General features: G+C 44.1%; 1 protein-coding gene and 1 long non-coding RNA gene across 2 annotated transcripts; one reads left to right on the top strand and one right to left on the bottom strand.

The window, feature by feature from the left end:
• Nucleotides 1-11990: 11990 nt before the first annotated feature.
• Nucleotides 11991-29045, bottom strand: hmgcra (3-hydroxy-3-methylglutaryl-CoA reductase a). The gene is made up of 20 exons (XM_064936669.1): nucleotides 28792-29045; nucleotides 26215-26411; nucleotides 25281-25392; nucleotides 24592-24679; nucleotides 24062-24146; nucleotides 23745-23850; nucleotides 23497-23603; nucleotides 22227-22346; nucleotides 21978-22141; nucleotides 21507-21772; nucleotides 20378-20559; nucleotides 18524-18718; nucleotides 18179-18337; nucleotides 17825-17982; nucleotides 16584-16689; nucleotides 16154-16324; nucleotides 15586-15726; nucleotides 15119-15277; nucleotides 14230-14384; nucleotides 11991-13574 (listed from the first exon to the last, which is right to left on the bottom strand). The coding sequence occupies exons 2-20, from the start codon at nucleotides 26377-26379 to the stop codon at nucleotides 13517-13519; spliced, it is 2697 nt and encodes an 898-aa protein (XP_064792741.1). The 5' UTR covers nucleotides 26380-26411; nucleotides 28792-29045; the 3' UTR covers nucleotides 11991-13516.
• Nucleotides 29046-30282: 1237 nt separating this feature from the next.
• Nucleotides 30283-38372, top strand: LOC135513494 (uncharacterized). Its single transcript, XR_010451549.1, has 5 exons — nucleotides 30283-30852; nucleotides 31315-31394; nucleotides 31503-31579; nucleotides 37869-37891; nucleotides 38045-38372. It is a non-coding gene; the product is annotated as an uncharacterized LOC135513494 (long non-coding RNA).
• The last annotated feature ends 33717 nt before the right edge of the window (nucleotides 38373-72089 follow it).

Raw genomic sequence — 72089 nt, 5'->3', positions numbered from 1 at the left:
GTCAGCTGGCTCAGGTACCAGGGGTAACAGGAAGAAGAGGGAGGGACAGCCCCAGCAGTCAACTGGCTCAGGTACCAGGGGTAACAGGAAGAAGAGGGAGGGACAGCCCCAGCAGTCAGCTGGCTCAGGCACCAGGACAACAGGAAGAAGAGGGAGGGACAGTCCCAGCAGTCAGCTGGCTCAGGCACCAGGGCAACAGGAAGAAGAGGGAGGGACAGCCCCAGCAGTCAGCTGGCTCAGGCACCAGGGCAACAGGAAGAAGAGGGAGGGACAGCCCTAGCAATCAGCTGGCTCAGGCACCAGGGCAACAGGAAGAAGAGGGAAGGACAGCCCCAGCAGTCAGCTGGCTCAGGCACCAGGGTAACTGGAAGAAGAGGGAGGGACAGCCCCAGCAGTCAGCTGGCTCAGGCACCAGGGGTAACAGGAAGAAGAGGGAGGGACAGCCCCAGCAATCAGCTGGCTCGGGCACCAGGGCAACAGGAAGAAGAGGGAGGGACAGCCACAGCAATCAGCTGGCTCAGGCACCAGGGGTAACAGGAAGAAGAGGGATCAGATGGAGCAGAAGCACCAGCAGTAGTGCCACAAATATCTGCTGTTTGGATGCTGTTTGATGAGAGAGCAACTGGGGATGCAGCATGAAGGAATCCCTCAGCAGATGCCATAATGTAGGTCCGATCCTATTTGGAGGAGCCCCTCTGAGCTGGTGGAAGAACGAGGCCTCTGTCTACCCACGGCTCACTAAAGTCATGACAGGGAGACTCTGCATAGTGGTCACATCTGTTCCCTCTGAGAGGGTCTTCTCGAAAACGGGACAAATAATTACTGAGAGAAGGAACCGCATCAAAGTGAGGCCGCTTGCATTTCTGAAAAAAAAATGCTACATCTGGTCAGTGTTGCTGCGTGCTGCTGGTTATAACATGGCAATAAAGAAGAGAGAGAAAAGAGGGACCAGTTTAATGTTTTAACTGGGATGCTGCAGTTTTGCACATTGTTATTTATTTTCTTTGATATGGTGCAATATTCTATTATTATGTTGTTCAGATTGTATTAGTTTTGAATGGTTAGATTTATAGGCACTTTGTTTATATACATTAAAAAGTTCTACTTTAAATAAAAATGTTTAATAGCATTCTTTTTCATAACAAACCAATGCATTTTTAAATACATTGTGGTTAAGGTATTGTGGTTAAGGTATGATTTCATTTAATAATTTAAATAGTTTGACTATGATTGGTGTTAAAACAATTCTATTTGACTTGGAAAAAATACAAAACATATATTTTTTTAAGAGCCGTTTGAGGGCTAGAAGAGTCGGCTCTTTTTGGTGAGCTGAGCCGAACGAGAGGGCTCACTGAAAAGAACCGGAATGCCCATCACTATTGACAGTTTTGGTTACAATACCCATTAAACTTAGCGGTCAAGAAGGGAAGTGGTTCCAGTCGTTTTCCCACCATTCCATTTTAGAAACACTTCCAATCAAATCAAACTGTATTTGTCACATGCGCAGAATACAACATGTGTAGACTTTACCGTGAAATGCTTTACTTACAAACGCTTAACCAACAGTGCAGTTCAAGAAGAAAATATTTACCAAGTAGGCTATAATAAAAAGTAACACAATAACGAGGCTATATACAGGGGGCACCGGTACCGAGGCAGTGTGCGGGGTACAGGTTAATTTAAATAAGGGCTGTGTTTCGTGTAGGCTCACCCTAGTGTGACATTTTGATAACCGTGTACATCTCTTTAGGTCAAGTGACTTATCAATATATTCAGCTCTATTTACTCCCCGATTCTAAAATGCTAATTAGCATCAAAGTAGACATGCAAAACCACAAGTCCCTGCGCATCGCTATCCTCCTGCACGTCATCTCTAGCTGACACCTAGTTGCATTAACCTGGTCATCCCTTCTGCCTCTGATCTGACGGACTCACTAAACAGAGAACATCCCTGGTCATCCCTCCTGCCTCTGATCTGACGGACTCACTAAACAGAGAACATCCCTGGTCATCCCTCCTGCCTCTGATCTGACGGACTCACTAAACAGAGAACATCCCTGGTCATCCCTCCTGCCTCTGATCTTGACGGACTCACTAAACACACATGCTTTGTTTGTAAATTATGTGTGTTGAGTGTGACCTTGGCTACCCATACATTTTTTTTTTAATACAAGAAAATTGTGTTGTCTGGTTTGCTTAATATAAGATATTTTGATATACTTAACCTCTTACATCTATGGGGGCGCTATTTCATTATTGGATAAAAAAACGTGCCCATTTTAAGCGCAATATTTTGTCACAAAAAGATGCTCGACTATGCATATAATTGATAGCTTTCGAAAGAAAACACTCTGACGTGTCCAGAACTACCAAGATATTTTCTGTGCGTGCCCTAGAACGTGAGCTTCAGGCAAAACCAAGATGAGACGGCATCCAGGAAAAGAGCAGGATTTTTGAAGCTCTGTTTTCCATTGTCTCCTTATATGGCTGTGAACGCGAGAGGAGTGAGTCAACCCTTTCTGTCGTTTCCCCAAGGTGTCTGCAGCATTGTGACGTATTTGTAGGCAGATCATTGGAAGATTGACCATAAGAGACCACATTTACCAGGTGTCCGCCCGGTGTCCTGCGCCGAAATTGGTGCGCAAAAGTCAGCTGCCAGTATTTTTCCATGGGATTCAGAGAGGAAAGCAAGCTTCCACGAACGATATATCAATGAAGAGATATGTGAAAAAACACCTTGAGGATTGATTCCAAACAACGTTTGCCATGTTTCGGTCGATATTATGTAGTTAATTCGGAAAAAGTTAGACGTTGTAGGTGACTGAATTTTCGGTTCGTTTCGGTAGCCAGATGCAATGTAGAAAACGGAACGATTTCTCCTACACACAGACGCTTTCAGGAAAAACTGCGCATTTGGTATGTAACTGAGAGTCTCCTCATTGAAAACATCAGAAGCTCTTCAAAGGTAAATGATTTTATTTATTTGGTTATCTGGTTTTTGTGAAAATGTTGCGTGCTAAATGCTACTCAAAATGCTATGCTAGCTTTGCATACTCTTACACAAATTAGTCAATTTCTATGGTTCAAAAGCATATTTTGAAAATCTGAGATGACAGTGTTGTTAAGAAAAGGCTAAGCTTGAGAGCAGACGCATTATTTTCATTTTATTTGCGATTTTCAGAAATCGTTAACGTTGCGTTATGCTAATGAGCCTGAGGCTTTAGTCACGATCCCGGATCCGGGATGGGGAGTTCCAAGATTAAGTATATTTTCGCAATTACATGTACTTTTATTCCTTAAATATATTTAAAACCAAATACTTTTAGACTTTTACTCAAGTAGTATTTTACTGGGGGACTTTAGCTTTGACTTCTATTATGGTATCTTTTGGATACTTTTCCCACCACTGTGCCCCGTCTTGCCCGAAAGGCTGAGCATCTGTATGCCATGGTAGAGGATGAGGGAGTGAGATGGGGAGCCATCCTGCCAATGCTCTGCCACAGGCCTCCATCTCCCACGGTGGGCTATAGTTCACCAACGTGACGCACCCTTGCGAAGTCCACCCCCTGCCCCAGCACTGCTGTTGCTATGACGACCCGGAGGACGGACGAGGGGTTGTTCAGGGAGCTGATGATGCTCTGTTGGATGTTCTCGGGGGTACGCAAATGGAACATGTCGAACAGTCGGTTCCCAGAGACATTTTCAGCTCCTGTAGCCTGACTTCTTTCCCAGGGCTGCCAAGAACACATACCAGGTCAGTTGGCCACAGTCCTTGATGTCTGAGCAGTACATGACCGTCTTGTCAGCATCGGGCCCCTTGAAGGCCAGCTCCTCACACAGCCAGGAGAAGGTCTTCTAAAGCAAATCAAAGTTTATTTGTCACGTGCGCTGAATACAGACCTTACAGTGAAATGCTTACTTACAGGCTCTAACCAATAGTGCAGAAAAGGTGTTAGGTGAACAATAGGTAGGTAAAGAAATAAAACTGTAAAAAGACAGGATATATACAGTAGTGAGGCTATAAAAGTAGCGAGGTTCATACAGTAGCGAGGCTATACAAGTAGTGAGGCTATACAAGTAGTGAGGCTATACAAGTAGTGAGGCTACACACAGTAGTAAGGTTATATACAGTAGCGAAGCTATAAAAGTAGCGAGGCTAAAGAAGTAGCGAGGCTACATACAGTAGCGAGGCTATAAAAGTAGCGAGGCTACATACAGACACCGGTTAGTCAGGCTGATTGAGGTAGTATGTACATGTAGATATGGTTAAAGTGACTATGCATATATGATGAACAGAGAGTAGCAGTAGCGTAAAAGAGAGATTGGCGGGTGGTGGGACACAATGCAGGCAGCCTGGTTAGCCAATGTGCAGGAGCACTGGTTGGTCGGCCCAATGGGTTTGAGGACACTCTTCACAGTCAGGCGGGTGTTGTCCCTCTCCAGGCTTTTGACCTCCTCCAGGCAGTCCTATTGAAGTACACTACATGACCAAATATTGAAGTACACTACATGACCAAATATTGAAGTACACTACATGACCAAATATTGAAGTACACTACATGACCAAATATTGAAGTACACTACATGACCAAATATTGAAGCACACTACATGACCAAAAGTATGTGGATAACTGTTCATCAAACATCTCATTCCAAAATCATGGGCTTTAATATGGAGTTGGTCCCCCTTTTGCTGCTATTACAGCCTCCACTCTTCTGGGAAGTTTTTCCACTAGACGTTGGACCATTGGTGAGGGGACTTGCTTCCATTCAGCCATGAGCATTTAGTGAGGTCGGGCACTGATGTTGGGCGATTATACCTGGCTTGCAGTCTGTGCTCCAATTCATCCCAAAGGGGTTCGAGGGGGTTGAGGTCAGGGCTCTGATCAGGCCAGTCGATCTCGACAAACCATTTCTGCATGGACCTCGCTTTGTGCACGGGGGGGGCATTGTCATGCTGAAACAGGAAAGGGCCTTCCACAAACTGTTGCTACAGAGTTGGAAGCTCAGAATCATCTAGAATGTCATTGTATGCTGTAGTGTTAACATTTCCCTTCACTGGAACTAAGGGTCTGAACCATGAAAAACAGTCCCAGACCATTATTACTCCTCCACCAAACTTTACATTTGGCACTATGCGTTGGGGCAGGTAGCGTTCTCCTGGCATAGCCAAACCCAGATATGCCCTTCGGGACTGCCAGAAGGTGAAGTATGGTTCATCTCTCCAGAGAATACGTTTCCACAGCTCCAGAGTCCAATGGCGGAGAGCTTTACATCACTCCAGCCGATGCTTGGCATTGCGCATGGTGATCTTAGGCTTGTGTATATCTGCTTGGCCATGGAAACCCATTTCATGAAGCTCCTGTCTTATGCTGATGTTGCTTCCAGAGGCAGTTTGGAACTCTGTAGTGAGTGTTGCAACCGAGGACAGATGATTTTTACTCGCTACACACTTCAGTACCATGCAGTCCCGTTCTGTGAGCTTGTGTGGCCTACCACTTTGCAGCTGAGCCGTTGTTGCTCCTTGACATTTCCACTTCACAATAACAGCACTTACAGTTGACCGGGGCAGCTCTAGCAGGGCAGACATTTTGATGAACTGACTTGTTGGAAAGGTGGTATCCTATGACCGTGCCACGATGATCGTAACTGAGCTCTTCAGTAAGGCCATTCAACTGCCAACGTTTGTCTATGGAGATTGCATGGCTGTGTGCTTGATTTTATACACAGGTCAGCAACGGATGTGGCTGAAATAGCCGTATCCACAAATTTGAAGGGGTGACCATATACTTTTGTATGTACAGTGTACTTCCTCACCCACTTCCTGGTGGTCTGTGATGCTGTGGAGGTGAGGGTGAGGAGGAGCCTCTGCCAGGGTAGTACACATCTCAGCTCATCCGCTAGTTTTCACCACTTCTGGAACGGAGTGCCATTTTGGTGTTCCTTTGCACCTGTTCCAAAAAAAAAGATAAAATCACAATGGTCATGTCAGATTATAGTAATTGAGGTCACCAATGAAAGACGTACAGCATAATTTATCATGATTAATAAGTCATTAATTTCACCCATTCTAGACTGACATAACAGCCATAACTCAATATAGCCACAACTTGCTATTTCCAAATGTGGGCATTATCATTTTCATATTGCAGAGTCTCTACCTTTCAATATAGCCAGGTATATGAAGCATCCTCATCTAAAAATGTTGATTGTTTTCTTAGCTATCTAACTGATTTACTGTCGGACTACTGTGTAGACCCTTCCACGACCATTCCAACCAGTCGCTGTGCATACAAAAGGACTCTCCAGTATTGTCCACATGGCATAATCGTTGGACAAACTCTGGTGACCCAAACACAAAGGTGAATTCCCCATTGGCAATTCTTCCATTCATCTCTGGGTGGCTGTGGCCAACTCATGCAGCAGTGATTTAAAAAATTCTACTCGATCTTCCATTGTCAATTTCAACAAGATTGGTTTCTTCTGACATTTTTGTGGATAACTTCCGCCAGCAAACCACATGTATTTATTTTTTGATTTAAACTTTATTTAACACATACTGACATCCACACTTGGTAGATCAAGCTTGTGTTATGTGCCAAAGGCTCCATAGAAAAAATAATTCATATGTATTCTTATTTCTATAAATGGTTCCGTCCATGTTTTGTTATGGTTGTGGGAAGAAGACGCGTGCGATTCGAACAATCGGTGTGCGCTCGCCCAAAAGCTCGTGTCTGTTTGTGTCACCGCCACGCTACCTATTGTGCCGAGGAGTGACAGTCATTGGAGCGGTGGGGTCAGATTTATGCAATATAACCGATTCACCACCAGAGAGCATTATTCACACATAAATAGTCAAGGAGTACTGAGTGGGTATATGGAGAACGTTTCTCAAATTGGTCCTGGAGAGCTACTTGCAACATTTTCACAAAAACGTATATTTACGCTGTCCTTTCCAGCATGGTTCCAGTAACTAAGGTGCAGCTCAGTACAGCTCAGCTTTGCTCAGTAGTGTGAACTGTGAAGAGGAGATGGATCTGCAGGGTTTCATTCCAACCCTGCAGTAACACACCTGAATCAGTTAATTATGGTCCAGAATGAAGACCAAAAAATATTGTCAGGTGTGTTAATGAAGGCTGCTGGAAGGATCAATAACTGCACAAGCTGATCTCCTGGACAGGATCGGAATAATCCTGGTGTTTTCAGCTCAAAACTACTCATGTCTTTGAATCTTTGAAATAATAATATTTTGGGGATTCTCTATCTCCTTTATTGGATTATGTGCATTGAAAAGCGGTTGTTATACTGTCTGTAAAGTGACACCAGGAAGGGTGGTCTCCTTGTTATACTGTCTCAGTGGTGGAAAAAGTACACAATTGTCATATTTGAGTAAAAGTAAAGATAACTTAGTATAAAATGACTAAAGTAAAAGTGAAAGTCAACCTGTAAAATACTACTTGAGTAAAAGTCTAAAAGTATTTGTTTTAAATATACTTATCAAAAGTAAAAATATAAATAATTTCACATTCTTTATATTAAGCAAATCAGACGGCACCATTTTCTTGTTTATATTTTTTTTACGGGTAGCCAGGGGCACACTCCAACACTCCAACATCTTTTACGAACAAAGCATTTGTGTTTAGTGAGTCTGCCAGATCAGAGGCAGTAAGGATGACCAGGAACGTTCTGTTGATAAGTGTGTGAATTAGACCATTTTCCTGTCCTGCTAAGCATTCAAAATGTAACAAGTACTTTTAGGTGTCAGGGAAAATGTAGGGAGTAAAAAGTACATTATTTTCTTTAAGAATGTAGCGGAGTAAAAGTAAAAGTTGACAAAAATATAAATAGTAAAGTACATATACCCCAAAAAACAACTTAAGTTGTACTTCAAAGTATTTTTATTTAAGTACTTTACACCACAGCTGTAAAGTGACAGCAGGAAGGGTTGTCTCCGGGTTATACTGGATCATTCTTGATACACACAGGAAACTGTTGTGCGTGAAAAACCCAGCAGCGTTGCAGTTCTTGACACAAATCGGTGCGCCTGGCCCCTACCACCATATCCTGTTCAAAGGCACCCTCTGAATGGCACACACGCACAATCCATGTCTCAATTGTCTCAATGCTTAAAAATAAGTGTTTAACCTGTCTCCTCCCCTTCACCTACACTGAGTAAAGTGGATTTAACAAGGTACAGCAATAAAGGATCATATCCTTCACCTGGATTCATCTGGTCAGTCTATGTCATGGAAAGAGTAGGTGTTCTTAATGTTTTGTACACTCAGTGTATATTGTTCTCTGCTGAAATGTTATTTCACAGAGAGCTTCACAGAGAGCTTCACAGTTTTTTTTGTCAAAGAGCTTCACAGAGAGCCACATCAGATTTTCATGTGATGCATATTTGCTTTTCAAAGTTTATTTGGCCATTTGTAGGTATCGGACAACATACATAGGGATATGTTTTGTGAGAGTAAAAAAACATACACAAGACCACAAGACAGTCAATGTAAAAATGTAGTACACATAAAATACTAGACGAGGTGGCCTGTCAAGTAAAAAGCTGTAGTTGTGGACATAGAGACTGCAGTCTTATTCCAGACCTACGGGGACACTCCCTGTTCTGTCCTGTTGCTTTGTGCCAGACTACATGGGCTTGTCCCAAATGACACCCATATTCCCTATATAGTGCACTACTTTTGATCAGAGCCCTATAGGTAATAGGGTGTCATTTGGGACACACACCCCATAAGCAGGTAATAAGTACTGCATTATTCATAAACCTTCCGTGGCCATCCTACTGAAGAATCAGCCAATAAGCAGGCCCTGTGCTGGTGAGATGTGATGAGCCTGGAGCTGATTGGTTGGCTGCTCGCTCTGGTGAGGGCTTCCCATTGTGACATCACTCAGGATGAATTCTGAAACCTTAACCCTGTGGAAATCCAACGGCCCTCAAAGCCATATATACAGACAGCCCCTATTCAGGGTTTAAAAAATAACGGCTTTCTAATCCTGTTTCAATAGTCACTTTTACTACAGCAGGTCTGCTCTGCCTGTGTGTCGGACAGTGGCTTACAGTAGCTTCACTGTGTGTGTGTGTGGTCACCAAGCCTGGTCATTAAGTTCCCATACAGTATTCACATGCTAAAATATTGATTGAGCTATGAGCTATGACCCCCAATGTTGAACTGAGTCTGCAATAAACTGTTCAAGTGGAATTCAACGAGGACACTGAGGGGTTTTTCATAGACTTAGATGATAAAAGGGGATCTCCATGAGATGGGAAAAGTTTGAAGTGCTGACGGTTCACTAAAACACCCTTTGTCCCATTGGTGGACATAGTGATGTCTGTGAAGAGAAACCTTGATACCTTCGAGTCTCAAAGACAATAATCATGGTATAGTTAAACCTAAAATACAGTAGTTATTTAGTTTGTTAAACCTAAAATACAGTAGTTATTTAGTTAGTCGAACCTAAAATACAGTAGTTATTTAGTTTGTCAAACCTAAAATACAGTAGTTATTTAGTTAGTCAAACCTAAAATACAATACTTATTTAGTTAGTCAAACCTAAAATACAGTAGTTATTTAGTTAGTCGAACCTAAAATACAGTAGTTATTTAGTTAGTTGAACCTAAAATACAGTGGTTATTTAGTTAGTTGAACCTAAAATACAGTAGTTATTTAAATCAAATTTGATTTGTCACAAGGTTAGCAGATGTTAATGCGAGTATAGCGAAATGCTTGTGCTTCTAGTTCCAACAATGCAGTAATAACCAACGAGTAATCTAAGCTATCAATTTCACAAGAACTACCTTATACACACAAGTGTAAAGGAATGAAGAATATGTACGTAAAAATATATGAATGAGTGATGGTACAGAACGACATAGGCAAGATGCAGTAGATGGTATCGAGTACAGTATATACATATGAGACGAGTAATGTAGGGTATGTAAACATATAAAAGTGGCATTGTTTAAAGTGGCTAGTGATACATGTATTACATCAAGATGGCAAGATGCAGTAGATGGTACAGAGTACAGTATATACATATGAGATGAGTAATGTAGTGTATGTAAACATTTTATGAAGTGGCATTGTTTAAAGTGGCTAGTGAAACATTTTTCTGTACTGACCTCGCCTTCTGGATGATAGCAGGGTGAACAGGCAGTGGCTCGGGTGGTTGTTGTCCTTGATGGTCTTTATGGCCTTCCTGTGACATCGGGTGGTGTAGGTGTCCTGAAGGGCAGGTAGTTTGCCTCCGGTGATGCGTTGTGCAGACCTCACGACCCTCTGGAGAGCCTTACGTTTGTGGGCGGAGAAGTTGCCGTACCAGGTGGTGATATTGCCCGACAGGATGCTCTCGATTGTGCATCTGTAAAAGTTTGTGAGTGCTTTCGGTGAATCGCCAAATTTCTTCAGCCTCCTGAGGTTGAAGAGGCGCTGCTGTGCCTTCTTCACCACGCTTTCTGTGTGGGTGGACCAATTCAGTTTGTCTGTGATGTGTACGCCGAGGAACTTAAAACTTTCCACGTTCTCCACTACTGTCCCGTCGATGTGGATAGGAGGGTGCTCCCTCTGCTGTTTCCTGAAGTCCACGATCATCTCCTTTGTTTTGTTGACGTTGAGTGTGAGGTTATTTTCCTGACACCACACTCCGAGGGCCCTCACCTCCTCCCTGTAGGCCGTCTCGTTGTTGTTGGTAATCAAGCCTACCACTGTAGTGTCGTCTGCAAACTTGGTGATTGAGTTGGAGGCGTGCATGGCCACGCAGACGTGGGTGAACAGGGAGTACAGGAGAGGGCTGAGAACACACCCTTGTAGGGCCCCAGTGTTGAGGATCAGCGGAGTGGAGATGTTGTTACCTACCCTCACCACCTGGGGGCGGCCCGTCAGGAAGTCCAGGACCCAGTTGCACAGGGCGGGGTCGAGACCCAGGGTCTTGAGCTTGATGACGAGTTTAGAGGGTACTATGGTATTAAATGCTGAGCTGTGGTCGATGAACAGCATTCTCACATAGTTATTCCTCATGTCTATATGGGTTAGGGCAGTGTGCAGTGTGCAGTGTGGTTGAGATTGCATCGTCTGTGGACCTATTGGGGCGGTAAGCAAATTGGAGTGGGTCTTGGGTGTCAGGCAGGGTGGAGGTGATATGGTCCTTGACTAGTCTCTCAAAGCACTTCATGATGACGGAAGTGAGTGCTACGGGGCGGTAGTCGTTTAGCTCAGTTACCTTAGCTTTCTTGGGAACAGGAACAATGGTGGCCCTCTTGAAGCATGTGGGAACAGCAGACTGGTATAGGGATTGATTGAATATGTCCGTAAACACACCAGCCAGCTGGTCTGCGCATGCTCTGAGGGCGCGGCTGGGGATGCCGTCTGGGCCTGCAGCCTTGCGAGGGTTAACACGTTTATATGTTTTACTCACCTCGGCTGCAGTGAAGGAGAGTCCACAGGTTTTGGTAGCGGGCCGTGTCAGTGGCACTGTATTGTCCTCAAAGCGGGCAAAGAAGTTGTTTAGTCCCGGTTTCATTTTGTAACCCATGATTGACTGTAGTCCCTGCCACATACCTCTTGTGTCTGAGCCGTTGAATTGCGACTCTACTTTGTTTCTATACTGACGCTTTGCTTGTTTGATAGCCTTACGGAGGGAATAGCTACACTATTTGTATTCGGTCATGTTTCCGGGCACCTTGCCCTGATTAAAAGCAGTGGTTCGCTCTTTCAGTTTCGCGCGAATGCTGCCATCAATCCACGGTTTCTGGTTTGGGAATGTTTTAATAGTTGCTGTGGATACGACATCGCTGATGCACTTGCTAATAAACTCGCTCACCGAATCAACGTATTCGTCAATGTTGTTTGTTAGTTCGTTAAACCTAAAATGCAGTAGTTATTTAGTTAGTTGAACCTAAAATGCAGTAGTTATTTAGTTAGGTAAACCTAAAATACATTTCAAAATCATAACTTCATAAAGTCAATAAAAACTGTAACTTTGTTTTCTATTGTACATTTTTATTGTAAATTCCCTTTTTTTTATTACAAAATATATGCGAAATACATCCGTATTATTGACTACAGAAGTATAATGCTCAGATCAGATCTCCACATTCGCCATTAGAAATGTGGACAAACCAGCAGTCTGTGACTCACACAATCCACCATGAATGGTTTCCCTTTCCCCATTGTTTCTGACCATCCAAAGACAAGGGGTTTGAAACAGCCGTTTCTGACCATCCAAAGACAAGGGGTTAGAAACAGCCATTTCTGACCATCCAAAGACAAGGGGTATATAGTGTACATACTTTCGCTTGTTACACAGGAGGTGGCATCCATTTTTATGAGTGGCAGACATTTGAAGCCAAACCGGTTAGTTGTCTTGCGTGTACAGTCAGTGCCACTTGTTCACACTGTTGTTTTCCACAGTAACAACTATCTACCCACTCAAGCCAACGTCATCGCTTTATAGCACCTTTATCTGCATACACACCAGTGTCTCTCAAACCTTTAACAAGTGGTAAATGTCTCTTTACATGTTCTCCCTAGCATTACAAACCGTTTACAACTCAAGTTCTTATAAGAGAAACAGGCTAAAGCTTTGTTTTTAGGGAATTACTTTTTCTAGGTTATGAAGGCTGTATTTGGCAATTAAAACAATTTGCAAGTACATTAATCAAGACGTTTGGGTATACTTTTTCACATTTACAATCTCCAGCTTTCATTGAATGTCCTTGCTTCTTTGAAGACATTCGCCAATCTATAATTAGAGTTCTGTTACAGTACAGAACTCTAGCCTGGGTGCCAGTCTGATTCTGCTCTCTTGCCAACTCCGTATGGAATTGTCATGCTAAACATGTTTGGCTTGGCAATGACAACACAGTTAGACAAGAGCACAAACAGATCTGGGACCAGGCTAACAGAACTCTACACCGTTGTGTCACAGTTCTGCTGTGGCTAAACTCAACTCTTAGTTACCCAGTAAACTGCTTCGGCATTGAACCTTCAACCCAAGCATAATAAAAAAACAACGTCCGGTGCTAACATGTACATGATGAGTAAGTCTTCATAGTCAACTGCTTTAAAATAAAAAATAAAAAGTTCATTCACGATACAAAAATAGTCCGGAGAGAGAAAACCTGTCTGATTTCAGATGTTGTGTTTCTACTTTCCAGCACAACGAGGCATGATGATAAGTACACTGATGTTAGAGGAGGAAAACACATTGAATGACCACAGTATGTTTGTTTTTTAAAACACAATGAAATAGTGTTAAATATGCAATATGTATCTGTGTTTCTGTCCAGACATGATGCTCCAAAATGGCATCATATTTCCTTTTTAGTGCCCTTCTTTTGACTAGAGCCCTATAAATGTGAACAGGGTGCCATTTGGGTCTTCGCCCTTCTATTGTGCTGGGAAGAGAAGTCCTCGGTTCTGTTGGGTTGGTCCCAGGGAAGGGCTCCCTCTCCCTCTCCTCTCTATACCCCAACACCCAGAGAACCACGATGATCCATAACATCTCAAGATGCCTTCTTGGTACAGGTGCCTGGGGTTGTTTCCTGCAGGTTTACCTTGGACCTGTAGAAAATAACGAACAAACACCACATAATAAACATCACAGAAAGTATTGATACATTTAAGCTACAGTGCATTCGGAAAGTATTCAGACCCCTTCACTTTCTCCATATTCTGTTATGTTATTTTGTTTTGTCTTCTTCTAAAATGTATTAAATTAAGCTACACACAATACCCCATAATGAGCTTGAGAGGATCTGCAGAGAAGAATGGGAGAAACTCCCCAAATACAGGTGTGCCAAGCTTGTAGCGTCAAACCCAAGAAGACTCAAGGCTGTAATTGCTGCTAAAGGTGCTTCAACAAAGTGCTGAGTAAAGGGTCTGAATACTTATGGAAATGTGATTTCAGTTTCAGATTTCAGTTTTTATTTTTTTTATACATTTGCAAAAGTTTCTATTTATGTTTTTGCATTGTCATTATAGGGTATTGTGTGCAGATTGATGAGGTGAGAAAAACGATTTAATATGTTTTAGAATAAGGCTGTAACGTAAACAAAATGTGGGAAAAGGTCAAGGGGTCAGAATACTTTCCGATTGCCCTGTAGAGTGGAGATCTGACACGCTTTTATCTACTTCAATTAAAACCATTTGTATCGCTACATCTCCACAGACTTTTCACAAATATTCCACCGCTCATCACACTATCCCAAACCCTCACCTGTTGTGGGTCATGTGACTCTTGACGAGGTGCCCGGCGGCGAGGGCAGCCATGAGAGACAGCTCACCAGCCAACACCGTGCCACACACCACCCTGGCCAGCTGCCTGGCGTTCTCCCCAGGGCACTCCTGACTAGCACCTTGCACGCCCAGCATCTACAGCAACACAGTGGGAGTGGAATCACATGAAGACATTGGGGGCAGACCAACCATCTGACACTCACTGTGTGGAAAGTGATCTTCTGCAGCAGACAGAACTATTTACTGATTGGACAGTGATCTTCTGCAGCAGACACAACTATTTACTGATTGGACAGTGATCTTCTGCAGCAGACACAACTATTTACTGATTGGACAGTGATATTCTGCAGCAGACACAACTATTTACTGATTGGACAGTGATCTTCTGCAGCAGATACAACTATTTACTGATTGGACAGTGATCTTCTGCAGCAGACACAACTATTTACTGATTGGACAGTGATATTCTGCAGCAGACACAACTATTTACTGATTGGACAGTGATCTTCTGCAGCAGACACAACTATTTACTGATTGGACAGTGATCTTCTGCAGCAGACACAACTATTTACTGATTGGACAGTGATCTTCTGCAGCAGACAACTATTTACTGTGTGTGTGTGTGTGTGTGTGTGTGTGTGTGTGTGTGTGTGTGTGTGTGTGTGTGTGTGTGTGTGTGTGTGTGTGTATTTATGCAGAGCTTTTTAATGTTTTGCTTATACGTTCCACACATTATTCATAGATAACTGTTTGTCTGCTATGAGGTTATTTTATGGAATGAAACACTCATGTACACAATACATTAATATTCCAATCTGTATAATATTGTAGTCTAGTGTAGATACCGTTGTGTGTGTGTGTGTTCCTACCTGCAGACAGGCTTGCTGTGGTGCCAGGATGGTTCCTCCTCCGACGGTACCCAGCTCTATGGAGGGCATGGTACAGCTGATGTAGAGGTCTTCTCCTGTAGGCCCTGACGTCTCCATCAGAGTGATGCAGTTACTGCTGCCCACCGTCTGGGCTGGGTCCTAAACGAGACAGGTGGCTCGGTTAGTGCCTCGACTAAAAGTTTGTTACATTATGGACTTGTTTCCTGGAACCAGATTACACATATTCCTGGATTTAAAAGCATTTATAGGGTATGTTTCCCGGACCCAGATTTAGCCTCGTCCTAACACATTAAACATAGCTTCTTAGTTCAGGACTAAAAAACGATGTTAATATCTCCATGTACACTATGTGACAAAATACATGTACAATACTTCCTACTTTAAACATTTATCCGATGAAGCTAAACTATCGCCGTTTGAAAAGACAGGTCCTGCTCTTCTCTTACCTGTCCACAGGCGATGTAGATGGCTGCCACGAGGTTGGCTGCGTGGGCGTTGTAGCCACCGATGCTTCCAGCCATGGCGGATCCTACTAGGTTCTTGTTAATGTTGACATCTACCAGGGCTTCCGTGCTGGTCTTCAACACCTGGTAGATAGACAGGGAAAATACACTCAAGACATAGAAACACAAAGCATAGATCGGCTCGGACATAGAAACATGGTGCATAGATTGGCTCAGACATAGAAACACGGTGCATAGATCGGCTCAGACATAGACACATGGTGCATAGATCGGCTCGGACATAGAAATATGGTGCATAGATCGGCTCAGACATAGAAACACGGTGCATAGATCGGCTCAGACATAGACACATGGTGCATAGATCGGCTCGGATATGTGAATAGGGTGCTTGGACATGGGTCAAATACATAATGTTAAATATTTGAGCTTATACTTTCAATACGACATATGTACTTGACCTAGGTCTGGAATGACGATCAATATGACATTTTGAATGAAAAAAAACAAACAAACAGAAGAAACTAAGCTTCAACTGTATAAAGTGGTGTACCTCTCTGACCACTTTAGCTGGGATGGTGGCCTCGCACACAGCAGACTTTCCCCGGCCCTCGATCCAGTTGATGGCTGCAGGCTTCTTGTCGGTGCAGTAGTTCCCACTGACGGCCAGAACCACCAGCTCAGGATACTGCTCCTGTAACCTGGCCAGAGCCTGCTCTGTTCCCTGACGAGATAGACACACAATGCTGGTTACACACAGGACACACGCACGACATATACAGAGCAACACACACACACAGGACATATATAGAGCAACACACACACACACACACACACACACACACACACACACACACACACACACACACACACATGCGACATATACAGAGCAACACACACACACACAGGACATATACAGAGCAACACACACACAGGACACACACACACACACAGGACATATACAGAACAACACACACACACACCTTAGAGATCATGTTCATTCCCATGGCGTCTCCTGTTCTGGACTGGAAGCGGATGTAAAGGTTTCTACCAGCGAGACCAATCATGAGCTTCTGCAGACGAGCAAACCTGGAAACACAACCAAAAGACGAGGCCATCAGTCTTCTCTCTTCACAACTGTTTTCAAATGTTGACCATAGAAATAGAACATATACAGTGGACCGATCTATAAAATAATTATATTTCTGTCATATATATATTTCTATATAACAGACTTCACCCACATTCTATAGAACAGACTCCATCTACATTCTATATAACAGACTCCACCCACATTCTATATAGACTCCATCTACATTCTATATAATAGACTCCACCTACATTCTATATAACAGACTCCACCTACATTCTATATAACAGACTCCACCTACATTCTATAGAAGAGACTCCACCCACATTCTATATAACAGACTCCACCTACATTCTATATAACAGACTCCACCCACATTCTATATAACAGACTCCATCTGCATTCTATATAACAGACTCCACCTGCATTCTATAGAACAGACTCCACCCACATTCTATATAACAGACTCATCTACATTCTATAGAACAGACTCCACCCACATTCTATATAACAGACTCCATCTACATTCTATAGAACAGACTCCACCCACATTCTATATAACAGACTCTATCTACATTCTATAGAACAGACTCCACCCACATTCTATATAACAGACTCCATCTACATTCTATAGAACAGACTCCACCCACATTCTATATAACAGACTCCACCTACATTCTATAGAACAGACTCCACCTACATTCTATATAACAGACTCCATCTACATTCTATATAACAGACTTCACCCACATTCTATATAACAGACTCCATCTACATTCTATAGAACAGACTCCACCTACATTCTATAGAACAGACTCCACCCACATTCTATATAACAGACTCCACCTACATTCTATAGAACAGACTCCACCTACATTCTATAGAACAGACTCCACCCACATTCTATATAACAGACTCCACCTACATTCTATAGAACAGACTCCACCTACATTCTATATAACAGACTCCATCTACATTCTATAGAACAGACTTCACCCACATTCTATATAACAGACTCCATCTACATTCTATAGAACAGACTCCACCTACATTCTATTTCTATAACTGAGGCACTCCTCCTCAATATCCCCTAAATCTAAAGTATATTTTATTCCAGACTGTTTGACCTCTGACCTGCTGGTGTGGTCGAAGGCGTCCTTGATGGCCTGGAATCCGTCGGTGCTCTCCAGCCAGCCCTTGACCTCTGCAGCCAGGCAGGCCGACGGGCACCGAATCACAGGACCCCGGGTCATCCCGTCCGCCAGGATACGACTGCTGGCACCGCCACCCAACTGGGGGAGAGGAGAGGGGGCAAAGGTTAAGGAAAGGTCAGGGTGGTCATAGACTGGATACAGTTACTTCACGGAATTATTCCTAGTAGTACTGTTTAATATATACTTCCATATGTAGTTACTGGTATACAGTACAGTGATTCTACCATTGTCTAGTGCAGTATGCTGTATTACAGTATATAACACTGTAACTTACGGAGATAGCACGACAGCCCCGGTTGGTGCTAGCCACCAGGCAGCCTTCTGTGGTCGCCATGGGGACCTGGAACTGCTTCCCATCGAGGTGAAGAGGCCCGGCCACGCCTACCGGAATGGGCATGTATCCAATCACATTCTCACAGCAGGTCCCCATCACCTGGCAACCAAAACATCAACAAAGATTGTTTTTCAGTTTCCATCAACCACAGAGGTGGTTATGCAAATAAAAACAAAGAACTGAATTACTGTTTTGTGCATCAAGCATTGATGTTTTAATGCCCTTTGGGTGGACATTCTGTATCAATCACACAACAACTTCAACCAAAAGCCTAGAAATCCTAACCTTAGAGTAGTCGTAGTCTAGGTAGGGCAGAGAGGAGAGGGCGGAGGAGTTGGGGAGCTTGGAGGAGATCATGTGCCTACGGATGGATACCCCTCTCTCTGGTCTCTCCATCATGGCCTCCAGCTTGTAGGAAGGGATGTGTTTAGAGTTGACCAGAACCACCACCTCATCATCGCTCAGGAATCGGGCTCCCATCTGTGGAGGACGCACAGAGACTTTGTCAACTCAAAACACACACACATTCTGTGTACAGCAGTATGCAATGAAACCCAATGAAATGCATGTATAAAGCACTTTTCAAAGTGTATTACACAATGCAATGGATCTTGGTGATAAGAATGTATGTAATAACATGTAACCTCTCGTGGACAGATTCACATGAAAAGTGACAACTTTTTTTTTCATCTGGGTAACAAACATTACAGCACATGTAGCTAAAGTCACCTGATCTACCTGTGACCTATCATCTGACGGTCACCTGATCTACCTGTGACCTATCGTCTGACGGTCACCTGATCTACCTGTGACCCATCGTCTAACTTTCACCTGATCTACCTGTGACCTATCGTCTGACGGTCACCTGATCTACCTGTGACCTATCGTCTGACGGTCACCTGATCTACCTGTGACCTATCGTCTGACGGTCACCTGATCTACCTGTGACCCATCGTCTGACGGTCACCTGATCTACCTGTGATCTATCATCTGACGGTCACATGATCTACCTGTGACCTATCGTCTGACGGTCACCTGATCTACCTGTGACCCATCGTCTGACGGTCACCTGATCTACCTCTGATAGATGTGGTAAAGAGGTCCAAAACAATGGAAATGCCATGGAAACAAGTGGGGTAAAGAACTGTGTGGAAAACATCCCAAATCTCCTCACTGCCCCCCACAACTTTAAAATATGAGGACGGGCTCATTGTAATGGCTGGAAAGGAGGTTGGCCTCTATGTTCTCTCCCCACCAGCCTCCACAGGGTCACAGGTAGATCAGGTGACCGTCAGACGATGGGTCACAGGTAGATCAGGTGACGGGTCACAGGCAGATCAGGTGACCGTCAGACGATGGGTCACAGGTAGATCAGGTGACGGGTCACAGGCAGATCAGGTGACCGTCAGACGATAGGTCACAGGTAGATCAGGTGACCGTCAGACGATAGGTCACAGGTAGATCAGGTGACCGTCAGACGATAGGTCACAGGTAGATCAGGTGACCGTCAGACGATAGGTCACAGGTAGATCAGGTGACCGTCAGACGATAGGTCACAGGTAGATCAGGTGACCGTCAGACGATAGGTCACAGGTAGATCAGGTGACCGTCAGACGATGGGTCACAGGTAGATCAGGTGACCGTCAGACGATAGGTCACAGGTAGATCAGGTGACCGTCAGACGATAGGTCACAGGTAGATCAGGTGACCGTCAGACGATGGGTCACAGGTAGATCAGGTGACGATCAGACGATGGGTCACTGAATGTCCGTCCTCTATTACTGTCCTGCTCTAATAGGTTCAGCTTAAGTGAATGAGTAAAGTGAGATAAGCTCATTAGGGATATAGTTCAACCCATAGACCGTAGCAAGGGGTCATTACTGCACATTCAATACTCCTACAGGTCGACACCATGGAAACAGTCGTTGGATTGACATTGTGAAACAGGGGATCAGTTCTGCATTTCATTACATTACATTTTAGTCCATCTTATCCAGAGTGACTTATCGTATGTAATACAGTCCATTCTGCACTGAAATTGACTGTAATTGACCATAGCCCTGGTTGTAAACGGTGTGTGAGTGTGCATGCGTGCGTGCATGTGGAACCATAGCTATGTAAGTGTACATCCCGCCATACCTCAGGGTTTTTCAGAATGGTCAGGCACTCCTCCAATGGTCTGGGGTCTGAGGGTAGGCTGGGCTGAGAGGGTTCTGCACTGGGGCACTCCGCCTGGCTCTCCCTCTCCTCTTCCATAGAGCCCAGACGGAATGTGGGCTCGGGTTCGGTGGTCGGGGCAGGCAGCGGCCGGATCACCTCGGCTAGGGTGGGGAGGAGGAGAGAGAGGGGAGGAGAGAGAGGGGAGGAGAGAGAGGGGAGGAGAGAGAGGGGAGGAGGGAGAGGGGGGGAGGGAGAGGGGAGGGGAGGAGAGAGGGGGAGGAGGGAGAGGGGGGAGGAGAGAGAGGGGGAGGGGAGGGAGAGGGGGGGAGGAGAGAGGGGGAGGGAGAGAGAGGGGGAGGGGAGGAGGGGGAGGAGAGAGAGGGGGAGGAGAGAGAGGGGAGGAGGGAGAGGGGAGGAGAGAGAGGGGAGGAGGGAGAGGGGAGGAGGGAGAGGGGAGGAGAGGGGAGGAGGGAGAGGGGAGGAGAGAGAGGGGGAGGGAGAGAGGGGAGGAGAGAGAGGGGAGGAGGGAGAGGGGAGGAGAGAGAGGGGGATGAGAGAGAGGGGAGGAGAGAGAGGGGAGGAGAGAGAGGGGAGCAAAGAGAGGGGAGGAGGGGGAAAGAGGGACGGAAAGTAACGATAATTAAGTTAACCAATGAGTTCAGAGCAAAGCCCTAGAGGCTGAGAGAGTTTCACCTTGTTGAGATCTATTCTAGAGCTAGACAGCACTGTAAGGAATGTATTGACGCAGTAAAAAGATCAGTGGAACTCGACCAGAACAATGGAAATGTCATTGAAACGGCTGGGGGAAAGATCCTGAATCTCCTCATTGCACTCCAGCAGAATGAGCCTACTTTTAGGCTACTGTTTCTATGTGTATTTCACACAATGTTGAGGTTGAAACCGGAGTATAATGTTTGTATAGAAGTCAACCCCAATACATGTTCATGTTATCGTCCCCAATCAACTGCATTAGTTAAAAATGACTGACTACCTCCATCTATTTCTGTATGTTAGCAACGCTACCAGCTAATACGACTGCATTTCTCACAGTCCTTTCCAGACCACCATAACACCACTGTACAACACGTCTTGTTCCTCCCTGCCGTACCTCTCTCCTCCTTGGTGGCCTCAGCCAGGGCGGGGGGTGTGGGGGTGGCGGTCCTGAGAGGGGACCTGGGGGGGTGGGGGGGGGCAACCTCCTTCCTGCAGCACTGGTCTGCGCTCCAGCGGGGGGCACGGTCGGGCCCCTGGGACAGTGGGCTCTTCAGAGACAGGGTGGACTCCAGCTCGACTTGTTCAAAGAAGATGTACTTGACGGCCAGCAGCAGGGCCAGACCCAGACAGATCACCTGCTCTATGTCCATGCTGACCAACCTGGGGACACAACGGACGGAGAACAACAATAAAACAACAGATGAAATAACAGAAGAGAAGATAGATTGTACTTTAATAAAATGTCACATACGTTTACATTTCAATGTTGAGACTGGATTGGTCGAATCACAGTCCAGGGGTGGAATCAATTCCATTTCAACTCCGTCAGTTCCAGAAGTGAATTAGAATTCCAGGTAGAACTCACCTTGACATGTAGAACTGCCAAAGGGGTCTCTCGGGGTCGATCCTCTTGGGTAAATGGTTGTCCAGGGACATGGAGCTCACCTGGGAGACGTCCAGGTTGGAGTTGAGGGAGAGAGGGTCGGCGATCCAACGGCTGTGGGCGTGCACCATTACCAGGCCCAGAGACTGGAGAGAAAACAGCAACGTTAAAACACACACACACACACACACACATACACACACACACACACACACACTGGTGTAGTCTTACCATGATCATCTTGACTCTCTGGGTGACAGGGTTGGGCTTGTGATCCTCCTCTTCCTCCATCACGCGGGAGAAATGGCTCAGCTGCCAGATGGGGTGACCCTCCTGACTCTCCCTGGACAGCTGAAGAGAGAACACACACAGGTCAGAATATACACACACACACACACACACACACACACACACACACACACACACACACACACACACACACACACACACACACACACACACACACACACACACACACACACACACACACACAAAACCAACCTGTCATAGGCACTTGATTAAAGGCATTCTCATCATGTTGCTTAAAGGCATTTAGTCTAGATTTCTCCTCATGCTATGGCTCTCCTCTCCTTACACATCTACATCTCTCGTTTTACACCTATTTCATTTGACGTGTGTGGGTGTGTGTGTTTGTGGATGTGTGTGTGGGTGTGTGTGTTTGTGGATGTGTGTGTGTGTGTTTGTGGATGTGTGTGGGTGTGTGTGTTTGTGGATGTGTGTGTGTTTGTGGATGTGTGTTTGTGTGTGTGTGTGTGTGTGTGTGTGTGTGTGTGTGTGTGTGTGTGTGTGTGTGTGTGTGTGGATGCGTGTGTGTCTGTGTTTAGATATGTGTGTGTGTGTGTGTGTCTGTGGATGTGTGTGTGTGCGTGTGGATGCGTGTGTGTCTGGGTCTAGATATGTGTGTGTGTGTGTGTGTGTGTGTGTCTGTGGATGTGTGTGTGTGTGTGCCTGTGTGTGTGTGTGTGCCTGTGTGTGTGTGTGTGTGTCTGTGGATGTGTGTGTGTGCCTGTGTGTGTCTGTGGATGTGTGTGTGTGTGTCTGTGGATGTGGATGTGTGTCTGTGGATGTGTGTGTGTGTCTGTGGATGTGTGTGTGTGTCTGTGTGTGTGTGTGTGTGTGTGTGTGTGTGTGTGTGTGTGTGTGTGTGTGTGTGTGTGTGTGTGTGTGTGTGTGTGTGTGTGTGTGTGTCTGTGGATGTGTGTGTGTGCCTGTGTGTGTGTGTGTCTGTGGATGTGTGTGTGTGTATGTCTGTGTGTGGATGTGTGTGTGTGTCTGTGGATGTGTGTGTGTGTCTGTGGATGTGTGTGTGTGTCTGTGTGTGTGTCTGTGTGTGGATGTGTGTGTGTGTCTGTGTGTGTGTGTCTGTGGATGTGTGTGTGTGTCTGTGTGTGGATGTGTGTGTGTGTCTGTGTGTGTGTGTGTGTCTGTGGATGTGTGTGTGTGTCTGTGTCTGTGTGTGTGTGTGTGTGTTAACCCTTACCTCTAGGACCAGGGAGACGCAGGCAGGGAAGAACGTCATGAAGACAAAGTAGTTGGCCAGGACAGACATGCAGCCAAAACAACACATGATCTCCAACTGTCGTACACCTGGAAGATCAATCAGTCCATCAATCAATCAAACCTGGAATACTGCATCCAAAATAATATGATATTCCCTGTACCGCCAACTCTGGTCAAAATTACTACACTATATATATGGACTCTGGTGCTCCGTGCTCCGTTCCATACCTGACATGGTGCCCACCCCGATCACCAGGCATTCGACCAGAGCATCCAGAGTGAACGTGGGCCCCAGGACGGCCATGCCGCGGGCGATGTTGTCGCGCACCTCGTCCTGTTACACAGGTGATCAATCAATTAATACATTTATCAAAATGTATTTAAGGAAGCCTTTTTAAGCCTTTTCAACACAAGCCACTACTACAGTGTCCGCTATCACAAAAACACAATGTGTTGCAAAAGCATATAACAGCTGCATAATAACAGAATAACGTGCTGTATATTACTACTGATGTGTTCCCACGGGAGTATGACGCGACATGTACCTGTGAGTTAGAGCTGAGTGCGTACTTGGCGAGAGCGCATGCCTTGGAGAGGTCGATCAGAAGCAGGAAGAAAGGTAAGGCCTCGCTGGAGAACAACATGGACGACAGTGTGTGTGAGACTCAAACATTTTCTCAAGAGCTACAGTAGTACTGAACTGGAGAACAACATGGACGACAACAGGAAACCCTCTCTCTGTCTCTCCTCTATAGTAATTTGACAAATGGTTAAATAACCTCCATGACGAATCTTGGTGATATTACAGTAGGCCAAATAATCCAAATACTTAAGAGGAAAATTGAGGCTCAGAGTGTTTTAACATATCTTATAACATAAACCATTTATTAGATGTTTTTTTTAATCCAAAGCGACTCACACTGCTGTATTCATACATTCACTGAAAACCAGTATATAGCCTACTGCAACCGTGTCTAAACCTGGAGTAATGTGTGGATGCTTGGGAACAGTCAACATAGGACATCAATATTGACAGAAACATTGTGTTTTGTACTGTTCTCTTGGGTTTACATACTTGAGGCCAGTGAGTTCTTTATCCAGGAAGTGAATCACGACAGTACTGAATACGAAGCTGGAGAATATGGTGAATAGTCCAGCGATGCCTAAAAACAAAGATGATATATGGTAAGAAGTGCAACTGGTTAGATTTAAATTGACAGTATATATTTAAGTAATAAGGCCTGAGGGGGTGTGTCACACTCTGCAACGCGGAGTGCCTGGACACAGGCCTTAGCCGTGATATATTGGCCACATACCACAAACCCCCGAGGTGCCTAATTGCTATTATAAACAGGTTACCATTGTAATTAGAACAGTAAACAAGTCGTTTTGTGTCATACCTGTGGTATATTGTCTCATATACCACGGCTTTCAGCCAGTCAGCATCTAGGGCTTGAACGACCCGTTTATAATGCAGTGTATTGAACGGAATATTGCTTGCCCTGAATGACAATGCTTTTGCCTAGAATATATTTTGATATTGTAATATATTTCACTTTAACACACTTTTATATTAACATGCTATATTTACATTACTTTAAAGTGTAAGTGTAAAGATCACAGTACATAGTATTTACAGTGTCTTTACAGAATATTTACAGTATAAACAAATGCTGACCTAGAAGATATTTTATGTCACTTGCAAGATTCATTTGACACTATATTTGACAGTATATTTACAGGATTTGTATAGTAAATGCTCACCAAGAATATATTTGGAACCGAGTTGCCGTAGATTCTGGAACTGGAAGTAGATGTACACGATGGCTATGCACCGTGTGATGGTCAGAATGATGATGTCACTGCTTAGAACCAGCTGGAAGCGAGGCAGAGACACAACATAATCAATGGAGTAAGTTCATCATAAAAGTCAATAAAAAAAAAATCACTAAAGGAAACGATGATGATTAACTGAAGGAACTAAGAGACAAGTTGATGGACATGTAAAACATGTGACCCATGAAAAATGCACTTTAAATAAAAGGTATTTGACTCAAGTTAAAATGGTATTCTCGTGTACTGTGAACAAGCTACCTTTTGTTAGGTGTCCTACTTGTACTCAATGAAGAGTAGTGTGTACATACCCTTCAAAACCATATATGGTAACCAGGTGAAAGTGTACACTACAGTATAGGTCCCTAGGCTAGGTTGCTAGGAGCCCTTGTAGCCTCGATAGTTCTTACAAGCTCTAGTCTAAGACTGTCCCGATACGGTGCCGAGACGACAAAGGCCTTCACTCCTCCTCCCACCCCTTTACCCCTCTATGCCTCAACCCTTTTAAATTCATCCTTCCTAACCCTGTACCGCACTTCTTACATAAGTCTATGGCTCTATGGGGCGGCAGGTAGCCTATCGGTTAAGAGCGATTCAGACAGTAACTGAAAGGTTGCTGGTTAGAATACTCGAGCTGGCAAGGTGGAAAAATCTGCCGCTCTGCCCTTGAGCAAGGCCGTTAACCCCAAACAACAACTGCTCCCCGGGTGCCGATAATGTTGATTAATGCAGCCCCCCCCCCCTCTCTGATTCAGAGGGGTTGGGTTAAATGCGGAAGACACATTTTGGTTGAATACATTTGGTTTTTGAAATTGACTAGGTATCCCCTCCAGCACAGTACTATCCATCCATCCGGGTTCCGTACCTCCTCCATTTTGGGGCAGTCGTAGTTCCACCCGCAGATCTGGGCGTTGCCAGTGAACATGTTCATAGACATCATGCAGATGGTGAGGGTGACAGTGCCTACGATCACCTCCCAGGGGTGGGAGGCCACCAGCATGCCGTGCATACGGAACAGACCAGTCAGCATGGTGGGGCTGGGGTTGGGGAACGGTGAATGTGCTTTAGAAAAAGACAAAAAGAAAGACTGAAAGTCCAACTCCAACTCTGACAGAGGCAACAGAGAGTGGCATCCTAGAAGAGAAGAGCAGTATTTGGTTTTGTGGCAACCTATGTATGAGATCAAATACTACCAGTACTCAAGCTTAGTGTTGAAATGTGTAAAGTCACTGAGAGGATAGAAACACCAACAGCAATGTTGACAAATGACCAGAAAAATATCTAGTATCTTTAGAATTTTGGAGCGCAGTGTCCCTTCAACTTTATAGGGTAGTCATCTATTAGTTGGCCTGATGTGCTCTTTCATCTTTGTACTGTGGTGACGATGACAAAGCCAACAGAGAAGGAAGACTTCCTGGAAGGTAGAGAGTAGAGTAACCCATACAGAAGCACTGACTCAAACCAGGGTGGAGACCAGACCGAGCCCATTTGTCAAAATCCCAGAACTGTGGTACTTTCCAAGTTCCCAATTCGCCTACTCATGAACAAGACATTTAGCGAGTCAAATACAGTAGCCTATATTAGCTAATTATTATTAGCCTTTATTGGTCCTAAAACAATAGACTGTATCTGATGTAGTATCTCAATCACACACACTGACTGGATAGATTGGACATTTGTTCACGGGAAAAAAACATCAGCTCAGTTTCAGTCACTCTATTTACTATACCAAATAGTCTCATATATACCGAAACCTTTCTTTACAATTTGTGTAGTGTACTATACACTGCCTATATACCTATAGGGTACTGACTGTATGGTGTCATGATGCATAGGAGAGGACATTGATTAAGCTATCTACACTTTCTGATGATGCAAGAGGAATAAAGGAAATACTTGTCCATCTTTAAATTCACTAAAAAAATAGGCAATTCTGCGGAAGCTATGACTGAACAATATGTTGAAGTCCAAAGCAGAAAAATGACAAATGAAACCTTTACGCATATAAAACAGTATCACAACCTTGATCAACACGTTTATAAAACACAGCATTAACCAAAATAAACAGATTATTATAATGTATAATAAGGTTTACAGCAAGTTTCACCAGGGTGATTTATGACGTTGACTGAACGAGTCAGCGGCAGACACACCTTAGACACCGGCTGGCAGCATCAACCAATAAGAAAGAGACGCTAATGGCCTCATCATAGGCATCATCATGGATGCAACTCAAACATCATCCGACCATGACAGCGCGAGAACAGTCGCTGTCTATCGTCACTGACTAAAAATGTAAGAAACACCAGCCACAGCAAATACAGTAGGCTATACGGAGACGGCTCTATCTACTGTAGTTATACTATAGTATAGTCTGGGCTACAAGGAGACGGCTCTATCTACTGTAGTTATACTATAGTATAGTCTGGGCTACAAGGAGACAACTCTATCTACTGTGGTTATACTATAGTATAGTCTGGGCTAGAAGGAGACGGCTCTATCTACTGTAGTTATACTATAGTATAGTCTGGGCTACAAGGAGACGGCTCTATCTACTGTAGTTATACTACAGTATAGTCTGGGCTACAAGGAGATGGCTCTATCTACTGTGGTTATACTATAGTATAGTCTGGGCTACAAGGAGACGGCTCTATCTACTGTGGTTATACTATAGTATAGTCTGGGCTAGAAGGAGACGGCTCTATCTACTGTAGTTATACTATAGTATAGTCTGGGCTACAAGGAGACGACTCTATCTACTGTGGTTATACTATAGTATAGTCTGGGCTACAAGGAGACAGCTCTATCTACTGTGGTTATACTATAGTATAGTCTGGGCTAGAAGGAGACGGCTCTGTCTACTGTAGTTATACTATAGTATAGTCTGGGCTACAAGGAGATGGCTCTATCTACTGTAGTTATACTATAGTATAGTCTGGGCTAGAAGGAGACAGCTCTGTCTACTGTGGTTATACTATAGTACAGTCTGGGCTACAAGGAGACGACTCTATCTATCCTACAAAAAACTGTATCAGATTCGGTACTAGATCGAGCGTTCTAAAGAGATGTGCGAGCGCTGCTACAAATGCAAGATAAAGCAGAGAACAACCTCAACCATCTGAATGTTGTAGTCGGTGCATGCATTTTCTGACCAACAAACCATGTATTGCAAAACATATGGTAGGCTTAGTAATAGCGGCGTCTGATACCGGTAATACCGGTGGTAGGTTTTCAACATATTAGTTACATAATGTCTCTACTGCTAATAGTGAAGAAGATGGCAGCCATATCTTTGTCACTGACTGCCTGTGTGTGCAATCCTAGAATTTGCAAAACAACCCTTAGAAATAGGTGCGAAAAAATATATCCAGTGGAAATATTGGGCACAAGTCCACACAGGTGTAAATCTCAAGCAGGTTCAATAGGATCGGAGACTGCTTACCTGTGTCAAAAAGTCTCAAAGACAGCTAAAAGGATATAGTTAAAAGCAGGAGTCAACCCACGCTTAAAACCGATCGTCCTTGCTTTAAATCCCGGTTTCTGTCTGAAGATTAATTTGAGCCCGAGTACAGATTAGCCTATACAGTGTGCATATTTTTATTGATACAATAAATAATTTACATGCACACAAGCTCCCAAATGGTCGTGCTCGCTTGAGAGACAGCTTTCGGGCTGAGACAACAGAGAGCAGGCTTCCTACTGTATGAGCGTGGAGAGATGGCATGGGAATGCGTCATCCGATACATTAGCCAATCGCATCGGAGATTTGCTCCGCGAGCGCTTTGGGCACGCCTCGTTTCCAAGGCGACGGTCATTAGGGGCGTGTTCAGAGGGAGGACGCGTGATCTCACCACTGGCGCTCGGGCCAATTTCTGCGAGGAATAGGAAACAGGCAGTGGCTACAGGCGGTGCGATTCAGCATCATTGGACGTTCCATTTGAATTGGTGTGTCATTTTGATTTCAAACGTGATGCAAAGAAAGAGCACACGTTTTTCGTTTAAAGTTAATCATTAAAATGAGTCGGGTTTTTTAATTACTTTGAAGAATTTTTTTATTTGAAAATGTCAAGGTCAAAACTGTGTAATAAGCCTTGACCTGCTGTCGCCAAGTGCTTAGTTTTTGTTTATTCCGATCAAAAAAAATATATATATCTATAATATATATATATGTATAAGTGCAGTGAAATGTGTTGTTTTATATGGTCAGCCATAGTAGTAAGGTGCCCCTTGAGCAAATGAGGGTTTAGTGCCTTGCTCAAGGACACATCGACAGACTTTTATCTAAATCGCTTCACAATGTCTATGGGTGGATTATTGAGTGACCCTGGCGTATAGTCCATAATGATTAAGGATCTCAAACCTCTCAGACTTCAACTTTTAGCCCTACAATAGATTATGTATTAGTAATGAATGGTTAAAAAGCCTATAGCCTATGTATTTCAGTGCTATCTTCGCGGATTTGAAACCTTTCCGAACCGACATTATGGACCCAGTCGGATACACAATTTGTTCATTTATTTCTGCAAATATAAACCTATATTTGTTTCGTTCGTTTGCATTAGGTAAATTGTGTCCGATTAATGGAAACGTTGGCTACTATACCTGCATTGTAACATTTAATTTAAACAAAATAAATATTTGCCAGTGTTTTGCCTTATTTTATTAATTTCAGTTGAGTTTTCATGGGAGTTTATCAATAAATTGGTGGTATTGTCACTCATACTCTGTTGCTAAGGAGTTATGTATTAAATTAGAACATTTCATAAGAAAGCAGCTGTCAAAAAACTTGGTCCAGGAGAGCAGGTGACAGACATTATATAATATGGGCTGATGGTTTATTACACACACACACACGCGCGCGCGCACGCACGCACGCACACACACCTCTGGTTCAACTGATATTTATTTAGCTCTTCCCAGCCTGAGGTAGGAAGGTGTAGGCTGCTATGCTGGCCTGGAACAACGACTTTCACCTCTCTAAAACCGGAATGGTTTTGGTAAACACTGCTTTTAAGATAAAATATTTTTGGTGACCACTCGTTTTGAGTGGAGGCTGAATGAGGGCCACTGCCAAGTCAGGCCCAATCGTAGAGTTTTTAAAATGTAGGCCTAATATTATATTTGGCGCAATCTTTTTCCTTCTATAGGAAAACAAGGGGTACTGTTGTAGCCTACTCAGTCTGCTACGCCCTCTTGTGGCAGAAAAAAAAGTCTTTCCACTTTTCTCCAATATGGCAAGGAACGCCCACCAGGAACGCCCACCAGAAACGGCCTAGAGAGAGTCTGCAGTCACACATTTTCTATTTTCGCGCGCTAATCTCATCCGTTACTAATCCAAACTAGTAACGTCGACGTGGCCCGCGAGCTAGATGTAAATATTGACGAATTGGAAATTTATCACACATGTTATGGAGACAAGTTGCTTCTCTGATATCGACAATGACTCGGCGTCAATTGTTGGTGATTCTGAAGGAGAAGAAGAAACAAATCTTTACCTGGACAGGTTTGGACACATTTATCTTGGTAGCTAAACTAGCTACCGACACTTTTAGCTAACAAACGTTGGTTGGATAACTTCGAGCAAACCCTGGTTCTCGCTACTTACCACAGCCACAAAGTAAAACATGGAAACATACAAATCCATGAACATAATTTTTTTTTTGCATAAGGTTAGCAGTATGGTTAATGTTAGGGTTAGGTTTGAAGTCAGACTTTTAGAAAATAAATAGGCGGGATTTAGCCATAAATATTCTTTTGTGGCTGTGTTAACTATTGACGACCCAGTTCTCCAGCCGAATTCACACTTTTCGTGGATGAAATAGCTGGCTAAAGTATTGTTATGAAATGTTTTCTCTTGTGCCAAAATGAAAAGCTGTGCGACTGCTAGGTCGGCTATGGCTGGTTAGCAGCTAGCCACTATTTAGCTAGCTGACATTAATTACTTTCTTCCTGTTGTTTTTTACAGATTGATGCTTGCAGATTTGCTAGACTCGCCCTACTCATATAATTTATCCACACCACACACCATCAATGGCTGTACAGACGGTAGGTTGGCCCTTCCATCAATGCCTCTGACTGCCATATCTTTGACACTGCTCACCGTTTCTGTTGTAATATAATCGTTTCTGATGTGATACCCTGTCTGTCCGCTAGGGTTTTCTCCTCAGATAGCGATGTTGACTTGTAGACGTTTGGATGGCTTGGACCAAGTGCGTCTCACACCTGAAAAGGTAACTTGTGCAACAGTAGCTCTCAAAAACCTTTTTTTACGCCTTAGGTTGGGTTTTCAGAGAAGAAAACCCATGGTTGGCTCCATGTGAACTACAATTCCCAGTGCTGTATTTTTAATGTTTAGAAACGTCAATCATTACTTTCAAACATGTTTTTAAAACGTATGGTGATATGCCCCTCATTCATATCAGCAAGAAATAATCTTTCAAATAGAAAATATACACTTACTGTGGCAGTTTTTTACAGTTACACAAGCTGTGTGTGCCTCCAGTTGACAAACTACACTTTCTCCCCAGCTAGCTTACACACAGGTACGGAGTACGCTAGATAGCTAATTAGCACAGATGTCTGTCTGCCATAAAAAAAGCGATATAACATGGAGAGAACCCTAACCCTGTATAAATATGTGTAGTAATTTGAACCTTTTGTTTTTTTGAAAATAATTTTCTCGCTGATATTAAAAGATACATTCATTATGTCCCCCCCCCCCAAAAAAAAAAAACGTTTCGCAAGAGATACGTTTTAACGTCCAGAACGAGCGTCTGGGATCTTAACAAAACTCCTCTGACCAGAAGATACCTATCGTCAATAGGCACTAAAGCAGTTAGTGTTTGTAACCACGTTTCCATCCACAGTTTTTATGTGAGTAAAGTCATACCTTATTTTTAAAAATAGACTTGACATATGTGATGGAAGCAGGAAGTTTTTTTTATATAAGTACAATTTTAGAAATGGCAACAGATAATTTGTTAGTTCGACATTGGAACTTATTGCGTCAGCGGAAACATTTATGGGGGAATTTGGAGTGGAAATGCCTTTATGCACAAATATTGATATAAGAACCATCATATCGAGGCAAACTTTGAGTCACGCGATGATATGGTGTGTGGTCCTCCCACTGTGACTCGGGAAAGCGCGCAGTTTAATAGGCTACAAACCGCTGCGCCACTCCAATGCACTGTATCTCAGTGCTTGAGGCGTCACTACAGACACCCTGGTTCGAGTCCGGCTGTGATTGGGAGTCCCATAGGGCGGCGCACAATTGGCCCAGAGTCGTTCGGGTGTGGCCGGTGTAGGCCGTCATGATAAGTAAGAATTTGTTCTTAACCGAGTTGCCTTGTCTCTATGGGGGTGCCACCGGGTTAAATTCTCTGTATATATTAATGATGTCGCTCTTGCTGCTGGTGATTCTCTGATCCACTTCTACGCAGACGACACCATTCTGTATACATCTGGCCATTCTTTGGACACTTGTGTTAACCAACCTCCAGACAAGCTTCATTGCCATACAACTCTCCTTCTGTGGCCTCCAACTGCTCTTAAATGCTATTAAAACTAAGTGCATGCTCTTCAACCGATTGCTGCCCGCACCCTCCCGCCCGACTAGCATCACTACTCTGGACTAGAGGTCGACCGATTAATCAGAATGGCCGATTAATTAGGGTCGATTTCAAGTGTTCATAACAATCAGTATTTTTGGGCGCCGATTTTGCCGATAATTTTTAAATATTTTTTTATATATACCTTTATTTAACTAGACAAGTCAGTTAAGAGCACATTCTTATTTTCAATGACGGCCTAGGAACGGTGGGATAACTGCCTTGTTCAGGGGCAGAACGACAGATTTTCACCTTGTCAGCTCGGGCGATTCAATCTTGCAACCTTAACTAGTCCAACACTCTAACCACCTGCCTCTCATTGCACACCACGAGGAGCCTGCCTGTTACGCGAATGCAGTAGGAGCCAAGGTAAGTTGCTAGCTAGCATTAAACTTATCTTATAAAAAACAATCAATCAATCATAATCACTAGTTATAACTACACATGGTTGAAGATATTACTAGTTTATCTAGCGTGTCCTGCGTTGCATATAATCGAGGCACTGCTGGGGGATGATTTAACAAAAGCGCATTTGCGAAAAAAGCACAATCGTTGGACGACTGTACCTAACCATAAACGTCAATGTCTTTCTTAAAATCAATACACAGAAGTATATATTTTTAAACCTGCATAAAAGAAATCCAGGTTAACAGGCAATATTAACCAGGTGAAATTGTGTCACTTCTCTTGCGTTCATTGCACGCAGAGTCAGGGTATATTTATTTTGTATTTTATTGTACCTTTATTTAACTAGGCAAGTCAGTTAAGAAAATAATCTTATTTTCAATGATGGCCTAGGAACAGTGGGTTAACAGCCTGTTCAGGGGCAGAAGAACAGATTTGTACCTTGTCAGCTTGGGGATTTGAACTTGCAACCTTTCGGTTACTAGTCCAACACTCTAACCACTAGGCTACCCTGCCGCCCCAGGAGTTTGGGCAGCCTGGCTCATTGCAAACTAATTTTCCATAATTTTACGTAATTATGTCATAACATTGAAGGTTGTGCAATGTAACAAGAATATTTAGACTTCGGGATGCCACCCGTTAGATAAAATACCGAACGGTTCCGTATTTTATTGAAATAATAAACATTTTGTTTTCGAAATGATAGTTTCTGCATTCGACGATATTAATGACCAAAGGCTCGTATTTCTGTGTGTTATTATGTTATAATTAAGTCTATGATTTGATAGAGCTGTCTGACTGAGCGATGGTAGGCAGCAGCAGGCTCGTAAGCATTCATTCAAACAGCACTTTCGTGCATTTTGCCAGAAGCTCTTTGCAAGCACAGTGCTGTTTATGACTTCAAGCCTATCAGCCTAATGACTGGTGTAACCGATGTGAAATGGCTGGCTAGTTAGCGGGATGCGCGCTAATAGCGTTTCAAACATCACTTGCTCTGAGACTTGAAGTAGATTTATTCCCCTTGCTCTGCAAGGGCCGCAGCTTTTGTGGAGCGATGGGTAACGTTGCTTCAAGTGTGGCTGTTGTCAATGTGTTCCTGGTTCGAGTCCAGGTAGGGGTGAGGAGAGGGTTGGAAGCTGTACTGTTACACTGGCAATACTATAATGCCTATAAGAACATCCAAAAGTCAAAGGTATATGAAATACAAATGGTATAGAGATAAATAGTCCTATAAATACTATATTAACTACAACCTTAAACCTCTTACCTTGGAATATTGAAGTCTCATGTTAAAAGGAACCACCAACTTTCATATGTTCTCATGTTCTGAGCAAGAAACTCAAACGTTAGCTATTTTACATAGCACATATTGCACATTTACTTCTCCAACACTTTGTTTTTGCATTATTTAAACTAAATTGAACATGTTTCATTATTTTATTTGAGGCTAAATAGATTTTTATTGATGTATTACTTTAAGTGAAAATAAGTGTTCATTCAGTATTGTTGTAATTGTCATTATTACAAATACTTTTTTTATTTTTAAATCGGCCGATTAATCGGTATCTGCTTTTTTTGGTCCTACAATAATCGGTATCGGCGTTGAAAAATCAGTCGGTTGACCTCTAATCCAGATGACTGTTGTGCCAGAATAATACTATAGTATCTGTGTCTGAAACTTGTCCTCTGAGGATAACTGATGCTGTCTATATGGATGTATGATCTCTGTGGTAACTTGTCCTCAGTATAACTCTGATGCTCTCTATATGGATGTATGATCTCTGTGGTAACTTGTCTTCAGGATACCTCTGATGCTGTCTATAAGGATGTATGATCTCTGTGGTAACTTGTCTTCAGGATAACTCTGATGCTGTCTATATGGATGTATGATCTCTGTGGTAACTTGTCCTCTGAGGATAACTGATGCTGTCTATATGGATGTATGATCTCTGTGGTAACTTGTCTTCAGGATAACTCTGATGCTGTCTATATGGATGTATGATCTCTGTGGTAACTTGTCCTCTGAGGATAACTGATGCTGTCTATATGGATGTATGATCTCTGTGGTAACTTGTCTTCAGGATAACTCTGATGCTGTCTATATGGATGTATGATCTCTGTGGTAACTATCCTCTCAGGATAACTGATGCTGTCTATATGGATGTATGATCTCTGTGGTAACTTGTCCTCAGGATAACTCTGATGCTATTACAAAAAAAAAAAGTCTGATTAATCCGTATTGGCTGTTTTTGGTCCTCCAATAATCGGTATCGGCGTTGAAAAATCATAATCGGTCGACATCTACTCTGGACGGTTCTGACCTAGAATATGTGGACAACTACAAATACCTCGTTGTCTGGTTAGACTGTAAACTCTCCTTCCAGACTCACATTAAGCATCTCCAATCCAAAATGAAATCTAGAATTGGCTTCCTATTTCGCAGCAAAGCATCCTTCACTCATGCTGCCAAACATACCCTTGTAAAACTGACTATCCGACCGATCTTTGATTTTGGCAATGTAATTTAAAAATAGCCTCCAACACTCTGCTCAGCCAACTGGATGTAGTCTTATCACAGTGCCATCCGTTTTGTCACCAAAGCCCCATATACTACCCACCACTGCGACCTGTATGCCCTCGTTGGCTGACCCTCACTTCATATTCGTTGCCAAACCCACTGGCTCCAGGTCATCCCTCCTTATCTCAGCTCACTGATCACCATAACAACACCCACCCGTAGCACGCGCTCCAGCAGGTATATTTCACTGGTCATCCCCAAAGCCAACACTTGCTTTGGCCGCCTTTCCTTCCAGTTCTCTGCTGCCAATGACGGGAACAAATTGCAAAAATCACTGAAGCTGGAGTCTTATATCTCCCTCTCAAACTTTAAGCATCAGCTGTCAGAGCAGCTTATCGATCACTGTACCTGTACACTGCCCATCTGTAAATAGCCCACCCAACTACCTCATCCCCATATTGTTATTTATCCTCTTGCTCTTTTGCACCCCAGTATCTCTACTTGCACATCTATCACTCCAGTGTTAATGCTAAATTGTAATTATTTCACCTCTATGGCCTATTTATTGCCTTACCTCCCAACTCTTCTACATTTGTACACACTGTACATAGATTTTTCTATTGTGTTTTTCACTGTACGTTTGTTTATGTGTAACTGTTTTGTTTTTGTTGCACTGCTTTGCTTTATCTTGGCCAGGTCGCAGTTGTAAATGAGATCTTATTCTCAACTGGCCTAACTACCTGGTTAAATAAAGGTTAAATAATTAAAATAAAAAATTAAATAAAGGTGAAAAAAAAGTTATAAACTTCACAGGGTGGTGAAAGTGCAAGGTGATGAACTTGATACGCCTTTCCAATTAATATCGAGGGTCTTATTCTGGTGACATGATGATCGATGCTTGGCTGCCAATTGACAAATAAAAATAATCTTGCTCTTTTCTCCATGATAATCTCATCATGTTGGCAATACCCACACATTATCTGAGCTGTAGACTATACCCACACAGTATCTGAGCTGTAGACTATACCCACACAGTATCTGAGCTGTAGACTATACCCACACAGTATCTGAGCTGTAGACTATACCCACACAGTATCTGAGCTGTAGGCTATACCCACGCAGTATCTGAGCTGTAGACTATACCCACACAGTATCTGAGCTGTAGACTATACCCCCACAGTATCTGAGCTGTAGACTATACCCACACAGTATCTCATCATGTAGGCTATACCCACACAGTATCTCATCATGTAGGCTATACTCACACAGTATCTCATCATGTAGGCTATACCCACACAGTATCTGAGCTGTAGGCTATACCCACACAGTATCTGAGCTGTAGGCTATACCCACACAGTATCTCATCATGTAGGCTATACCCACACAGTATCTCATCATGTAGGCTATACCCACACAGTATCTCATCATGTAGGCTATACTCACACAGTATCTCATCATGTAGGCTATACCCACACAGTATCTGATCTGTAGGCTATACCCACACGGTATCTCATCATGTAGGCTATACCCACACAGTATCTCATCATGTAGGCTATACCCACACAGTATCTGAGCTGTAGGCTAGAGCGCAAGTGCCAATACCAGAGTGGGCACATTCGCTATATAACTCACATTATTTTGGTAATAAAAATCATTAGTAGAGTGTTAAATGCGATGGGAACCCATTTAACTTGTATTTTTTATTTGGTACATGGGAATTTAACAATATTTCATAATGCGCACACTTTTATCCGCAACAAGTAAATTTGTTGGAAACATCTCTGGGGGGAAAATTTGCATATTTCATTTTTGCGGATTCTAGAATATTCGCATGAAAGTCTGTCGCCAATTGGGTGGGAACCTAGGAAGCAATTGGGTTAGTGCAGCAGTAGTGGTTTTGCACAAAATGAAGTCCCAGCTTACATGTTCTTTTGTCTGATTATTTGTCGGATTCGAATGCGTTTTGAAAATGTTTTCCTTCTGCAGATCCAATCCCCATTTTTGTCAAGGTGTGTATAATCCATTTAGCTACATCATATTCAGTTTTAGTTATCAGTGCATGTTTATGGTTAACTGTGTAACGTTACACTTATCTAATGAGTAAATACCATTCTACTTACTTCCTTGTTGATTACTTACTAATTTTTTCTCCTCAACGCTAGGAGTTCTGGGAATCCAGATGACGAGAAGGGAATGGACGGTGTAATCGCTCAAGGACATGATGGAGGTGTGTGTGTGTTTGTGTGTGAGTGTTCAAGGCTGCCGCGCTAGCAGGCATTTGCACATATTACACTCTGAATGTGTGCCTGCCCTGTCTAGTCCTACTGAAGACTATTCATTTATGGTAGTTTATCACCAGTTGTAGAATGAAGCAACTGCTTTTGGTGGCACTTACAGTATCAATCAATGAATCAATCAAATGTATTTATAAAGCCCTTCTTACATCAGCTGATGTCACAAAGTGCTGTACAGAAACCCAGCCTAAAACAGCAAGCAATGCATGTGTAGAAGCACCAGTCAAAAGTTTGGACACACTTACTCATTCAAGGGTTTTTCTTTAGTTTTACTATTTTCTACATTGTAGAATAATAGTGAAGGCATCAAAACTATGAAATAACACATATGGAATCATGTAGTAATCAGAAAAGTGTTAAACAAATCAAAATTATATGTTATATTTGAGATTCTTCAAAGTAGCCACCTTTTGCCTTGATGACAGCTTTGCACACCTTGAATAACCCTGGAATGAGTAGGTGTGTCCAAAACGTTTGACTGGTACTGTAACCCAATGCCTGCATCCCAAATTTGACCTCATTCCCTATGTAGTACACTCACTTTAACAAAGGGCCTATAGGGGTCAGTGTGCACTATATAGGAAATAGAAATCCATTTGGGATGCAAGCCAATGCAACTTGTCGTGTAGAAGCTCCTGTACACATGCAAGCCAAGGAACAATATAGCTATTATAACTACTATAACTATTATCACTCCTAATGTCTCTAGGATATTATGTTGCTCAATATTGATTTGGGATTATCATTCTCTGATAGCATAACGGGTAAATAATATAATTTATCTTCACCATCATTGCTCGTCTGACACTTTCCAGAGACTCAATCAAAATGGTGTATTTGCTTCCTCCTGGTGGTGCTATTTGGTAAATCAGTATGTGCAAACTACACTGAACAAAAATATAAACACTACGAAGTGTTGGTACTATGCTTCATAAGCTGAAATAAAATATTCCCGAAATGTTCTATACGCACGAAAAGGTTATTTATTAAAAAAAAATACAAAACTCCTTTGCCAAGAAAATCCATCCACCTGACAGATGTGGCTTATCAAGAAGCTGATTAAACAGCATGATCATTACACAGGTGCACCTTGTGCTGTGGACAATAAAAGGCCATTCGAAAATGTGCCGTTTTGTCACGGAACACAATGCCACAGATGTCTCAAGTTGTGAGGGAATGTGCAATTGGCATGCTGACTGCAGGAATGTCCACTAGAGCTGTTGCCAGATAATTGAATGTTCATTTCTCTACCGTAAGCCGCCTTCAACGTTGTTTTAGAGAATTTGGCAGTGTCCAACCGGCCTCACAACCGCAGACCACGTGTATGGCATCGTGTGGGCGAGCGGTTTGCTGATGTCAACGTGAACACAGTGCCCCGTGGTGGTGGTGGGGTTATGGTATGGGCAGGCATAAGCTACGGACAACGAACGCAATTGCATTTTATATATGGCAATTTGAATGCAGAGAGATAGGCCTCAGGATCTCAGCACTGTATCTATTCGCCGCCAAAACCTCATGTTTCAGCATGATATTGCACGGCCCCATGTCGCAAGGATCTGTACACAATTCCTGGAAGCTGAAAATGTCCCAGTTCTCCCATGGCCTGCACACTCACTAGACATGTCACCCATTGTGCATGTTTGGAATGCTCTGGATCAACCGGTACGACAGCGTGTTCCAGTTTCGGACAATATCCAGCAACGTCACACAGCTATTATAGAGGAGTGGGACAACATTTCACAGGCCACAATCAACAGCCTGATCATCTCTATGCAAAGGAGATGTGTCACACTGCATGAGGTGGTCACACTAGGTACTAACTGGTTCTCTGATCCACGCCTCTTGCCTTTTTTAAGGTATTGATATGGAAATGATATACTTCATGGTAATGACTAAAAAATATTCCACCCTGAAACCATATAATTGTATGAAATGTATTAGAATCATAAATCTATAATCTGATGATGTGTGTAGTTTTAGTCAGTCAGAATTAGAATATCATTGGGAATGAAAATTCTCCTGACAGGTATCTGTGACCAACAGATACATATCTGTATTCCCAGTCATGTGAAATCCATAGATTTAGGACCTAATGAATTTATTTCAATTGACTGATTGTCTAATTTGAACTGTAACTTGTTGTGTTTTTATATTTTTGTTCAGTATATAATGACAGAAATATGATCAAAGTCTACTATAATTTATTTCTGCCAGTATAGTATTTTTCCTCTGTATGATGGATCACAGATTAATACTATAAGGCTAACAACACCTATTTAGCTGCATATGTTTGTTTTTTTCATTTATGCTTTTTACAGAAGACAGTGAGGGGATGATAGAAGAGGATCCCTCTGAAGGGTCAGTGTCAGAGAGTCCCTCACAGCACGTTGGGAGTGGTACCTCTACCAGACGTTTGAAGAGAGCAGCGACGGTAGCTAAGACACAGTTAGATAACAGTAGTTAAGACCCCTTCACACAGGAAGGGTACACAGCGGACCCTTGGACATAATCCTAAAAAATGTTCCCCTGGGTGGCGGTGGTTGTGACCTCTCACAGAAGGAGATAGGTGCAGAGCCCAAGAGACAGACCAGGCTGACTGACAGTCAGACACAGGGGAGTAGACAGACCAGACCAATGGAAGAAGTCAGACCAACCAGACAGAATGACAACCAGGCACAGGAGAACAAACAGGTAAAGGGAGTGAACATCCTGAACGCTTTCCTTTTTGCGTAAAAACACTGCGAGGGTAGATGGAGTGCCAGGCTGTTTGTGATGTCATGTCAAAGAGTGACAAGGAGAGGGCGTGACAGCACAAACAGACTGGCACTCTGTCTAGTGAAAGGGTGCTTAAAGTCAACAGTAAACAAAGACTTCAATTGCAATTACATTAAATGATTGCTGGTCCCCTGTTTTCAGGCCAGACAGAGCAGGGGTAACAACAGACAGAATCAAGACACCAGTATACAGCTAAAGGGAACACCACAGAGATCCTATTCAATTAGGCTTGAATTCTGTGGGAAACATGCTCAACTCTCTCCACTTCCATAAAAACAGTGAAAGGGTGCTTGAAGTCAACAGTGAACAAACAAAGATTTCAATAGCCATAACATCAAGTGATTGCTGGTCCACTTTTTTCATTGTTAGGAGAACAGGCAGACTGACAGCCAGAAGCTGGAGACCAGCGGACCAACCAGACAGACCAGGCAGACTGACAGCCAGAAGCAGGAGACCAGCGGACCAACCAGACAGACCAGGCAGACTGAGAGTCAGAAGCAGGAGAGCAGCGGACCAACCAGACAGACCAGGCAGACTGACAGCCAGAAGCAGGAGACCAGCGGACCAACCAGACAGACCAGGCAGACTGACAGCCAGAAGCAGGAGACCAGCGGACCAACCAGACAGACCAGGCAGACTGACAGTCAGAAGCAGGAGAGCAGCGGACCAACCAGACAGACCAGGCAGACTGACAGCCAGAAGCAGGAGACCAGCGGACCAACCAGACAGACCAGGCAGACTGAGAGTCAGAAGCAGGAAAATGGAGGTAATAGTTCCACCAGCAACAAGCCAGAACACTGAGGTAGGCATAGGATAATATTCACATGTAACCTAGAGAGGAACCGGGCACTCAGGTCCTCCTGGAGGGAGGGAGACGGGGAGAGAGAGGGAGCGACCAAAGTTATCCCGGACTGGGCCAACCAGGCAGCAAATAACCCCACCCACATTGCCAAAGCACAGCCCCCACACCACCAAAGGGATATAAACAGCCCACTGACTTACTAACCTGAGACAGGGCCCATGAAGATCTCCCCCATCGCACAAGCCTGGGTGGGCGCAAAACTGGACAGGAAGATCACGTCAGTCACTCAACCTACTCATGTCGAGTTTAGCGGGAAAAAGCTTGACACGACGTGGGGACGGCATGTGGGAGCGCGATGGGGTCAGAGGTAGAGAATCCCAGTGGAGAGAGGGAAGCCAGCCTGCCAGAGACTGTAAGGATGGTTCGTCACTCCAGTGCCTTGCCGTTCACCTTTGCACCGCTGGGCCAGACTACACTCAATCATAGGACTAACTGAAGAGATGAGTCTTCAGTAAAGACTCAAAAGGTTGAGACTGAGTCTGCGTCTCTCACATGGATCAGCAGACCATTCCATAAAAATGTAGCTCTATAGGAGAAAGCCCCGCCTCCAGCTGTTTACTTAGAAATTTCTAGGAACAATAAAGAGACCTGCTTCTTGTGACCGTAGCGTATGTGTAGGTAAGTACGGCAGGACCAAATCGGAGAGATGGGTAGGAGCAAGTCCATGTAATGCTTTGTAGGTTAGCAGTAAAACCTTAATCAGCCCTTGCCTTAACAGGAAGCCAGTGTAGGGAGGCTAGCACTGGAGTATTATGATCACATTTTTGTGTTCTAGTCAAGATTCTAGCAGCCGTGTTTAGTTAGCACTAACTGGAGTTTATTTAGTGCTTTATCCAGGGAGCCGGAGAGTAGGGCAATGCAGTAGTTTAATCTAGAAGTCACAAAGCATTGGATTAGCTTTTCGGTATCCTTTTTTGGACCAAGTATTTCAGATATGTTCGTCAAAAGAGAGCTCAGGGTCCAGGGTAACGCAGAGGTCCTTCACAGTTATATTTTAGATGACTGTACAACCAGGGTTGTGAATGAAAGTTAGTGGATTCAGCCACACCCGTTGCTGACAGGTGTATAATATCGAGCACACATACATGCAATCTCCATAGACAAGCATTGGCGGTAGAATGGCCTTACTGAAGAGCTCAGTGACTTTCAACGTGGCACTGTCATAGGATGTGTGTTGTTCGCCAAGCAGTGAAATGAACTTGCCCGTTTTTCACAAAATGTAAAATGGCGGACCTTATGGGTCCCTGATGCAAATGTGTTCCTTGTGAGGAGAGGGAGCTATGTACCGAATTTTATGACTTTAGGTCAAATAGCGCCACCATTTGACCAATCAGTGTCCTTTTGTAAATGCCTGATCTCTATGGCAAGACGCATCATTTACTCAAGTTTTGTCATAATCTGGCTAGTGCTCTCTGAGATAGTGCATGTGACGAAAGTACAAACGGACAGGAGACAGATTGTATGAAGAGGATGTAATATGCATGAATGGGATAACAGATTCATGACTGGATGACTGGATGACGGGATGACTGGATGGCTGGATGACTGGATGGCTGGATGGCTGGATGGCTGGATGACTGGATGACTGGATGACTAGATGACTGGATGGCTGGATGGCTGGATGACTAGATGACTGGATGACTAGATGGCTGGATGGCTGGATGACTGGATGACTGGATGTATGAATAAGGTGCCTGTTTGGTGATGTTCTTGAGATGAACACTAGGTGGAGTCAGTATAGCAGCAATCAATCCACTTGTCTTCTGGGCCAACCAGATATACAGTAAGCCTGTCTTCTGGGCCAACCAGATATACAGTAAGCCTGTCTTCTGGGCCAACCAGATATACAGTAAGCCTGTCTTCTGGGCCAACCAGATATACAGTAAGCTTGTCTTCTGGGCCAACCAGATATACAGTAAGCCTGTCTTCTGGGCCTAACCAGATATACAGTAAGCCTGTCTTCTGGGCCTAACCAGATATACAGTAAGCCTGTCATCTGGGCCTAACCAGATATACAGTAAGCCTGTCTTCTGGGCCAACCAGATATACAGTAAGCCTGTCTTCTGGGCCTAACCAGATATACAGTAAGGCTTTTTTGGACTCTTCTGTGATTACCATGGTTCCCAATTGGCACCATGCCAGGTCAAGGGCCCATAAGGCTCTCGTCAAAAGTCGGGTTCCAAATTGTCAAATAATTTCTGGAATGTCATGGAATTTTAAGATGTTTAATTCCCAACTGGGATGTAATAAATTAATTTCTGCAATTTCATGGAGAAAAAAAAGTGAGGGAACTATTTTCTGTGGGCGGGGGCCAAGACACCACACAATGGCACATAACAACAGACACACAGAACACCATGCATTTGATTTGCATAGTCACTTATTTTACAGCCTGACGCCATCGACTATTTGACAGCACTCGGAGCCATTCTACCGTAGCAACCAGCAAACACAATGCCTGGTATTGTTACTCTACATCTGGTGGTATAATTTGTTCAGGTTTACAAAGCTGTGAAATGTAGACAGGCACGTCCCAAATGCCACCCTATTCCCTATATAGTACTCAACTTAACCTTTGACCTGGACGGCCCATAGGAGGCCGGAGGCATAATGAGGGAAAGTGAATGTTGAGGGGAATGTGTGCCACCATTGACTCCAATGAATGATAAAACACTCCTTGTCGTGTGTGCAATATGCATCCTACAGCAGTAACATACAATGACCCGTGTTTTCCAGGGTTAGCTGAGTGTGTTACAAAGACACGGGCATGAACACAAGCCTCCCACTCCCCGTCCAGCTCCCTACTTCAGATCCCATGTTTTAGTACATGCTGTACTGGACCTTATTGAAAAGGTTCTGATTGTGTGGATGGCTGAGCATGGCTGTAAGCAGGGCTATACAACTGACATGCAGATAGCAGTGTATACATACATTTACATGTACATTTAATGTATATGTAGCAGTGTTTCCCTTATCTTTGGATAGGCAGGGCGGGCCCCTGCTGCCGTTGATCTTTGTCCCCAATCTAAAATAGTTGGTTTCAATGTAAATGTTTTGGTTAAAGAGGCCTTGGATGTTGATTTGGGGGACTTGGCTGTTAGAGTAGCCTCCACAGTAGGGCCCACCTTGATTATGTCAATAGCTGAGTATCTATACTGTAAGGGTTAGAGTGTAGAGTTAGCTGAGTCTACCTATACTGTAGAGTTAGGGTTAGTTGAGTCTACCCATACTGTAAGGGTTAAGAGTGTAGAGTTAGCTGAGTCTACCTATACTGTAGAGTTAGGGTTAGCTGAGTCTACCTATACTGTAGAGTTAGGGTTAGCTGAGTCTATCTATACTGTAGGGTTAGAGTTAGCTGAGTCTATCTATACTGTAGGGTTAGAGTTAGCTGAGTCTACCTATACTTTATGGTTAGGGTTAGCTGAGTCTACCTATACTGTTAGGGTTAGGGTTAGCTGAGTCTACCTATACTGTAAGGGTTAGGGTTAGTTGAGTCTATCTATACTGTAAGGGTTAGGGTTAGCTGAGTCTATCTATACTGTAAGGGTTAGGGTTAGCTGAGTCTACCTATACTGTAGGGTTAGAGTTAGCTGAGTCTACCTATACTGTAAGGGTTAGGGTTAGCTGAGTCTACCTATACTGTAAGGGTTAGAGTTAGCTGAGTCTACCTATACTGTAAGGGTTAGGGTTAGCTGAGTCTACCTATACTTTATGGTTAGGGTTAGCTGAGTCTACCTATACTGTAAGGGTTAGGGTTAGCTGAGTCTACCTATACTGTAAGGGTTAGGGTTAGCTGAGTCTACCTATACTGTAGGGTTAGAGTTAGCTGAGTCTACCTATACTGTAAGGGTTAGGGTTAGCTGAGTCTACCTATACTGTAAGGGTTAGGGTTAGCTGAGTCTACCTATACTGTAGGGTTAGAGTTAGCTGAGTCTACCTATACTGTAAGGGTTAGGGTTAGCTGAGTCTACCTATACTGTAAGGGTTAGGGTTAGCTGAGTCTACCTATACTGTAAGGGTTAGGGTTAGCTGAGTCTACCTATACTTTATGGTTAGGGTTAGCTGAGTCTACCTATACTGTAAGGGTTAGGGTTAGCTGAGTCTACCTATACTGTAGGGTTAGAGTTAGCTGAGTCTACCTATACTGTAAGGGTTAGGGTTAGCTGAGTCTACCTATACTGTAAGGGTTAGGGTTAGCTGAGTCTACCTATACTTTATGGTTAGGGTTAGCTGAGTCTACCCATACTGTAAGGGTTAGGGTTAGCTGAGTCTACCTATACTGTAAGGGTTAGAGTTAGCTGAGTCTACCTATACTGTAAGGGTTAGAGTTAGCTGAGTCTACCTATACTGTAAGGGTTAGAGTTAGCTGAGTCTACCTATACTGTAAAGGTTAGGGTTAGCTGAGTCTACCCATACTGTAAGGGTTAGGGTTAGTTGAGTCTACCTATACTGTAAGGGTTAGAGTGTAGAGTTAGCTGAGTCTATCTATACTGTAGGGTTAGAGTTAGCTGAGTCTACCTATACTTTATGGTTAGAGTTAGTTGAGTCTACCTACACTGTAAGGGTTAGAGTTAGCTGAGTCTACCTATACTGTAGGGTTAGAGTTAGCTGAGTCTACCCATACTGTAAGGGTTAGGGTTAGCTGAGTCTACCTATACTGTAAGGGTTAGAGTTAGCTGAGTCTACCTATACTGTAAGGGTTAGAGTGTAGAGTTAGCTGAGTCTATCTATACTGTAGGGTTAGAGTTAGCTGAGTCTACCTATACTTTATGGTTAGAGTTAGTTGAGTCTACCTACACTGTAAGGGTTAGAGTTAGCTGAGTCTACCTATACTGTAGGGTTAGAGTTAGTTGAGTCTACCTATACTGTAAGGGTTAGAGTTAGCTGAGTCTACCTATACTGTAAGGGTTAGAGTTAGCTGAGTCTACCTATACTATAAGGGTTAGGGTTAGCTGAGTCTACCTATACTGTAAGGGTTAGAGTTAGCTGAGTCTACCTCTACTGTAAGGGTTAGGGTTAGCTGAGTCTACCTATACTGTAAGGGTTAGGGTTAGCCCCTCTAGTAATTTCATAGGATCTCTATGGTCTACCTATACTTTAGGGAGACATTTAACGTGATATAAAAGCTTTTCTTCAACAATTAAAACGAGTTGACTATTTATGTATTGCTCAGTGTACTAAACTAGTTAAATAATCACCTCCTTTGTAACGCACATGGTTGAAGATAAGTTTCAAATTAAATCATGCTGCCAGATTACAGTAAGCCTGAGGTTTATGGTAAATGTTGCACTGAACACAATGTTTTTTCACCGCGTCGCCCTTCCTATGTTCTCCTCAGGTGTGAACCACGGTCAGTCCCATAGCAGGCGGGTCATCACCCGCCTGAATGCCCTCCACCGGAGGAACCGTTACGGGGAGACTCTACTCCACATTGCAGCCATGCAAGGAGACACCCAGTGGATCAGAGGCATGCTGTCGCTGGGCCCCGACATCAACATGGCCGACAACGCAGGTAAGACATTAGAGGAGGTTGGTGGGCAGCAATCTCTGTCACTTCAGTTAGTTTCAAATAACTTTATAGATACTCGCACACAGGGCCTAAAATTAACAACCCTCCACCTGCCAAATGCGGGTAGATTCTGGCATTGGCGGGTACAATTTGTGAATAAAAATAGTCAAGTATGATCACATTTATCGTAAAATAAATGCTGCAGAAGCTGCTTTCATAGCTGATAAATGAATCACACATAGTCAAAGAACTATGAATCCTATATAGCCTATTCCACCTCGCGCTGCAACACTGCCTGGCTGGGGGCTGGATGTCCGTGAAGATCTGAGTGAAATATACATTTTTAGAAGAGCTGCTAACAGTCATAAAAGTTGGTCTAATTCACTTGAAACGAATGTCTACTGAAGTGAGACGTTGTCCTTGTGTTTCTTGGCTATTTACCTTGTTTTGTTCACAAGCTATGTTGTTTTTCACTGTTTTGAGTTTTAACTGCTAGGGAAGAGAAGACAACGCTGCTACTTGTCAGACTTTATCTCACAGGCACAAACATGAATCGAGAGTCCCATAACCAAGGTAACCTCCCGCCGTTAAAGGGACAGGTGAACATTTGTGTCTCATCTGATATTTTGGTTAAAAGACTCGGGTCACAAAAAATGAAATTAAGTTAAACAATATACCACATTACTTCTTACAGGTAATACATGTATTGTGTTAGAAATATTACAAAGCATGCATATCAACAAAAAAATTAGCAGAAGAAAGAAAAAAATAGTCTGGTCCTAAAATATCTGAGTGGCTGGTATTTTTAAAATCTACCTGCCACAGTGGCTGGTGGACCAAAACGTTAATTTAGGCCCTGCTCACAAAGTACACAGGTAAGACACTGGACTCGAGGGGGTACATTTAGGGACACTGGACTGGAGGAGGTACATATAGGGACACTGTTTCCACTTTACACTTTCATTGATATTTTTCTTTAGACTGAATGAATAGAATAGACATGTTTTGTTCATCGAAATGGACATTTGCCTTTTTTGCTGTCTGTCATTTCCTGTGTATAGTGATGCAGGAATAAATTCACTCGTCCTAAACAGACTTGAATAAAACGAATAGAGCATCTCTCTATGCTGTGACCATCAGTTGTTGCTTTATTGTTTCTCACAGGTTGGACTCCTCTTCACGAGGCAGTGTCCCACGGCCACTATGAGATCAGTAAGCACCTGATCCAGGCAGGAGCTCTGGTCAACTGTACTGGAGAAAATGGAACCACACCTCTACTGGATGCTGTAGGGCAGGGACACCTGCAGGTACATACAGTATATCATACTCCGGTCTTCTTCTTGGCACTCATGCCCTAGGCTTGCTTGTGTGTTTGTGCTGCATACACAGTGGGAAGAAAATATATGTGGACCCTTTTGAAGTTACCTGGATTTCTGCATAAATTGGGCATAAAATTTGATCTCATCATCTAAGTCACAATAGACAAACACAGTTTGCTTAAACTAATAACACACAATTATAATTATTCATGTATTTTTTGAACACATCGTGTAAACCTTCTCAGTGCAGGGTGGGAAAAGTATGAACCCTTGGATTTAATAACTGGTTGACCCTCCTTTGGCAGCAATAACCTCAACCAAACGTTTTCTGTAATTGCGGATCAGACCTGCACAACAGTCAGGAGGAATTTGGTCCATTCCTTTTTACAAAACTGTTTCTGTTCAGCAATATTCTTGGGTTGTCTGGTGTTAACTGCTCTCTTGAGGTCATGCCACAGCATCTAATTCGGGTTGAGGTCAGGACTCTGACTGGGCGTATTTTCTTCTGTTGAAGCCATTCTGTTGTTGATTTACTTCTGTGTTTTGGGTCGTTGTCCTGTTGCATCACCCAAATTCTGTTGAGCTTCAATTGGCAGACAGATAGCCTAACATTCTCCTGTTAAATGTCTTGATAAACTTGGGAATTCATTTTTCCGTCGATGATAGCAAGCTGTTGAAGCCCCGAGGTGCTCCCTCCACCATACTTTACAGTTGGGATGAGGTTTTGTTGTTGGTGTGCTAGTAGTGTTGTGTGTTCCTTCCAAACAACTCAACTGTAGTTTCATCTGTCCACAGAATATATTGTCAGTAGCGCTGTGGAACATCCAGGTGCACTTTTGCAAACTTCAGATGTGCAGCAATATTTTCGGGGGGCAGCAGGCTTCTTCCGTGGTGTCCTCCCATGAGCACTATTTTTGTTTATTGTTTTACGTATTGTAGACTCATCAACTGAAATGTTAGCATGTTCTAGAGATTTCTATAAGTCTTTAGCTGACACTCTAGGATTCTTATCCTCATTGAGCATTCTGCGCTGTGCTCTTGCAGTCATCTTTGCAGGACGGTCACTCCTAGGGAGAGTAGCAACAGTGCTGAACTTTCTCCATTTATAGACAGTTTGCCTTACCGTGGACTGATGAACATCAAGGCTTTTAGACATACTTTTGTAACCCCTTTCAGCTTCATGCAAGTCAACAATTCTTAATCTTAGGTCTTCTGAGATCTCTTTTGTTCGAGGCATGGCTCACATCAGGCGATGCTTGATCTGAATAGCAAACTCACATTTTGTGAGTGTTTTTTATAGGGCAAGGCAGCTTTAACCAACATCTCCAATCTCGTCTCATTGAGCTGACTCCTGACTTCAATTAGCTTTTGGAGAAGTCATTAGCCTAGGGGTTCACATACTTTTTCCAACCTACACTGTGAATGTTTAAATGATGTATTCAATATAGACAAGAGAAATGCAATAATTAGTGTGTTATTAGTTTAAGCACACTATGTTTGTCTATTGTTGTGACTTAGATGAAGATCAGATAAAATTGTAGGACCAATTTATGTAGAAATCCAGGTAGTTCCAAAGGGTTCACATACTTTTTCTTACCACTGTAAGATAATATTTGTTTTGCTTTGTGTGTCCCAGATAGCAGAGTTGCTGTTGAAGCACGGGGCAGACCCTCTACTAAAGAACAATGACGGACAGACAGCCTTTAGCAACACCACAGAACCCTGTCTGATCAAACTCATGGAGAAAAACATCCCCATGAACAAGAGAAAGGCACTAGCAGGTCTGGACCTTTCCATAACCAAGGGTGTCTCTGTCTTTATCCCAAATGGCACCCTATTCCCTATATAGTTCACTACTTTAGACCAGAGCCCTATTCCCTATATAGTTCACTACTTTTGACCAGGTCCCGAATTAAATAGGCCTACATGTTGTTCTCTATGTGTGTCTCTTGTAGGAAGAAGCGTTGAGAGGTCAGGAGCAGGAGAACCCATGTAAGTTGGTGGTGGGGGGGAAGGTGTCTGAGGTTTTACATAACTAGAAAGTCAAATTGTCATAGGCACATTTCACATCACTTAGGCTATACACGTGGCTCAGTTGGTAGAGCTTGGCGCTTAAAATGCCAGGGTTGTAGGTTCCATTCTTGCTGTGGCCACAACATGAAATGTGTATGCATGCATGACTTAAGTTGCGTCAGCTAAATGGCCTATTTTTATGTATTACACAACAAACCCGACGTACATTGTTAATGATTGATAAACCTTTGTAGTGATTTATTTCACACTCCCAACACACACAACAAACTAAGTCAACACAATGTCATATACTGTAAGAGCCCTAGCCATTGTAAATACTCTAGGTCTAAATAGGTCTGGGACAGAACTCTCCAACCCTGTTCCTGGAGAGCTACCCTTCTGTTGGTTTTTGCTTCAACCCTGTTCCTGGAGAGCTACCCTCCTGTAGGTTCTCTTTCCAACCCTGTTCCTGGAGAGCTACCCTCCTGTAGGTTTTTGCTCCAACCCTGTTCCTGGAGAGCTACCCTCCTGTAGGTTTTCGTTCCAACCCCAGTTATAACTAATCTGATTCAGTTTATTAATTCAAATAACATTTTATTTGTCACATGCGCTGAATACTGTGAAATGCTTACTTACAAGTCCTTAACTAACAATGCAGTTCAAGGAATAGAGTTAAGAAAATATTTACTAAATAAACTAAAGTAAAAAATTTAATAAAAAGTAACACAATAAAATAACAATAACGAGGCTATATACAGGGGGTACCGGTACCGAGTCAATGTGTGGGGGTACAGGTTAGTCGAGGTAATTTGTACATGTACTGTAGGTAGGGGTAAAGTGACTATGCATAGATAATAAACAGTGAGTAGCATCAGTGTAAAAACTAATAGGGGGGGGGGTGTCGATGTAAATAGGCTAGGTGGCCATTTGATTAACTGTTCAGCAGTCTTATGGCTTGGGAGTAGAAGCTGTTAAGGAGCCTTTTGGATCTAGACTTGGCGCTCTCGTACCGCTTGCCATGCGGTAGCAGAGAGAACCGTCTTATGACTTGCGTGACTGGAGTCTTTGACAATTTTTTGGGCCTTTCTCTGACACCGCCTGGTATAGAGGTCCTGGATGGCAGGAGGCTTGGTCCCAGTAGCGTACTGGGCCGTACGCACTACCCTCTGTTGCGCCTTATGGTCAGATGCTGGGCAGATGCCGTACCAGGCAGGGATGGAATGCAACCGGTCAGGATGCTCTCGATGGTGCAGCTGTAGAACTTTTTGAGGACCTGGGGATCCATACCAAATCTTCTCAGTCTCCTGAGGGGGAAAATATGTTGTTGTGCCCTCTTCACGACTGTCTTGGTATGTTTGGACCATGATAGTTTGTTAGTGATGTGGACACCAAGGAACATGAAACTCTGGACCCGCTCAACTACAGCCCCGTCGATGTGAATTGGGGTGTGTTCGGCCCTCATTTTCTCGTAGTCCACAATCAGCTCCTTTGTCTTGCTCACGTTGAGGGAAGGGTTGTTGTACTGGCACCACACTGCCAGGTCTCTGACCTCCTCCCTATAGGCTGTTTCATCGTTGTCGGTGATCAGGCCTACCACCATTGTGTCGTCAGTAAACTTAATGTTGGTGTTGGAGTCGTGCTTGGCCATGCAGTTGTGGGTGAACAGGGGCCCCCGTGTTGAGGATCAGCCTGGCAGATGTGTTGTTGCCTACCCTTGCCACCTGGGGGCAGCCCGTCAGAGTCCTTAGCTTAGTGATGAGCTTTGTAGGCACTATGGTGTTGTAGTCAATGAATAGCATTCTCACGTAGGTGTTCCTTTTGTCAAGGTGAGAAAGGGCAGTGTGGAGGGCGATTGAGATTGCGTCATCTGTGGATTTCTTAGGGCGGTATGCGAATTGGAGTGGTTCTAGGGTTTCTGGGATGAGGGTGTTGATGTGAGCCATGAACAGCCTTTCAAAGCACTTCATGGCTACCGACGTGAGTGCTATGGGGTGGTAGTCATTTAAGCAGGTTAGCTTCATTTTCTTGGGCACAGGGACTATGGTGGTCTGCTTGAAACGTGGGTATTACAGACACGGTCAGGGAGAGTTTGAAAATGTCAGTGATGTCTTCACTTGTAGTAAGATTCAATCTTAGTCCTGTATTGATGCTTTGCCTGTTTGATTGTTCATCTGAGGGCATAGCGGATTTTCTTATTAGCGTCCTTATTGGCGTTAATGTCCTGTTCCTTGAATGCGGCAGCTCTAGCCTTTAGATTGGTGCGGATGTTGCCTGTAATCCAAGGCTTCTGGTTGAGATATGTACGTACGGTCACTGTGGGGACGATTTTGTCGATGCACTTATTGATGAAGCCGGTGACTAAGGTGGTATACTCCTCAATGCCATTGGATGAATCCCGGAACATATTCCAGTCTGTGCTAGCAAAACAGTCTTGTAGTGTAGCATCCGCGTCATCTGACAACTTACATATTGAGCGAGTCACTGGTACTTCCTGCTTTCGTTTTTGCTTGTAAGCAGGAATCAGGAGGATAGAATTATGGTCAGATTTGCAAAATGGAGGGCGAGGGAAAGCTTTGTGTGTGTCTCTGTGTGTGGAGTTAAGGTGGTCTTGAGTTTTTTTTCCTTTGGTTGCACATGTGACACGATGGTGGAAATGAGGTAAAACGGATTTACGTTTGCCTGCATTAAAGTCCACGGTCTTCGTGCCAGCATCGGTTTGTGGTGGTAAATAAATATAGATGAAAACTCCCTTGGTAAATAGTGTGGTCTACAGCTTATCATGGGATACTCTACCTCGGGCGATCTATACCTTGAGACTTCCTTGATATTAGACATCGCGCACCAGCTGTTATTGACTAATAGACACACACCCCCACCCCTCTTCTTACCAGACGTAACTGTTCAGTCCTGCTGATGCACGTAAACCCAGCCAACTGTATATTATCCGTGTCGTCGTTCAGCCACGACTCAGTGAAATATAAGATATTACAGTTTTTAATTTCACGTTGGTAGTATAGTCTCGAACGGAGCTCATCCAGTTTATTCTCCAGGGATTGCACGTTGGCCAATAGAACGAATGATAGAGGCGCGTTACCCACTCGTCGATTAATTCTCACCAAGCACCCCAATCTCTGCCCCCTGTATTTCCGTCTTTCCTTCACGTGAATGACGGGGATTTGGGCCTGGTCTTGGAGAAGCAGTATATCCTTCGCGTCGGATTCATTACATAAAAAAATCTGATATCCAGAAGCTCTTTTCGGTCATAAGAGATTGTTGCAGCAACATTATGTACAAAATAAGTTACAAACAATATGAAAAAACACACAAAAAAGCACAGTTGGTTATGTGCCCGTAAAATATCAGCCATCCCCACTGGCGCTATTATATCAACCAGCTAATTACTAGAATCAGGTGTGCTAGATTAGGGTTTGAGTAAAAACCTACAGGACGGTAGCTCTCTAGGAACAGGGTTGGGAAGCCCTTGTCTGGGGTATATTAGCCTAATATCAGTTGTCTGTAAAGGAGACCGTTGAGGTCCGTGTCCGAGGGCACTGTGTCCAGGAACATCCCTGGGGGGTCCCAGAGCGGGCGGACCGTCACCCCTCTGAATATCCTCCACCGGAAGAACTGTTACGGGGAGACTCTACTCCACGTTGCAGCCATTCAGGGAGACACCCAGGGGGTCAGAGACATGCTGTCACAGGGGCTCGACGTCAACATGCCCGATAACGCAGGTAAGACGTACAGCAGCCATTTATACTGAACAAAAATATAAACGCAACTTGCAACAATTTCAACGATTTTACTGTGTTACAGTTCATAAATAAATTCATTAGGCCCTAATCTATGGATTTCACGTGATTGGGCATGGGAGGGCATAGGCCAACCCACTTGGGAGCCAGGTCCAGCCAATCAGAATATGTTTTTCCCCCATTTATATACATATAGGGGTGGCAGGTGGCCTAGTGGTCAGAGCATTGGACTAGTAACCAAAGGTTGTAAGTTCGAATCCCAGAGCTGTCATTCTGACAAGGTACAAATCTACTGTTCTGCCCCTGAACAAGAATTTGTTCTTAACTGACTTGCCTAGTTAAATAAAGGTAATATATATATATATATATACACTGCTCAGATAACTAAAGGGAACACTTAAACAACTCAATTTAACTCCAAGTCAATCACACTTCTGTGAAATCAAACTGTCCACTTACTGATTGACAATAAATTTCACATGCTGTTGTGCAAATGGAATAGACAACAGGTGTAAATTATAGGCAATTAGCAAGACACCCCCAATAAAGGAATGGTTCTGCAGGTGGTGACCACAGACCACTTCGCGGTTCCTATGCTTCCTGGCTGATGTTTTGGTCACTTTTGAATGCTGGCGGTGCTTTCACTCTAGTGGTAACATGAGACGGAGTCTTAAACCCACACAAGTGGCTCAGGTAGTGCAGCTCATCCAGGATGGAACATCAATGCGAGCTGTGGCAAGAAGGTTTGCTGTGTCTGTCAGCGTAGTGTCCAGAGCATGGAGGTGCTACCAGGAGACAGGCCAGTTCATCAGGAGACATGGAGGTGGCCGTAGGAGGGCAACAACCCAGCAGCAGGACCGCTACCTCCGCCTTTGTGCAAGGAGGAGCACTGCCAGAGCCCTGCAAAATGACCTCCAGCAGGCCACAAATGTGCATGTGTCTGCTCAAACGGTCAGAAACAGACTCCATGAGGGTGGTATGAGGGCCCGACGTCCACAGGTGGGGGTTGTGCTTACAGCCCAATACCGTGCAGGACGTTTGGCATTTGCCAGAGAACACCAAGATTGGCAAATTCGCCACTGGCGCCCTGTGCTCTTCACAGAGTAAAGCAGGTTCACACTGAGCACGTGACAGACGTGACAGAGTCTGGAGACGCCGTGGAGAACGTTCTGTTGCCTGCAACATCCTCCAGCATGACCGGTTTGGCGGTGGGTCAGTCATGGTGTGGGGTGGCATTTCTTTGGGGGGGCCACACAGCCCTCCATGTGCTCGCCAGAGGTAGCCTGACTGCCATTAGGTACCGGGATGAGATCCTCAGACCCCTTGTGAGACCATATGCTGGTGCGGTTGGCCCTGGGTTGCTCCTAATGCAAGTCAATGCTAGACCTCATGAGGCTGGAGTGTGTCAGCAGTTCCTACAAGAGGAAGGCATTGATGCTGTGGACTGGCCCGCCCGTTCTCCAGACCTGAATCCAATTGAGCACATCTGGGACATCATGTCTCACTCCATCCACCAATGCCACATTGCACCACAGACTGTCCAGGAGTTGGCGGATGCTTTAGTCCAGGTCTGAGAGAAGATCCCTCGGGAGACCATCCGTCACCTCATCAGGAGCATGCCCAGGCGTTGTAGGGAGGTCATAGAGGCACGTGAAGGCTCAACACACTACTGAGCCTCATTTTGACTTGTTTTAAGGACATTACATTAAAGTTGGATCAGCCTGTAGGGTGGTTTTCCACTTTAATTTTGAGTGTGACTCCAAATCCAGACCTCCATGGGTTGATAAATTTGATTTCCATTGATCATTTTTGTGTGATTTTGTTGTCAGCACATTCAACTATGTAAAGAAAAAAGTATTTAATAAGAATATTTCATTCATTCAGATCTAGGATGTGTTATTTTAGTGTTCCCTTTATTTTTTTGAGCAGTGTATATACCAGACAGAAATACATTTCATCAGCTGTCCGAGGCGCTGGTCTCAGATAATCCCGCAGGTGAAAAAGCCAGATGTGGAGGTCCTGGGCTGGCATGGTTACATGTGGTCTGTGGTTGTGAGGCCATTTGTACTGCCAAATTCTCCAAAACGACATTGGAGGCAGCTTATGGTAGAGAAATTAACATTCAATTCTAAGGCAACAGCTCTGGTGGACATTCCTGTAGTCAGCATACCTTTGTGGAATTGTTTTGTGTGAAAAACTGCACATTTTAGATTAGCCTTTTATTGTCCCCAGCACAAGGTGCACCTGTGTAATGACCATGCTGTTTAATCAGCTTCTTGATATGCCACACCTGTCCGGATCATCTTGGCAAAGGAGAAATGCTAAGTAACAGGGATGTAAACACATTTCTGCGCAAAATATGAGAGATATAATATTTTAATGAATGTGGAACATTTCTGGAATCTTGTATTTCTGCTCATGAAGCATGGGACCAACATTTTACATGTTGCATTTATATTTTTGTTCATTATAGATACTCACACACAGCACTTCAATAATATTCCAACTAGTACAGTGATTTTACACTGCTTAGACTTAATAATATTGTACATTTATGGTGTGTTAACAGTTATGAAAATATATATATATATATATTTTACTTCCTGCTTTGCTCCTAGAGTACACTTGCAACAGGTCAACATTCTGCCAGTCCACCCATTATGCTAACATTGACTTAAATGGGCACTCCTTTTCTATTCAGTATTTCTCTATGTGTACAGTATTAGTGACTCATAATGGAAGGCTCAATCAACAAGTGACCAGGTTTTCCCACGTGAAAAAATGCTACAGTTTACTATAGAGTGCTACAGTACTTCTATAGGAAATGGTAGTATACCGTAGAATACTATACTACACAGTGTTGAATCCCTCATGTGTAGTACTTACTGTAGATTGTTGTAGAATACCATAGAATACTATAGTATTATCTGCAACACTAGTAAATAGTACAGTAATTTCAGCAGAAACACTGCAGTTCGCCAAAACCCTATACTTTTTTAACTATAGTAAATACTAAACTATTTAATTTGCTTATACCCTACCCATTCCCTTCCCCCATATTGCAATTTGTGCCACCCATAACTGGTAAACCTACATGCCAAGTATAGACCATATTGTGTTCCCTATGGGTTATAGAAAAGAGCAGAAGCTCTGAACTATCAGACCCCAGCCTACCTACCTACACTACCGTTCAAAAGTTTGGGGTCACTTAGAAATGTCCTTGTTTTCTATGAAAACATACATGAAATGAGTTGCAAAATTAATAGGAAATATATTCACGATGTTGACAAGGTTCTAAATCATGATTTTTAATTTAAATAAGAATTGTGTCCTTCAAACTGCTTTCGTCAAAGAATCCTCCATTTGCCTCAATTACAGCCTTGCAGACCTTTGACATAGTTGTCAATTTGTTGAGGTAATCTGAATAGATTTCACTCCATGCTTCCTGAAGCACCTCCCACAAGTTGGATTGGCTTGATGGGCACTTCTTACGTGCCATACGGTCAGGCTCCTCCCACAACAGCTCAATAGGGTTGAGATCCTGTGACCGTGCTGGCCACTCCTTTATAGACAGAACACCAGCTGACTGCTTCTTCCCTACATAGCTCTTGCATAGTTTGGAGCTGTGCTTTGGATCATTGTCCTGTTGTAGGAGGAAATTGGCTCCATTAAGCGCCGTCCACAGGGTTTGTCATGGCGTTGCAAAATGGAGTGATAGCCTTCCTTCTTCAAGATCCCTTTTACCCTGCACAAATCTCCCACTTCACCACCACCATAGCACCAGCAGACCGACACATTGCCTCCACCATGCTTGACAGATGGCGTCAAGCACTCCTCCAGCATCTTTTCATTTTTTCTGCATCTCACAAATGTTCTTTGTGATGCGAATACCTCTAACTTAGATTAGTCTGTCCATAACACTTTTTTCCAATCTTCCTCTGTCCAGTGTCTGTGTTATTTTGCACATCTTAATCTTTTCTTTTTATTGGCCAGTCTGAGATGTCTTTTTCTTTGCAACTCTGCCTAGAAGACCAGCATCCCGGGGGCGCCTCTTCACTGTTGACGACGAGACTGGTGTTTTGTGGGTACTATTTAATGAAGCTGCCAGTTGAGGACTTGTGAGGCATCTGTTTGTCAAACTAGACACTAATGTACTTGTCCTCTTTCTATTCTGGTTAGACAGTTTTGGCTGTTCTGTGAAGGGAGTAGGACACAGCGTTGTACGAGATCTTCAGTTTCTTGGCAATTTCTTGCAAGGAATAGCCTTCATTTCTCAGAACAAGAACAGACTGACGAGTTTCAGAGGAAAATGCTTTGTTTCTGGCCATTTTGAGCCTGTAATCGAACCCACAAATGCTGATGATCCAGATACTCAACTAATCTAAAGAAGGACAGTTTTATTGCTTCTTTAATCAGAACAGATTTCAGCTGTGCTAACATAATTGCAAAAGGATTTGCTAATGTTCAATTAGCCTTTTAAAATTATAAACTTTGATTAGCTAACACAACGTGCCATTGGAACACAGGAGTGATGGTTTCTGATTAATGGGCTTCTGTGCGCCTATGTAGATATTCCATTTAAAAAAATCAGCTGTTTAGTGTACTACAGTCCTCAAAAACACTACATTAAATACTACAGGATACATCAATCCGAAAAAAACGAGATGAATTACTATAATCTATACTACAGTTTTGTATACTACAGTATTGTAAGGTACTGGGTGTCGTGAGTGTGACGTCAGGCGCAGTAAAACAGAGAGTTCAATATCGTGCTCTTTTAATGCACACACGGTGACCCACGGCCACCCCACTAAACACGGGGTGCTCAAAACAAAATGCCCCAGACACGGGGAACGAAAACAGTCCAGCACTATACACGAACATAAACCAACACGTTCATCTGTATCAAACACCAGGGTTACAATAATCAATAAACACATAAGGAGGGGGAGAAAAGAATCAGTGGCAGCTAGTAGGCCGGCGACGACGACCGCCGAGCGCCACCCGAACGGGAAGGGGAGCCACCTTCGGTCGGAGTCGTGACAAGTATACTATGGAAAATACTACAGTAAAGTCCGCAAAAACACTGCAGGGAATACTATAGTATTTATACCATAGTATACTATAGTATTTAAAATAAAAAATGTGTCTTATCTCATGCAGGTTGGACTCCTCTTCACGAGGCAGTGTCCCACGGTCACTATGAGATCAGTAAGCACCTGATCCAGGCAGGAGCTCTGGTCAACTGTACTGGAGAAAATGGAACCACACCTCTACTGGATGCTGTAGTGCAGGGACACCTGCAGGTACATATATGTCTGTGTGTGTGTCACTATAAACCACGTCCACCTACATCCAAATAAAGTACAGATTCACTAATGGCCTTTAGCACCCAGACTAGTTTCAGTGTGTATGCATGTTTGTGTGAAAGAGAAAGACTGAGAAATTGTGTGCTTGTGTGAGAGAATTTGTGTTTGTGTGCTCTGGAGCTGGCCAATACTGACAAAAATCCATATCGCAATAAATTGACTGAATTATTATTATTATCACGATAAAATAAATTAAACGATTAGATTCATACAACTACTATTACTGCTTTGAATGTTGTACCTATCAATTCTCCTATTAACAATCACTGATATTAGCAAACTTATTTCATTTCAAACTTCACATTTCTCTATTAGGACCCTAGTCAAAGGTTGCACCTCCGGCACTCGGTCTCGTCATGTCATTGTTATGAACGTTCTCAAGCCTCCCTCTACCAGCAGCACAATAGTGATGCCCTGAAGTCGTGATAAGCCCAGTCATTCTGGACGGAGGCTAATGATTGTTTAGTATAAATTACTCTAATAGTGCTTGTCAAATCAAATTTTATTTGTCACATACACATGGTTAGCAAGATGTTAATGCGAGTGTAGCGAAATGCTTGTGCTTCTAGTTCCGACCTTGCAGTAATAACCAACAAGTAATCTAACTAACAATTCCAAAACTACTGTCTTATACACACAAGTGTAAGGGGATAAAGAATATGTACATAAAGATATATGAGGTTATTTTCCTGACAACACACTCCGAGGGCCCTCACCTCCTCCCTGTAGGCCGTCTCGTCGTTGTTGGTAATCAAGCCTACCACTGTTGTGTCGTCCGCAAACTTGATGATTGAGCTGGAGGCGTGTGTGGCCACGCAGTCGTGGGTGAACAGGGAGTACAGGAGAGGGCTCAGAACGCACCCTTGTGGGGCCCCAGTGTTGAGGATCATATTAATACTATGACATTACTAACATCGTCAAATATTTAGTAGGAAACAACTTTGCCAGCAGATCACCGACCATTTCGAATCCCAACATACCATTTCCACTAATAAAATTTACAGCCAATCTGTAAATAGCACACCCAACGACCTCATCCCCATATTGTTACTTGCTCTTTTGCACCCCAGTATCTCTACTTGCACATCATCATCTGCACATCTATCACTCCAGTGTTAATGCTAAATTGTAATTATTTTGCCTCTATGGCCTATTTATTGCCTTACCTCCCTCCTCTTCTACATTTGCACACACTGTACATAGATTTTTCTATTGTGTTTATTGACTGTATGTTTGTTTATGTGTTTGTTGTTTTTGTCCCACTGCTTTGCTTTATCTTGGCCAGGTCGCAGTTGTAAATGAGAACATGTTCTCAACTGGCCTACCTGGTTAAATTAAAAAAATATATATTATCATGTCATCAAATTTACTTTAGACAGATGCCAATGTTGTCATTACCCAGCAAAGTTAGTAAAAAAAAATGCTAGCAATGCTAACTTTAGATAGCTAAAATCTGTTGTACTCCCCTCAACCTTAGCTAAATAGCTAACGTTACGAAACATGCAACCCATGAATTGGTTATTTATTGTAATGAACGGTATCAGCAAAATGTCCACGATAAGTGGTCAGTTTGGTCGGTGTAAAAAAAATGTGGTTTATCGGCCCAGCTCTGTGTTTGCACGTGTGAGTGTTACCTCTGTAAATGCATACTAGGTCAGCTGTGGTTTGCTTTGTGTATCACAGATAGCAGAGTTGCTGTTGAAGCACGGGGCAGACCCTCTACTGAAGACAAACAACGGACAGACAGCCTTTAGCAACACCACAGAACCCTCTCTGATTAAACTCTTGGAGAAAAACATCCCCAAGAACAAGAGAAAGGCACGAGCAGGTCTGGACCTGTCCATAAACAAAGACATGTTATTCTGTTCTTTCTTTGGTTTAGGTTTCCACCAAATGTTTTGCTGTTGTCTATATTATTTCATGGTAAAGTAATATTGTTCTAGGCTTGGGTGAGTTTCCTAGAAGCTTTGTAACACTGTCATTTTTGGTCCAGTGACAAGGTGATCTTAGTCCTACAAAGCTTCCAGGAAACTCTCACCTGTCTCGTTCTGTTCTGTTTATCCTAGCACCAACAAAACGACCTGCAGACTCGTCCCAACTCAGCCCGTCCCAAAGTGGAACAGGGAGGAAGCTCAGGAGGTTACCAGTTCAGGCAGATCAGACCAGCACTGACCAGGAGAGATACCAGCAGAGACGCACAACAACCAGGTCTGAAACCTGCAACACTGACCAGCAGAGACGCACAACAACCAGGTCTGAAACCAGCAACACTGACCAGCAGAGACGCCCAACAACCAGGTCTGAAACCAGCAACACTGACCAGCAGAGACGCACAACAACCAGTTCTGAAACCAGCAACACTGACCAACAGAGACGCACAACAACCAGGTCTGAAACCAGCAACACTGACCAGCAGAGAGACACAACAACCAGGTCTGAAACCAGCAACACTGACCAGCAGAGACGCCCAACAACCAGGTCTGAAACCTGCAACACTGACCAGCAGAGACGGACAACAACCAGTTCTGAAACCAGCAACACTGACCAGCAGAGACGCCCAACAACCAGGTCTGAAACCAGCAACACTGACCAGCAGAGAGACACAACAACCAGGTCTGAAACCAGCAACACTGACCAGCAGAGACGCCCAACAACCAGGTCTGATACCAGCAACACTGATCAGCAGAGACGGACAACAACCAGGTCTGAAACCAGAAACACTGACCAGCAGAGAGACACAACAACCAGGTCTGAAACCAGCAACACTGACCAGCAGAGACACACAACAACCAGGTCAGAAACCAGCAACACTGACCAGCAGAGAGACACAACAACCAGGTCTGGTACCAGCAACACTGACCAGCAGAGAGACACAACAACCAGGTCTGAAACCAGCAACACTGACCAGCAGAGACGCCCAACAACCAGGTCTGGTACCAGCAACACTGACCAGCAGAGACGGACAACAACCAGGTCTGAAACCAGCAACACTGACCAGCAGAGAGACACAACAACCAGGTCTGAAACCAGCAACACTGACCAGCAGAGACGGACAACAACCAGGTCTGAAACCAGCAACACTGACCAGCAGAGACGCACAACAACCAGGTCTGAAACCTGCAACACTGACCAGCAGAGACACACAACAACCAGGTCTGAAACCTGCAACACTGAACAGCAGAGAGACACAACAACCAGGTCTGAAACCAGCAACACTGACCAGCAGAGAGACACAACAACCAGGTCTGAAACCAGCAACACTGACCAGCAGAGAGACACAACAACCAGGTCTGAAACCAGCAACACTGACCAGCAGAGAGACACAACAACCAGGTCTGAAACCAGCAACACTGACCAGCAGAGAGACACAACAACCAGGTCAGAAACCAGCAACACTGACCAGCAGAGACGCACAACAACCAGGTCTGAAACCTGCAACACTGAACAGCAGAGACGGACAACAACCAGGTCTGAAACCAGCAACACTGACCAGCAGAGACGCCCAACAACCAGGTCTGAAACCAGCAACACTGACCAACAGAGACGGACACCAACCAGGTCTGAAACCTGCAACACTGAACAGCAGAGAGACACAACAACCAGGTCTGAAACCAGCAACACTGACCAGCAGAGAGACACAACAACCAGGTCTGAAACCAGCAACACTGACCAGCAAAGAGACACAACAACCAGGTCTGAAACCAGCAACACCTACCAGCAGAGACGCCCAACAACCAGGTCTGAAACCAGCAACACTGACCAGCAGAGAGACACAACAACCAGGTCTGAAACCTGCAACACTGACCAGCAGAGACGCACACCAACCAGATCTGAAACCTACAACACTGACCAGCAGAGACGCACACCAACCAGGTCTGAAACCTGCAACACTGAACAGCAGAGAGACACAACAACCAGGTCTGAAACCAGCAACACTGACCAGCAGAGAGACACAACAACCAGGTCTGAAACCAGCAACACTGACCAGCAGAGAGACACAACAACCAGGTCAGAAACCAGCAACACTGACCAGCAGAGACGCACAACAACCAGGTCTGAAACCTGCAACACTGAACAGCAGAGACGGACAACAACTAGGTCTGAAACCAGCAACACTGACCAGCAGAGAGACACAACAACCAGGTCTGAAACCAGCAACACTGACCAGCAGAGACGCCCAACAACCAGGTCTGAAACCAGCAACACTGACCAACAGAGACGCACAACAACCAGGTCTGAAACCAGCAACACTGACCAGCAGAGAGACACAACAACCAGGTCTGAAACCAGCAACACTGACCAACAGAGACGGACACCAACCAGGTCTGAAACCTGCAACACTGAACAGCAGAGAGACACAACAACCAGGTCTGAAACCAGCAACACTGACCAGCAGAGAGACACAACAACCAGGTCTGAAACCAGCAACACTGACCAGCAAAGAGACACAACAACCAGGTCTGAAACCAGCAACACCTACCAGCAGAGACGCCCAACAACCAGGTCTGAAACCAGCAACACTGACCAGCAGAGAGACACAACAACCAGGTCTGAAACCTGCAACACTGACCAGCAGAGACGCACACCAACCAGATCTGAAACCTACAACACTGACCAGCAGAGACGCACACCAACCAGGTCTGAAACCTGCAACACTGAACAGCAGAGAGACACAACAACCAGGTCTGAAACCAGCAACACCTACCAGCAGAGAGACACAACAACCAGGTCTGAAACCAGCAACACTGACCAACAGAGACGGACACCAACCAGGTCTGAAACCAGCAACACTGACCAGCAGAGAGACACAACAACCTCTTCTAAAGGTATTTGAACCAGGTGTCTGCGTGTCTCTGTGAAAACTGTCATGTCTATGTATGGGCTGTAGGGCTGTAGTAGTGATGTAGTGCTGCTGTAGTGATGTAGGGCTGTAGTGATGCTGTCAGGGCTGTAGTGCTGTAGTGATGTAGGGCTGTAGTGATGTAGGGCTGTAGTGCTGCTGTAGTGATGTAGGACTGTAGTGATGTAGGGCTCCTAGTTCTGCTGTATTGATGTAGGGCTGTAGTGCTGCTGTAGGGCTGTAGTGATGTAGGGCTGTAGTTCTGCTGTAGTGATGTAGGGATGTAGTTCTGCTGTAGTGATGTAGGGCTGTAGTTCTGATGTAGGGCTGTAGTTCTGCTGTAGTGATGTAGGGCTGTAGTTCTGCTGTAGTGATGTAGGGCTGTAGTTTTGCTGTAGTGATGTAGGGCTGTAGTTCTGCTGTAGTGATGTAGGGCTGTAGTTTTGCTGTAGTGATGTAGGGCTGTATTGCTGCTGTAGTGATGTAGGGCTGTAGTGATGTAGGGCTGTAGTGATGTTGGGCTGTAGTTCTGCTGTATGGCTGTAGGTTGGGCTGTAGTGATGTAGGGCAGTAGGTTGGGCTGTAGTGGTGTAGGGCTGTAGTGATGTAGGGCTGTAGGTTGGGCTGTAGTGATGTAGGGCTGTAGTGATGTAGGTCTGTAGGTTGGGTTGTAGCGATGTAGGGCTGTAGGTTGGGCTGTAGTGATGTAGGTTGGGCTGTAGTGGTGTAGGGCTGTAGGTTGGGCTGTAGTGATGTAGGGCTGTAGTGATGTAGGGCTGTAGTTCTGCTGTAGTTCTGCTGTAGTGATGTAGGGCTGTAGTTCTGCTGTAGTGATGTAGGGCTGTAGTTCTGCTGTAGTGATGTAGGGCTGTAGTGATGTGCGGCTGTAGTTCTGCTGTAGTGATGTAGTGCTGCTGTAGTGATGTAGGGCTGTAGTTCTGCTGTAGTGATGAAGGGCTGTAGTTCTGCTGTAGTGATGTAGGGCTGTAGTGATGTAGTGCTGCTGTAGTGATGTAGGGCTGTAGTTCTGCTGTAGTGATGTAGGGCTGTAGTTCTGCTTTAGTGATGTAGGGCTGTAGTTCTGCTGTAGTGATGTTGGGCTGTAGTTCTGCTGTAGTGATGTAGGGCTGTAGTGCTGCTGTAGTTCTGCTATAGTGATGTAGTGCTGCTGTAGGGCTGTAGTTCTGCTGTAGTGATGTAGGGCTGTACTGCTGCTGTAGTGATGTAGGGCTGTAGTGCTGCTGTAGTGATGTAGGGCTGTAGTGCTGCTGTAGTGATGTAGGGCTGTAGTGCTGCTGTAGTGATGTAGGGCTGTAGTGCTGCTGTAGTTCTGCTATAGTGATGTAGTGCTGCTGTAGGGCTGTAGTTCTGCTATAGTGATGTAGTGCTGCTGTAGGGCTGTAGTTCTGCTGTAGTGATGTAGGGCTGCAGTGCTGATGTAGGGCTGTATCAGTGTTGTAAAGTACTTTAGTAAATACTTTTAAGTAATACTTATCGTTTTTTGGGGTATCTGTACTTTAATTTACTATTTATATTTTTGACAACTTTTACTCCACTACATTCCTAAAGAAAATGTATTTTTACTCCTTACGTTTTCCCTGACACCCAAAGGTACTGGTTACATTTTCAATGTTTAGCAGGAATGGAAAAAGTCAACAACAATTCACACACTTATCAAGAGAACATCCCTGGTCATCCCTTCTGCCTCTGATCTGATGGACTCACTAAACACAAATGCTTCGTTTGTAAATTATGTCTGAGTGTTGAGCTGTGACCCTGGCTATCAGTAAATTAAAAGAAATCAAGAAAATTGTGTCGTCTGGTTTGCTTAATGTAAGACATTTTAAATGATTTATACTTTTACTTTTGATAATTAAGTACATTTAAAACAAACTAGACTTTTACTCAAGTAGGATTTTACTGGGTAGCTTTTACTTTTACTTGAGTAACTTTCTATGAAGCTATCTTTACTTTTACTCAAGTATGACAATTGGGTACTTTTTCCACCACTGGGCTTTAGTGATATAGGGCTGTAGTGATTTAGGGCTGTAGTGATGTAGGGCTGTAGTGATTTAGGGCTGTAGTGGTGTAGGGCTGTAGTGATGTAAGGCTTTAGTGATGTTGGGCTGTAGGTTGGGCTGTAGTGATGTAGGGCTGTAGGTTGGGCTGTAGCGATGTAGGGCTTTAGTGATGTTGGGCTGTAGGGCTGTAGTGATGTAGGGCTGTAGGTTGGGCTGTAGTGATGTAGGGCTGTAGGTTGGGCTATAGTGATGTTGGGCTGTAGTGATGTAGGTTGGGCTGTAGTGATGTATGGATGTTGGTTGGGCTGTAGTGATGTAGGGCTGTAGGTTGGGCTGTAGTGATGTTGGGCTGTAGGTTGGGCTGTAGTGATGCAGAGCTGTAGGTTGGGCTGTAGTGATGTAGAGCTGTAGGTTGGGCTGTAGTGATGTTGGGCTGTAGTGATGTAGGGCTGTAGGTTGGGCTGTAGTGATGTAGAGCTGTAGGTTGGGCTGTAGTGATGTTGGGCTGTAGTGATGTAGAGCTGTAGGTTGGGCTGTAGTGATGTAGAGCTGTAGGTTGGGCTGTAGTGATGTTGGGCTGTAGTGATGTAGAGCTGTAGGTCGGGCTGTAGTGATGTAGGGCTGTAGGTTGGGCTGTATTAGGTTGGGCTGTATTGGTTGCAGGGCCCTTTCTATCACCTCCTGTCTCTCTCTCTGTCCAATACATATGAAGACTGGTTCTCATATCCCCCTGTAGTACAGTCATGTATTCTTCCCTGTACTAGTCCCCATCATAGAACTAGCATTACTAGAACGGACATTCTTACCATTCTCCTTTGAGTGTACCCACGAGTCAAATCACTATTGGTCAGGCCTCCCGAGAGGCGCAGTGGTCTAAGGCACTAAAGATCTAGTAGCTGTGCCACTAGAGATCCTGGCCGGCTCTGTCGCAGCCCGGCCGCAACCGGGAGATCCATGTTTGCGGCGCACAATTGACCCAGCAGCTTGTTAGGGTGAGGGTGAGGGTTTGGCCGGCAGGGATGTCCTTGTCCCATCACGCTCTAGCGACCCCTGTGGCGGGCCGGGCGCAGTGCACGCTGACACAGTTGCCAGGGTAGGGTGTTTCCTCCCACACATTGGTGTGGCTGGCTTCTGGGTTAAGCAGGCATTGTTTCAAGAAGCAGTGCAGCGATGAGACAAGACTGTAACTACCAATTGGATACCATGAAATTGGGGAAAACATTTTTTTTTTAATTAAAAAATAAGCATGAAAAAAATCCATATTGGTCAGGGCTTTGTTGTTTCTAGTGATTCGATTTCTATGGTCCCCATACAGACCTGGCCACCAGAAGAACCTTTACTCCTCCTCCTCGCCCTCAACCAATCCCAGAGGTCCTGAGGAGAAGGAGTCCGCTCTATGTCCCCAACCCTGATCCAGAGGTACAAGGAAAGGACAGTGTTGCTTTTAGTGACAGCGAGAGTGACGAGACCGTTGACTACACAGGAGAGGTTTTTAACTTCTCGTCGGACGAAACAGAAGACTGGACTCATGAAACCACGCTGGAGCTCTATAGAGAGGGAGCTGTGAGGAGCAGGGAGGACTCTGGTTGAGCTGGATTATAGCTTGTTGTTGTGTTTCGTCTATGACATCACATTTGTTGTTGTGTTTCGTCTATGACATCACATTTGTTGTTGTGTTTTGTCTATGACATCACATTTGTTGTTGTGTTTTGTCTGTGACATCACATTTGTTGTTGTGTTTTGTCTGTGACATCACATTTGTTGTTGTGTTTTGTCTGTGACATCACATTTGTTGTTGTGTTTTGTCTATGACATCACATTTGTTGTCGTGTTTCGTCTATTGTCCCAGTTGAAACTGTAGTAAAAACCTTTCTCAGTCTCATGAATGTTGATCATATTGGATTCAAAGATTTTTTAAATTAATTCAGTTTTATCTTGTGTTTAGTTTTGAAAGATTATGTGCATGTTTGTTGAGTATATTTCTCCAAGTTATTTTTTTCACAAAGAATACCTTTAAACATTTGTGATGTGTTAATATGTTTGTCACATTGGGATAATATATTGTATGATATGTATTATTTTTTTGTAGAGTAGCTACAGTAGTAGCTGGTACAATTAAATCATTCGTTGTAGAAGTGTAACAAAGTATCTTATTTATTTGTAAGCTCACGTTCAACGTTTCTCCTTCTATTGTATCATAATACTTGTTAATGTTAAGAGATCATCCTGAAATTATAAAGTGTTTTTTTGCTATTAAAGTTGACATGTTGCTTCGTCAAATGTTGCCCATTTTCTGCAGTTAAACACAATACTTGACACCTACAATGCTTAACCTTTTTCCCCACTCCTGAACGGCAGTGATACATTGATTGTTAGACAGTGTTATTATTAAGGTGTTCTGCACCATTTGAGATGCCCATCCCGTAGGGGTTTTTTGGTTCTACCAAACCATCTATTTTGTATTTTTTTTTAATTAGGTGTTTTGTGCTCAGTTGCAGGGGTCTTGGGAGAGAAAGAGGAGCCTCATGGTGATTGCTCTACTGGTCCAAACCGTCCACCTTCTTCTGTCCAGGATGGGACGCGGTCTACAGGACCAGCTATGAAGAGGAACCTGGAGGACCAGGCAGGGGAAGAAGACTCAAGGCCTAATCACGCCATTTTATCAGACACATCCACACCTAGAAAAGTCATTAAACGCATCACCAACAAACGGAAGGATATCTTTGATTTGCTCCTGCAGAGCAACCCGTTCGACCTGGACAGTGTACTATTGGCGGCCCAGACAGGAAATGGTCAGGCGACAACAGGAAGTCTTCATGACTCTGTTGATTCGGTTGTGTTGAGAAGTCGAAGTGCAGGTTTCCTGCTGGAGACAGCAGATTTCAAAGGAAAAGAGGAAGGAAAGGAATGGAACACAGAAAAGCAGGAAATTACAATATCCTCAGAGGAGCTAACTCTAACAAAAGATGGGAATCTCTCCCGGCATACTGACCACTGCCAGAGAGAGGAGATCACTCTAGATATGAATCTCTCCCAGCATACTGACCACTGCCAGAGCCAGAGAGAGGAGATCACTCTAGATATGAATCTCTCCCAGCATAATGACCACTGCCAGAGAGAGGAGATCACTCTAGATAGGAATCTCTCCCAGCATACTGACCACTGCCAGAGCCTGAGAGAGGAGATCACTCTAGATAGGAATCTCTCCCAGCATACTGACCACTGCCAGAGCCAGAGAGAGGAGATCACTCTAGATATGAATCTCTCCCAGCATACTGACCACTGCCAGACCCTGAGAGAGGAGATCACTCTAGATAGGAATCTCTCCCAGCATACTGACCACTGCCAGAGCCAGAGAGAGGAGATCACTCTAGATAGGAATCTCTCCCAGCATACTGACCACTGCCAGAGCCAGAGAGAGGAGATCACTCTAGATAGGAATCTCTCCCAGCATACTGACCACTGCCAGAGCCAGAGAGAGGAGATCACTCTAGATACGAATCTCTCCCAGCATAATGACCACTGCCAGAGAAAGGAGATCACTCTAGATACGAATCTCTCCCAGCATACCGACCACTGCCAGAGAGAGGAGATAACTCTAGATATGAATCTCTCCCAGCATACTGACCAATGCCAGAGAGAGGAGATCACTCTAGATATGAATCTCTCCCAGCATACTGACCACTGCCAGAGCCAGAGAGAGGACATCACTCTAGATATGAATCTCTCCCAGCATACTGACCACTGCCAGACCCTGAGAGAGGAGATCACTCTAGATAGGAATCTCTCCCAGCATACTGACCACTGCCAGAGCCAGAGAGAGGAGATCACTCTAGATAGGAATCTCTCCCAGCATACTGACCACTGCCAGAGCCAGAGAGAGGAGATAACTTTAGATATGAATCTCTCCCATCATACTGACCACTGCCTGAGAGAGGAGATTACTCTAGATACGAATCTCTCCCAGCATACTGGCCACTGCCAGAGCCCGAGAGAGGAGATTACTCTAGATACGAATCTCTCCCAGCATACTGGCCACTGCCAGAGCCAGAGAGAGGAGATCACTCTAGATATGAATCTCTCCCAGCATACTGACCATTACCAGAGCCCGAGAGAGGAGATCACTCTAGATATGAATCTCTCCCAGCATACTGACCATTACCAGAGTCCGAGAGAGGAGATCACACTAGATATGAATCTCTCCCAGCATACTGACCACTGCCAGAGAGAGATCACTCTAGATAGGAATCTCTCCCAGCATACCGACCACTGCCAGAGAGAGGAGATTACTCTAGATACGAATCTCTCCCAGCATACTGACCACTGCCAGAGAGAGGAGATCACTCTAGATACGAATCTCTCCCAGCATACTGACCACTGCCAGAGCCAGAGAGAGGAGATTACTCTAGATATGAATCTCTCCCATCATACTGACCACTGCCAGAGCCTGAGAGAGGAGATTACTCTAGATAGGAATCTCTCCCAGCATACTGACCACTGCCAGAGAGAGGAGATCACTCTAGATACGAATCTCTCCCAGCATACTGGCCACTGCCAGAGCCAGAGAGAGGAGATTACTCTAGATAGGAATCTCTCCCAGCATACCGTCCACTGCCAGAGAGAGGAGATTACTCTCGATAGGAATCTCTCCCAGCATACTGACCACTGCCTGAGAGAGGAGATTACTCTAGGTATGAATATCTCCCAGCATACTGACCACTGCCAGAGCCCGAGAGAGGAGATCACTCTAGATAGGAATCTCTCCCAGCATACCGACCACTGCCAGAGCCAGAGAGAGGAGATCACTCTAGATACGAATCTCTCCCAGCATACTGGCCACTGCCAGAGCCAGAGAGAGGAGATCACTCTAACTCAAGAGGGGCATTTTTCCCAGCATACTGACCACACAGACGAAGCAGGGTTCAATCTAGGTGAATATTTCAATTTTAACCCAACAGCGAGTGCTGACAGATACCAACACAATAACATTATCTGGGCAGAGGAAACCAGTCAAAACCCTGACCAGAATACATGTCCTGAAGCCTTAGTGCCGCTAGCTGGATTGGATGCCACAAGAAACAGCATCTCCACCAATAAGTCAAAGGTCACCCTCACCCACCGACCTGCTAGGCCAGAGATTGACCCCATGGACAAGACCAGATCTGCGGTAGAGGTTGACTTGAGCCAAATGGACCAGGATGACACCTGCTGTACCCTTATAGACAACGTCTCACTTGTTGAACACCTGTCCCTGTCCAAAGCACCTGTCCCTTTGGAAACCACTGACGTTGTGAATGCCTGTGTGGCTGAGACATCATCTCCATATATTGATGATCAGTGTAAGCTAGACAATGGTCTCCTGTCCAAGGAAGACTTGGAGGAGCAGTGTAGCATGTCTCTTCTTCCGCCTATTTCAGACGCTACAACAACAACACACCTGGATGTCACAAGAC

The sequence above is a fragment of the Oncorhynchus masou genome, chromosome 25, assembly GCF_036934945.1.
Source record: "Oncorhynchus masou masou isolate Uvic2021 chromosome 25, UVic_Omas_1.1, whole genome shotgun sequence".
Classification (NCBI taxonomy): domain Eukaryota; kingdom Metazoa; phylum Chordata; class Actinopteri; order Salmoniformes; family Salmonidae; genus Oncorhynchus; species Oncorhynchus masou.
The sequence above is the reverse complement of the archived record's forward strand: the minus strand, read 5'-3'. Positions and strand labels throughout refer to the sequence as shown.

What these genes read in the sequence shown, in the direction of transcription:
- hmgcra (XM_064936669.1), bottom strand. Translation starts at nt 26,379, where the DNA reads ATGCTGACTGGTCTGTTCCGTATGCACGGCATGCTGGTGGCCTCCCAC. An exon ending in CGGGGTGGGCACCATGTCAG is followed by an intron (nt 23,604 to 23,744) that starts GTATGGAACGGA and finishes TTGATCTTCCAG; the next exon opens with GTGTACGACAGTTGGAGATC. An exon ending in CAGCTAAAGTGGTCAGAGAG is followed by an intron (nt 15,727 to 16,153) that starts GTACACCACTTT and finishes TCTATCTACCAG; the next exon opens with GTGTTGAAGACCAGCACGGA.